This window comes from Falco peregrinus, chromosome 18, assembly GCF_023634155.1.
Source record: "Falco peregrinus isolate bFalPer1 chromosome 18, bFalPer1.pri, whole genome shotgun sequence".
NCBI classification, from domain to species: Eukaryota; Metazoa; Chordata; class Aves; order Falconiformes; family Falconidae; genus Falco; species Falco peregrinus.
Genome location: NC_073738.1, coordinates 2755154 through 2816101, shown reverse-complemented (window position 1 = coordinate 2816101; position 60948 = coordinate 2755154). Strand labels below are relative to the sequence as shown.

The 60948-nt window shown below is 54.1% G+C and overlaps 2 protein-coding genes and 2 long non-coding RNA genes across 5 annotated transcripts; 3 read left to right on the top strand and 1 right to left on the bottom strand.

Annotated features, from left to right (window-relative positions):
• The first annotated feature begins 1198 nt into the window (after nt 1–1198).
• Nucleotides 1199–16875, top strand: CCR7 (C-C motif chemokine receptor 7). Its single transcript, XM_005232679.4, has 3 exons — nt 1199–2143; nt 9472–9521; nt 11305–16875. Exons 1-3 carry the CDS (start codon nt 2134–2136, stop codon nt 12367–12369), a joined length of 1125 nt encoding a protein of 374 aa, XP_005232736.2. The 5' UTR covers nt 1199–2133; the 3' UTR covers nt 12370–16875.
• Nucleotides 15364–23776, bottom strand: LOC129782604 (uncharacterized). Of its 2 annotated transcripts, XR_008744660.1 has the most exons (4): nt 18731–23773; nt 18611–18648; nt 18197–18321; nt 15364–18062 (listed from the first exon to the last, which is right to left on the bottom strand). It is a non-coding gene; the product is annotated as an uncharacterized LOC129782604 (long non-coding RNA). The 2 variants fall into 2 exon arrangements; XR_008744659.1 differs by having other exon boundaries at nt 18197–18648; nt 18731–23776.
• Nucleotides 23777–27588: 3812 nt separating this feature from the next.
• On the top strand, nt 27589–28990 carry LOC114010857 (uncharacterized). Its single transcript, XR_003552532.2, has 2 exons — nt 27589–28200; nt 28694–28990. It is a non-coding gene; the product is annotated as an uncharacterized LOC114010857 (long non-coding RNA).
• A 10475-nt stretch (nt 28991–39465) lies between these two features.
• TNS4 (tensin 4) lies at nt 39466–58796 on the top strand. The gene is made up of 13 exons (XM_005232680.3): nt 39466–39650; nt 46001–46654; nt 50632–51076; nt 51290–51720; nt 52594–52680; nt 53232–53351; nt 53632–53724; nt 54125–54202; nt 54666–54737; nt 55907–56075; nt 56513–56581; nt 56796–56822; nt 57377–58796. Exons 2-13 carry the CDS (start codon nt 46141–46143, stop codon nt 57504–57506), a joined length of 2235 nt encoding a protein of 744 aa, XP_005232737.1. The 5' UTR covers nt 39466–39650; nt 46001–46140; the 3' UTR covers nt 57507–58796.
• The last annotated feature ends 2152 nt before the right edge of the window (nt 58797–60948 follow it).

Sequence of the window (60948 nt, the reverse complement as noted above, 5' to 3'; positions counted from 1 at the left end):
TGTGGACGGGTGTTTACATCGGATCTGAGACCATCCTCAGGACCCTCAACTTCAGATACGTTTAATTAGGGCTTGCGAGAGCCAGGGAGCAAAATGTTTGGCCTCATGTCGAAGGAGCTGGTGTTACAGGCAAGGCAGCAAGTGATCAGTAGTTTTAGTTTCGGATGCTCACATGTGCTCAAATTCTACTAAAGTCCTGTTTTGGCTGTGGTTAGCTGTTACGTTACCTTACGATAATTTAAATAGAAACATGCCATGGTAATGTTGGGGTGGAGTTTTTTTGAACAGCACAAAATCTTCAGATCTTCGAGTGCTGTACGCTAAAGGGAACCAAATCAGCTCTTCCCAGCAGTGAAAAGTCCTTACATGAGCCACAGATTACAGAACATTCACTGCTCTTAGTGTTCTAACGTTTAGGGAAGGCATCATTCCCAAAACAATTCTGCCTGGATGCTGGCTGGAGGCACTGGCAGGGAGCTCGATTCTGCCTCTGAAGGTTGTAGGAGCAGCAGGGCTGAGATGCTGGTGTTGATGTAACGGATCAACTCACTGAACACAGCTTATCTGCTCCTTGTAATATATATCCCAGTAACGGTCGGGTAATTAAGACACTGATCAGATTACCCTGAACAGGACAGTGATGCATGAGAGCCAGACAACGGCTGCCTGGCGCAGAGATCTGTTATAACAGCAGTTTAACTAACTACACCGTTACTTGTCTGATGCAGAGCAAATGTTGCATTTAGGCTAATGGAGAGATAACACAGGTACCACAGGTTTTCCTTTATGTCCATTTGCTGAAGCAGAATAATGCCTTTTGAGGTGTCTCCCATCCCAGCCACACAAACACTGAAACATTGCCTGAGCTGTGTTCTCTCTCTCTCATAACACTGGTCTTTCTGGCTGGTTTTGGAAGTTCCCTGGGAACTTTCCCAGTTCCTCAGCGAACTGGCTTGTTTGGGTCCATCCTGAGCTGTTCCATCTTCCCCCAGCTCCGCACAGGTGATGGGACAGTAATTCAGGGTAAGCCCCAAAGCACCAGGTGCTTTGGAACCTGTTGGGGACTGCAAGCTCCGTCCAGGACCCATCTTAGTGACCTGTCATTTTCCCATCTGTCCTGGCTGCCGTAACAGCATTGCCATCTCATAAGAAGAGGACGCAGAGGACAAGATGCCAAAGTGAATACTTTTGAGTCGCCTTGGAAGGAAGGTGAGTTCCTGAGGAGCTGGGGATGTTGCTGCCTTGTTCGAGGAGTCTGTTCCAAGAGCAAGGGTCCACCTTGGGCAACCACGGAGCAAAAGCCCCTGATTTGTATTGATGATCCACTTAGGACCAGGATGGGATGGCTGACAGCACTGCAGGTCCTGAACTTCTGCATTAATGTGATGGTGGGGAAGGCATGGGACCGCAAAAGCGCAAAACCTTTTGAGGAAGATGATGCATGCTGATACTCAGCAGATGGTAACACAAAACCACCCAGAAGCAGAAAGGAGGGGGGAAGTCCACTTACTTGTTTGAGCTGCTGAGAATCTAGAGAGGATGCTGTAAGCGTGTGGGAGAAGGGCAAAGGGATGCTGGCTGCCAGCAGTCCTGCATGCGGAGATTTTTTTCATGTGCTAGTTGAACATGTTCCCCAGAAAAAAAGGGTCTGGCAGAGATGGGGATCCTCCCTGTTTCCTACAGCACTCATTTCTGGTGGATGCTCTGGCAGATGAAGCAGGATCTGCTCTGGAGAGAAGAGATAAGGAGAAAGGAGATAATTTTTTGCCCCTTCACCACAGACAATTTCTCATGTGTCAGTGCAAAAGCAGAACCCACTTTTACCGAGTCTCGGTAGTGCGTGCGTGCCGCCCCTCGCTGCACGTGCTGAGGAAGCACCTGAGCACCCGGAGCACCTGAAGGTAGCGTGGCATGCAGCACAACCGTCCTGTATCAGTGAAAGACGAGGAGGAGCATCGACTAAATGTCAGCCACGCAAGGGTGTGTCACGAGCCTCTTGCAGAGGTGCAGGAAGTATAAAAGGCAGAGGTTCCCAAAGAGGGTCCCTGGAAGGAGCTGCGGCGTGCTGAGCTGTGCTGGAACCTATGATGCTCTTGCGAACCTGGTGACTTCATCTCCCTTCACAACGAGACCATGGAGAGTGGTGAGTACCTGCTCTGCAGCCTCCGCCTTTGTCTTCTGCTTTATCAATCATGCCCAAATCCATGCCTCGTGACACAGGGATGGAGCACTTTTAACAGAGTAGAACAGTATAAAAGACTTTCATCTTCCTTATATCGACTATTAAAAAAGAAATGCACAGTTCTCTTCTACATGCTCAAAACCCCTCCAATCAATTAACTTCAGAAACACACACATAAAAAATAGGCTTGTAGCCAATTTCAAGGGGCTATTTTGTCCCAAAGCAAATAAGCTCTTCTCACATAGCATGTACCTTTTCTTCTCTGTTCTTATTAAAAAATACTTATTAAAAAAAAGAGAATGCACCTCCTTGGCAACGTTTTAATTCAGGGAATGAATCAAAGGAAGCAGGAGCAAGCATATCTGTGGTTACTGCTAGCTAAGTCTGTCCAGACTTTTACAGATTGTTTCTATTAACAAATATTTTCACTGCAGCAACAAAACTTTGCAGTTCTGTGCTTGCTCGGAGCTGGAGCAGCCCTGAGCCGGTGCACCTGTAGGGGTCTGTGTTCCCATGGATTCCTCCATCATGAAGCAGGCAGAGAGAAGCAAGCAAGCGAGAGAATCCCCTTCTCTTTGGTCCGTATCCTGTTAGCCCAGGAAGCACAAGACTCTTTCTGTTTCCTCTTGAAAGTTTCAAACTTTCCTTTGCCATTTCTTATTGTACTTTCACACCCAGAGCTCTGTGGGCACCCACTGCCCGGAGCTTGAGGAGATGAGGAGCTGTAGGAGGGGAGATGGCACCATGGGTCAGGGACACGGCACATAAGATGCACGCTCTTTCTCCTCGAAGACTGTCAGATTTATTCCCTTTTTATTATGTTTTTTTATGCTCAAATATGTGCAAACACTAATCTGAGGGAGTGCGGGGAAGAGGGACAAATGCAAGAGCTCAGATGGGTAAGTTAGTTTAAAAGCAGATTAACCAATCCGGGTTTAAAACCCAACTTCTACCTCTCCGTGCCGGTGAGCACGGGCAGAGCTGCAGTGAGGATGGCGAGAGGATGGGACAGAGCCACCAAGTTCAGCCCAGTAAAGCCCTGCTCCGGGTGTAACGAATTACAGGGTGAAACGGGAGGCGTCACTGCCTTTTCTCTATGACATTTGCAAATCGGAGCCTTAAATTAACCGCAGCGTGCAGGGGGGCACGGGGGTCCCATGGGAAGCACTGCAGGCAGAGCTGCAGCCTGTGACCACACTGAGATTTGAGCACCCAGTTCCATACTGGTGCCTCCGACTGTGCCACATGAAGGGGGACGATTGCCCTCACCTGTTTTTGAAGAAATTCAGATGCAAAACACTAGTGACGCGCGCAACAGCAGAGTCAGGCTGGTGCAGCTGGGAAAATTTGGCACTTCTTCCTTTTTGTATCTTTGTCCACTGTTTCAGCCCACAAACTAGTCCCCTTCCCAGGCAGGGATTTCTCCTCTGGAAAGGTCTCCGGTGATTTCTGAATGAAGCAGAGGGGGGTTCCGTGCGCAGTGTCTGGATGCAAAGCCCTGTACAGCAGCTGGGAAGGGGGAGCCCAGGGTCTCCCAGGCTCCAACGTGACACTGGGGGATGCGGGATGCTCCCACGGTGCTCGCTGGAGCTCCTGGCTCCCATAGGACCCACCAGGCAGGAGCAGGGAAAGGGCAGAGGGAGCCTTCTCATGGATGTCTCCCGGCAGCTTCTGGGAATCGTTGGCTTGGGAAGTGCTGCATCCCAACCAGCACCATTTGGGAAGCCCTGCATCCCAACCAGCACCACTTGGGGAGTCCTGCATCCCAACCAGCACCATTTGGGAAGCCCTGCATCCCAACCAGCATCATTTGGGAAGCCCTGCATCCCAACCAGCACCATCTGGGGAGCCCTGCATCCCTAGCACCATCTGGGGAGCCCTGCATCCCAACCAGCACCACTTGGGGAGCCCTGCATCCCAACCAGCACCATCTGGGGAGCCCTGCATCCCAACCAGCACCATCTGGGGAGCCCTGCATCCCTAGCACCATCTGGGGAGCCCTGCATCCCAACCAGCACCATATGGGAAGCCCTGCATCCCAACCAGCACCACTTGGGAAGCCCTGCATCCCAACCAGCACCATCTGGGGAGCCCTGCATCCCAACCAGCACCATATGGGAAGCCCTGCATCCCAACCAGCATCATTTGGGAAGCCCTGCATCCCAACCAGCACCATCTGGGGAGCCCTGCATCCCTAGCACCATCTGGGGAGCCCTGCATCCCAACCAGCACCACTTGGGGAGCCCTGCATCCCAACCAGCACCACTTGGGAAGCCCTGCATCCCAACCAGCACCATCTGGGGAGCCCTGCATCCCTAGCACCATCTGGGGAGCCCTGCATCCCAACCAGCACCATATGGGAAGCCCTGCATCCCAACCAGCATCATTTGGGAAGCCCTGCATCCCAACCAGCACCATCTGGGGAGCCCTGCATCCCTAGCACCATCTGGGGAGCCCTGCATCCCAACCAGCACCACTTGGGGAGCCCTGCATCCCAACCAGCACCACTTGGGAAGCCCTGCATCCCAACCAGCACCATCTGGGGAGCCCTGCATCCCTAGCACCATCTGGGGAGCCCTGCATCCCAACCAGCACCATATGGGAAGCCCTGCATCCCAATCAGCACCGCAGCCCAGCTGGACCTCTCCACCCCTCAGCACCCTGCTCTCCTTTACATCCCTGGCCTCTGCAGCATTATGTGGGTGCCCTGTAGGTTTCTTTACTTAAGTTTTTCAGTATTTGGGAGGGCAGCTGTTACTCTGACTTCAACTAACTGGTAACGGTTAATTATGACAGGAAGAAGAAAAAATTAGTGAGAACCTGACAAGAATAGTACAACAATTTTCATCCTTTGGGATTTTATCCTAGTACTGTATTTCAAAGGAATATTCCAAAATAAATATTTTGCACTGGAAGATGCACAGCATTAGTGCTGCTGCTGGGGTTTTTGGGTTTTGGGTTTTTGGGTTTTTTTGGGGTTTTTTACACACACATAGGAAACACGGGTAGCTCACTTAAATTCATTCTGAACTTGCTTATCTCTGCTTATCTTGTCTTTTGATTCACAGTTTCCTAAAAAGGGGTGGAGGCAGGTAATTATTAAATTTCTTCTCTAACAGATATATGAAGCCGTGAGATAGAAGCATGACTTAAGTTTCATTGGGACTGTTCATTCCTGAAACGATGGTATCGCTCCTGTGCCAGTTGTGAGAAGCAGAGGGGAAAGGTGGCAGAGAACGAGCACTGAGCTGTAACTGCCAACAGTCATTATATATTTAAGTATGATTAATTTTTCTCAGAAATACCTGGTTCTTCCCCCGAAAGCCTACTCTAGCGATGGTGAAGAGGCAGCAGAAACCGGTACATGTTTAAAGATATAAACAGTACGTTACTCGCTGCCTCCACATGCTGAGGTGCTCGAGAACGAAACTTTTGCTTTGCGGTTTCTGGCCAACAGAAAAATAATTCTTTCACCACGAGGGTTTAGCCCGAGCCAGTTTGCCAGGCTTTGCCAATACTCTTGCCGGACTCTCGTTTCCACTTGGTGCCTTCCCCAGCACCAGCACGCTGCTGCTGCTGCTCGCCACTGCTCCAGTTAGAGCCGGAGCTGCCAGGCAGGAGCCGACCCAGTGCTCCATCCTGCAGGATTTGGTTTCTCCAACCTGTTTTAACCATCCCACACGGTTCTGTTTCTACTCCTCTGGGTAGACTTTCTGCTACCAAGTATTTCTTACTATCAGCAGCTTTTCTGGGCATGCCCGGGGGGGGTTCACAGCTACTACAGCTTCTTTTATCTTGATTGAGATCAGTTGTGATGGCAGGGAGCTTCAGATGAGCTGGATGGATACAGCTGTCCGAACCCACCCACCCTTCTGCTGTGGGGTGGCAGGAGCTGCACCCCAGGTGCCCACCCTATGGCCTTGACCCTGGACTCAAACCCACCCGTTTCTTTCCCTTTGCTATCGAGGGAGCCGAAACGCCCACCCAGGTGCCAAGGGCTAGAGCTCAGCGGGATGGATCCCAATTGCGCTCGCTCTGTGGAGGAAGATTTTCAGGATGGATGGGTTGTTGTCCCCTCTCCGCCCTGCCCTGCCATTAACAGCAGACCCTTCCCTCTTCCATTCACACGGAACAATTCTCCTTTCCACCTTTTCCCAGGGCCCGCAGGACAGGAGCATGCTTTGAGAACTGCAGCAAACCAGCACGTCACCAGCTGAGGGACAAGGGGGCTGACGTGGGGCTTGATAACGTGCCTGACTCATTCGCTTTTTATAAATGTTGTCTTTTTATAAATGAGGTTTCTAGTTCAACTGTTCATGGGGATTTTTGAGAGGTTTTTTTGTTGTTTTTTTCTTAATATTTTGAGGAACAAAACTTTAGGAAAATACCCACAGCAGAGAACTACCAGATAGGGAAAAAAAAAAAAAGGAAAATAAAAAGTAAAGAAAGCTACCCAAAATTGCCTGTTAAGCTCCAGGGCATGTCTCATTTCCTCTATGCAATTAATTTGCTTGTGGTCCCTCTCCCCTGCTGCCTTGGACCCTCAGAGCATTGCAGGGAGACATCAGCCTCGTCCAGTCTGCCTGAAACTGGTGACGCAAGGACCCGCTCAACAAACTCCTGCGTGGGGACCACGAGGCTGCATCGCCTCTCTCGTTATGCCTTTGCAAATGACTCTCTCATTATGCCTTTGCAAATGAGTAAGTTGAAAGGGGGGGGTGTACAGAAAGAGGGGAAGAAACTGTGCAAGCTTTTTTTTTTATATTGAAAAAAATCATTTGACATTTAAGACACTTGAAACGGTAACCGAAGGGGGGGTTGTAAACCAGTGTGAAGATCTTTAAAGGAATGATACTTCACTGAACTGTTTCAGGATCGTTAGTTGAGTCACTTCATCAGTCCTATTTTGTTAGATGCCTCAGAGCATGTTAAGGAGGAAAAAAAAAAGTACAGAACAGCAACTCACCAGGGCTGCACACTGATGACTTTTCAGATTAAGGGCTGGGCTGGTCCGGTCCTTCGACTTGAGGGGGTGATGCAGAAAGTGGTGGAGGAAAAGGATGCTGCACCTGGGGGGCAATGCCCTAGACTGGCCCCACCGGCACATCAGCCTGGCACTGGGCAGTTCTTTGCATGAAATGAGTGAAAAATGCCGACAGCAATGCACTGATGGAGCCGGATTCAGGTCGGTGCCTTTCCTCTGTAGCCTGAGAGTGGTTCCTCTCCTCTGCCTCCTTTTTATACAGCTGCTAGGAAGTGAATTGCCTTTGAGGCCTCAACCCCTGCCCAGCGTGGCCAAGTAATTATTATCCATCAGCGGGCAGACATAAGCACCAACTCCAGGACTCCCCCAGAAACCAAGCCATGAAGACGCCTGGCCAACAGAAGACTGGAGACTCTGATGGTTGGGGGGGATCAGGGACCCCACACCTGTGTCCCAGGCAGGGAGGGCAATGACAGTCAAGGCTTGTGGATTTTGAGTGGTTTGGGCTTTCAGAGTATTTCCTGTGTTAATATGTGAAAGTCAGATCAGCATCTCGAAGGGAGAGATGGCTACCCCAGATGCTCACCAAACCTCTTCCTGCAAGTCTGGGACTGGTCAGAGTGAAAGCCATCAGACAGACAGAAAGCGCAGACAGAGCGTTTCGCCAAGCCCCTGCCTCCCCCCTCAAGCCCAGCCTTGCCACCCTCCATTCCTGATGCAAACGGCACTGACGAGGCACTATTACCCTCCCCAGATTCCCCCAGGAGGGTTCAGAGAAGGTGAGGGGGTGTGAACAGAACTGAGCACCCAGCTGCATGAGTGTAAAAGACGAAAACAAGGGGGAAAGGCAAGGCACAAACTTCTACAAGACAGTGGGAAGCTCACACGCAGGCTCTGGGGGTGAGAAGCGTGAATATTTCCACTCGTGGCCAAAGATCTCTCAGCTGACACATCACTGCTCACATCCAAACAAGCATCTCCAATCGCAGGTGCCCAAGTAACGATTTCTGTCATTAACAATGCTACTGCACGCGACTTGAAGTGGGGATACTGGTGCAATGGCTGCAGTTACCATGAGCAGTGGAAGTTCATCATCCTGGTCCACTGCAACACCGAAGAGGAGACGGGCAGAACAGGGAAGGGGGCAAAGGAGCTCGGCAAAGGAACAGAGTGGAGCTGCATACATCAGGCTGCCCAGCGTGAGAGGTGCAAACTGATCAGTCAAATTTATGAAAAGGCCATGAAGAGAAAGCCGTGCTCCCTAGGAGAAACAGGCAGCTGAAAGCCAAAGGCATCTCCCGCCTCTGCCCCAGCCTTGCTTAGTGACCCTGGAGCAGCTAATCAGGAGGGAAATGAGAGGCTGCGGCACAGGGAACAAGCCAGTGCCTAGAGAAGCATCCTGGGATGAGCAGCATGATGCTCAGAACAGCTGGTGCCAACTCTCCTTCAAGGAAGGACACGTCTTCTGTTCGTGCCAGAGCAGCGGCCAGGGCTTTCTCCCAGCTGCCAAATCACTTCTACATTGAGCAACTTTCAGTCGCAAATGCCCAAGGTAGATGGTGGTACATGCTTTAAATAGAGCAAAGAAAAAGCTTTCACTGGCCTCCCTGCCTCTGCTAACCACAGCAGGAAGAACTGTTTGCCCGAGATTGCTCTCACCATTATCACATCTGGCTCTGAATTGAAATTTTTCCTCCCAGCTGTCAACATCCTGTATCTTCACATCCAAAGGCAGCAGCAGCCAATTTTAAGACATTTAAGAGACAAGCAATAAATTTCAGCCAGCTTCAGTTCTGCACATCCTGCCAGGAGCTGAGCTTTCCTGTTCCGCAGATCGGTCACCGCACCGGCGGGGAACAGCTGGGCCCGATTTATATATATCTATAGCTGGGCGCTCACAGCTGTACGTTTTTACATGGGTTGAGTATGCTACACCCCCACAGCTCAGAACAAGGCACAGGGGGCAGGCTGCTGTCCATCTGTAGGGAAAAAACAATAATTAAAACCCCATATAAAATAAAAATTAGTACACTGTGCACAGGGTAACTGTCCTTAGCTATGAGCCTTTACAGATGAAACTGGAGGGGCCAGACTCCTGAGACTTTGTGCTCTGACAGTAACTTGTGTGGCCCTGGGTTATCCTGTTAGCATCTTCACCAGGTTTTAGTTTACCCAGCCGTGGGGAGCTTTGCAGGGTTGAGAATGCCGTGGTCAAGTGTGCTACTGCTGCTTTTTCAGAGTGAGCATCATGTGGAAAACCCCCACTCAACTAACGCCAACTAACGCCCGTCTCCTTCTTCTACAGGCAAGCAGCTAAAGGTCACCCTTGTTTTCAGCCTTCCTCTAATTTTTCAGGTAAGATGTTAAAAGCAACGTTGTTGAAATCCAGCTGCCTTTGTGTTGTGGGTAAAGAGAGATGACGAAAACTTTCGACAGGCAAAAAAGCAGCCACCCACAGCCCTGCAGAGATGCGTGGGGGGGAACGGCCGCTGGCACGCAGGATCCAGCCCCAAGGAGGTGGGTGGGGAGACAGCAGAGCAGTGCTAGAGAAAAACAAAGGAGAGAAAACAAAGAGAGAACAGAAACAATGACATATCCTGTGACTTTAGGAAGGCCTAGACTGTTAGCACCAAGTCCCTCGCTAGCAGCAAAATGAGCATTTTCAGGAAAGACGAGAGCATCCTCCAGCGAGCGCTGGGGCAGAGCCAGCTCGCTGCTCCCTGCAGGTACTCGGCCAGCGCTGGGCTTCAACACAGGTCAGTGCTGAATTGCTGCCATGCCCAGGGAGGAAGAGTTCAGCTTCTTCCTCCGCTTGTCCTTGCTCAGAGTCAATCTTAAGCAGGAAGAACCCAAAGCACCACGCCGTGCCGTGACCTGCTCTCGGACCGCAGGGTGCAGCGCCAGCGCTCACACCCCCACAGCTCAGCCACGCTGCAGCCCCCAGCCCCAGCTCTCCACCGGGCTCAGCAGAGCAGGGAGAGTCTTGCAGCCTCTTTCTTTTCCCTTTCACTTCTGGTGGCATGCCTCCAGGTAGCAGGCAGGATGTGGTGAAAGCCAAGCCTGCCTGAGATGGAGAGCACGCTGAGATACTCAGCGATAACAGGCGGGGGTATCCAGGGGAAACCTTTCATCTCGGTGCGATGGAGTGAAGGTACCAGAGATTAATAAGTCACAAAAAAGCAGGGCACAGATACCACAGGCTCACTCTGCCCCGTAGGTTACGGCAGTGTAGGAAGACGAAACCATAATCAGGACTTAGATCAGGGGCCTGAATGAGACACCGGCAACACGTCCATGCCAGCGCGGTAACAGCTTCCTGCTTCGCTGCATTTCCCCAGGTCTCATTGACATCTCTCTCCATCACTTTAGCAGAGGAAAGAGCCCTGGGAGGCTCTGGCTTTGCCCTCCCTTTGCTCCCAGCACTCGGCGGGCTTGGCCCTCGCTGCGGGGGGGATGGGGTGGCAGCAGGACCAGGAAGGCCGGGATGCCAGGCTGGATGGGGCTCAGAGCAACCTGGGCTAGTGGCAGGTGTCCCTGCCCATGGTCCTTTCTGACTCAAACCATCCTGTGGTTCGGTGACGCTGGCACTTGCCATGCCAGGTCGCTGCCAGTTACAACCACGGCAGCCCCTTCTCGCACGGTCACAGGGAGGAGGGGATGGGAGCAATGGGAATAGCTGAGATGGGGGAGGGAATACTGAAGTCAGAAAATGCCTCACAAGTAGAGTTACTCGAGAGGAAACATTGCCCCTGCTGAGAGGAGGATGCTGAAGGATGTATTATTTTTCACATTGCATCCGACAGCTGGCTATGTGCATGCAGCTGTATGCGGGTCCTGGAACGTTCTGGAAAGCAGCCGCACACCAAGCGCTTCCAGGCTGAGCACTAAACTTTTCTGGTAGAATTCCCACTCTGAGCCCCTCCAAAAAGCCCAGACCCCACGTACTTATGGGGAATGTTTTCAGCCACCAGATCCTGCCAGCTGGGTCCATGACGTTGGCATAAGCCCATGCTCGGGAAGTCCCTGGGGTTTCTCCGTGGGCTGCAGCTGGATGCTGCTGCCTGCCCCACAGATCGACACCCTTGGAACACAGCACAGTACCTGTCCCAACACACTCTTCTTGTCTTCCCTGTTCCAGTTCTGTGCCGGCAACAATGTCACCGATGACTATGACTCCAACATCACCATCGACTACACCATGTTCGAGACCCTGTGTGAGAAGGAGGAAGTCCGTAACTTCCGCGCTGCCTTCCTCCCAGCCATGTACACCCTCATCTGCTTCACGGGGCTGCTGGGGAACGGGCTGGTGATGCTCACCTACATCTACTTCAAGAGGCTCAAGACCATGACGGACATCTATCTCCTGAACCTGGCCCTGGCAGACATCCTCTTCCTGCTGACCCTCCCCTTCTGGGCCACAAGCGCAGCCATGCACTGGCTTTTTGGGGAGTTTGCCTGCAAAGCCGTCTACTGCATCTGCAAAATGAGTTTCTTCAGCGGGATGCTGCTCCTCCTGTCCATCAGCATCGACAGGTACTTTGCCATCGTTCAGGCTGCCTCAGCCCACCGCTTTCGTCCCCGGATGATATTCATTAGCAAGGTTACATGCATCCTCATTTGGCTCCTGGCCTTCATCCTCTCGATCCCTGAGCTGGTTCACAGTGGTGTAAATGACCCTGACAACCATCCCCGTTGTTCTATCATCGCTAACGACCTGCAGACCTTCAACACTGGCATCAAAGTGTCCCAAATGGTTTTTGGCTTCTTATTTCCCCTGCTGGTCATGTCTGTCTGCTACCTCATCATCATCAAAACATTACTCCAGGCCCGCAACTTTGAGAAGAATAAAGCCATCAAGGTCATCATCGCCGTGGTAATCGTCTTTGTTGTCTTCCAGCTGCCCTACAACGGCGTCATGCTGGCCAAGACCATCTCAGCCTTCAACCACACCAGCTCATGCGAGGAGAGCAAGAAGCTTGACGTGGCGGATGACGTGACCTACACCCTCGCCTGCTTCCGATGCTGCCTCAACCCTTTCCTCTACGCCTTCATCGGTGTCAAATTCCGCAATGACCTCTTCAAGCTCCTGAAGGAGCTGGGCTGCCTGAGCCAGGAGCGCCTCTGGCAGCTGTCCACCTGCCGCGAGAGCAAGAGGTTTTCCTTCGCTATGGAGACAGAGACGACCACCACCTTCTCCCCATGAGCCAAGCTCCCAGCAGGCTTTGGCCAAGCTGGAACAGTTTTGTACACGTCCTCTGTTCTGAGATACTGGTAGAGCAAGACCTGCCGCTGCTGTAGGAAAGGCAGCTGCAGGAGGAAAACCCAGGAGCATCCCCCTATTCCAGGCAACAAGCACTGCTAGGCAATACTCCTGTGGATGGAGAGGCTTGAATAAAACTGTGACCGTTAGCAAAGCAAGGGAGAGGGAGGCCAGTCAGTTTAGAGTTCTTATGTCATTTCACCTTTCTTTTAGTCTTTAGTCAAAATGAGAAATGCTCGAAATGGAACATTCTCCCTAAAAGCAACAAATACCAAGAGAAACGGATATTTGCGCAACAGAATTGCTTGCTTTAGAGCTGAATGTCCAAGAGCATCATCCTGGCTTGGAATGGTGCTTTTAACAAGTCTACATATTGCTCTTCCATGCCTACAAAAATTATGCCCGTTGCACTGGCTCAGTCTTCAAGACAGGACAGCACCAGCCTCAGGCGCCAAGCTTAATCCAATATGCAATATAAGCTGCGGAGTATCCTAGCACACCGTTCTCTGCTCTGCCTTCCCCCATGAAAAGCCAGAAATTTCCATAACTAATACTAAATCCACACATATGGTATAAACAATTCCAAGAATGTTGTCTATTATTGTAGCAACTCCTACGTTTGTCAGGAAAATACCAGTTCTGCTTCATTTCTACCTGCATCTGGTGTTTCACCTACAAAGAAGGTGCATCCTGAGAAGCACAAGGTATTATTATTCCATCCCAACGTGGGCTTGAATCCATTAGAAATGCTGCTCCGCTCTGGAAATAGTCTCCTTGAGCTTCTGGAAGGGCACCTGTCTGCACCAGGTGGAGGTAGGGGCAGCTGGCACAGGTTAGATTCAACCTGCTTGCGCAAAGAAAAATGGGTTACAAGCTCCAAATGACCCATGTCTTTCCAATCCCCAAGCACACAAATCTGAGCTGAGAAACAGGTACTTCTGCACCGATCCAGCCAGCTGCTTAAAAGACATCTTTATCGCTCGGCCATCCAGCCTGTACCAGTGTCACCCTCACTCTCGATGGGCTGAGGGATGGTTTGCTCACTCACTTGGTATAAAGATTTTAGCAGACTGGCGCCAGAATCCTCAGAATGTTAAAGGCTGAAGCCCAGGGCAAATGCATGTGCATTTCTTAAGGCAAAAACACTCAAATTCAGGATACAGTTGTGCCTATGGTTCAACCCCTTCAGCGTGCCAGTGGCCAAAGCTCACTTGTACCCAGCTGTATCGGCTGCCTTCTGTGCTATTGCTTCTGACCTCGAGACATAGAGAAGAATGTGGGGTTTCTTCTCCCTTCCCCATCAGCGTGCCTTTCTAGAAGGACATTAGCAGCTGGCTTTTAACTCAGACGTGTATTTCACATATAAGCTATTGAGAACGTGTTTTGCATCCAGACTGTCAGGGCTAATAAAGATGCCATTCACTGCGGCTGGATTTAAACGCCGGGACAGTCACGTGTGGAAGATTACTGCCAGGGTCACCTACTTGAAAGGAACGTGGCAGCTGAACAACAGATTATTGTCATGTAAAATAAGACCTTGAAAAGAAGCCCAGAATATAATGCCAGTTGGCGCTTCTACTGGAAGAGGGAAGATTCCTACGACAGATGAATACCCTGGGAACTGCTTGTCATGCGACATCTGAATGTCACCCGGGGAGGAGCTGCTGCAATTGTTTGGGCATCTGTCATGGAGGTGCAAGTGGTAAAAGCCCCGCAGAGCACAGCTCCCGGGAGCCAGACGTCAATGGGAAAAGGTTTGGCCAGGAGCTGCGGGGCAGCAGTAGCCCGGCTGAGCCGAGGCACGGAGCCTCACCCTCCGGAGCAGCACCTCAACCCGCTTGTAGAAGCTGTTAAGGCACATTCCAGTGGACACATGGAGCAAAACACACTTTACTAAAAAGATGTTTATACTTTATTCAATACCACGCATGGATCCATCAGGAGCGATACAGGGAACTCCCTGGATCATCAGTTGAACACCTTTGCTTTAGAGACGTGAGAATGAAAATCAACCTTCCAAGGAAAGACTTCGGTGAGCTGGTTTTGAGACAGTGTCGCCAGTTATATAGCTGGCTGCCATCATAATGAAATAAATTCTTCATAAACCATTTGGCTTTGGGGTATGGGATTTTGCCAAGAGCTGGGATTCAGGAGGAGAGCACCTTCTGCTCCACGTGACCGGAGCTACAATCCCCCCCAATCCTTCAATGCATTTTCTCTCGTAATGCCCACGCAACGTACAGAAGCGCTGCTTCTCCATGGTGCAAACTGCGGGGTTATGACTGACACCCAATAGTCATCTGTTCTGGGTTTGTTCCTACAGCCCTGACTCAGGCGAGATGCTCAGACAACAAGAACTTCACCAGAGCAAGGACTACCCATAATACAGGGTCTTTTTCGTTTTCTTCATCAGTAACAATATATTCTTAATGTGTATTCATATATGTAAAGCTGCTTTACACAGGGAAAAAGTATGTATGTGAATGTACCCTGAAAATGCACTGCTTTCACTAAAATTTTATACAAAATAGATTCACCTAACTTATTCTAGCAAGGAGCATTGCTTCACCAAAACATGCAACTGTACTTGACTCCTGTTTGATAAAAGCCATCCTCCCTTCTACAGACTGGGGGGGTCTTCAGGTCTTCACCAGCTCAGTGTATTCTAAATGGGAAAACACGCAGCTGCTGCCCTACAAATGAGGTACTAAAAGCATCATCTGGTGCCACCTCAGCAAGACAGCAGTGACTTCAGAGTGCAGGGCTGTTCTTTCTTTTTTTTTTTTTTAATTTTATTTAATGGTCAGGACAAATTTGCCACTCATTTAGATGAATCACATTAACATTGGCCTTAGATCCTAACCTGAGATTCCCCACTGAAGTCTGAAAACTGACTGTATTTTGCTATTTGTGGAAAATAAATTATAACAATTTAAAAAAAAAAGAAAAAGGTACCGTTGTTTTTCCATTGTATTTCCTCCATAGGACATATTTTGTATGTATCATAACAGCTCGTATCACATCCTTCTGGTCCTGTCAAGAGCTGTTTGTCAATTAACCTACCTTTGTACCAGTACTGCCCTGCAGAAAAAAACCAAACTAAATAGAAAAAGAGCTGGTTTACTTCAATTGTTGATGAATTACACAGTAAACAAGTCACCAACACATTAAGTAGTAGCTTTTATTTTAACTATTTACCCCACCGCCTTAACGCTGCTCCACTACTGGATATACCTGATGGCTCCTTATCACTGAAAAGCCTATATAGGAAATAAAATGTTGTACCGTTTTCTTGTTCACTTTCAAATGTAAGAAGTCCATCATGAAATACCGTATTACTGGGAAAATTGCTCAAGGTAGAGGCAGGGACCACAAGGGCACAGACCGTTTCTCCCTGACCTCCCCAGTGAATTTATGCAAAGAGGGATGTTCAATAGCCTTTACCAAAAAGTGGTTTAGAATTGCAGCCATGGAATCAAAGAGGAAGGAACCTCCAAGAAAACCAGGAGACATGAAGCTGGATGGTTAAGTGCCAAAACTAAGGACCATTTCTGCTTTCGCTAGACAGCGCGCCTCTCTCATGGTTTCTCCCTAGAGAGAAAGCATTAAGACCAGTTTCAGCACCCAGCCCAGAGGTTCCAGCAGCGATAAGGAACATCTCAAGACCACAGCACCGCAACGCAACTCTAGAGAATAACAGTCTAAACACAAGGGTCTTTAAATAAACATTAGGTCTCGCTTGCCACGGCTAGGTCAGAAGTCACGACTGCCCCGAGTCCGTGTTGCTCAGCCGTGAGAGATGCAGGCGGCTGCAACAGCAGCAGGAACTGCAGCACGCGCGGTACAGAAGCAGAACCAGGGAGCTGCAGAGAACCACCACGCTGAACAGGTCCCTGTGCTTCTCCGAGTTGACCCTGAGCCAAGCTTTTCAACAGGAAAGATCCCAAATTTTAAGAAAACGGGAGACTCCAACTTGCAACCCTAATTTAAACAAGTAAAAACTCAGCCCACCAAGCAATCCTCCGAGGTCACACCTTACATCACAAATACCCCGGCCAAAGCACACAGAACCTGCTACAGGAAGAGAGGTGCATTTCTAGGATGGATTTAACCCATTTTAGTACCTTTCACCAGCAAGACAGAGAAAGAAGCCTCCTTTTACATTTCACTAAGGGACTGGAACCAATCACTAGGGGACTGGGACCAATCTCAGGTTTCAATCTTCTTTCAAAAGTCAATTAAAAAAGCCCAGCCCTCACTACAGAAAGGAGCTGCTGGTCTGCAATAAACTACACGCAAAGCAGAAGAGACATCTACCACCTCGTCCCAGCCATGGGGACTCCAGGTGGGTCCTGCCATCCCTTCTCCAAGTCACCGTGGGAAACCTCTTCATTGCTTAGAAGCCCTGGACTCCTCATTGCTCCAAATAAAGTATCGCTGCTAATTGCTTCCCCTTCCCTGCCAGTTCTTTATCAATGCACGTGTGCTAATGTGTCTTTTGGCTTAAAAGCCCACAGTACCAAAGGGATCTGGGCTGGAGGTAAACTGGAAGTAGGGGGAAGGAAAAGTGGAATGAGGCCTCACTAAGTGCAGCTGCATCCATCCACCCACCCATCCATCCATCCATCCACCCACCCCCTCAGAGCAGGCTCTGGTTTGTCCTCTCCCTTCTCATGCTGTCCCAGGTGCCGCCTCCCATCACCAGCTGGTGAACGAATGGATGAATACGATGGTGGAGGTGAAGCTGCTCCTGGCACAGCTGTGGTTTTTGATGTGCCACCTGGGTAGCTACGGGAGGGAAGCCCTTGTCACTCTAAGAAAGAATGAGCTGGAGTTAAATGAGGCGAACCCTAAAAATACCACACATGGGTGATGAGGAAGGGTGGTGGCACAGTGTAGCTGTCAGAATAGCTGAGAGTGGGCTATGGTTTCCTCTCCCCACATCTTCTTTTATATGGAAAAATAACGCCAATTCCTGTTGTGGGGGTGGAGGTGTCAGACCTCGGGGGAGAAGTTCTTGCATGGTCCTCCTCCCTGGCTCCTCAGCGGAGCTGCCTTGCCCGGGGCCACTTCCCCCAACGGGCTGGCGCTGGGGTTTCTCTCCACACCAGGAGATTTCTCCCCCCCTACCTGAGCCACCCTAAGATGGATCTGGGGAAACTTAAGTCAGCTGAGACCTCAGCTGCGCCTTGTTGGCATCATCACAAGCAGCTTTGTGACCTCAAAGCAAGGAGATCAAAGGGCCGGGCCAGATTGAAAAGCAAAGACTTTTTATAGATTAGAAGGCAGCTGGACCGGCTCAGAGCCTCCTGGTGGCACATAAGATGGGACAAAAACATGCAGTTGGACTTTAAAGAAAATGAACCAGATAAACAGCATCACGCTGTGTTTAACGACAGCAGCACGAGCCGCTGCTGGACCACCTCACCCTCCTTCCAGCCCCCCCTGCGGTGGCAGTACACTTTGGGGGGGTGGGAAAGAGAAGAGCATTTGTCACATAACAAATAACCCTCTAGCTTCAGATGTGGCTGACCATAAAACCAGAAAAGATCCAAAGGGATGGAGTCTTCACGGGGTTTTGCTGAGTTCTTTGTAGACATGCTTCCCAAAACGGGCAGTTTCTTCCTTGTGGTGATCTGTATCAACAGGCGAATGCGCAGTACACAAGGGTCAGAATAAGAAGGATGGAAGAAGATGGGGGAAAAAAAAAAAAAAAAAGGTGGCTGACTAGAAGGAAGAAAAAGATTAGCTAGAAATATTTGGTCTTTACCAGGTCTTTTCCTGCTTGGCTGCCCCTTTGTGCTGGCACAAGCCTCCGGACCAGCACTGCACGATTACACCCAAAGGCTACGTGGCCACGGCAGCTTCGCTGTCTGCGTGTTCCCAGTAGTGACACTGTGGGGGAAAGGGAACCCAGTCAGATCCAGTGGTGAAAAGCCTGGACAAGACTTTAAAAATACAGGTTGTATCCCCAGCTCTGCTCCGCAGTGCCCCGAGTCAATCCTGCGCTTCCTCCCCAAGGACTAAACCAGAGCTAAAATATCACTTTCCAAAAGCAGGAACAGGAGTTCCTCGCACTGTTACTAGTCCCATGCATGGCAGCCTTCCCACCCTCTCGCCAAAAACGAAGAGAAGCCCTCAGGTGTTTAGATTTTGCAGAAATTGCAGGTATTTAAGCACCCACAGGCTCAGCTCCAGGTGGCAGGATAACCCATCCTCAAACTGCAAAAAAAAAAGAAAAAAGTTATTTTTCCCTTTTGCCTTTCCGTAAGACCCCAGTTCTTCCCAGAGCCAAGAGTATTACCCAAGCAGGAGTCCAACCTCCTCGATATTAAACCAACACCTGTCACTGCCACAGCTCGTTACAAAAATCTTCTTCAGGTCTTAACAAGTACTGGAGACTTTCGGTTCACCTTCACCGCACGCACCGCAGATGCTGAGCCCAACTAGGCATGATCTCATGTATTTGTCATTGCTGAACCCATGCAAACCTTCAGCTTGCAGGAACTGAAACTCTGAACTTCCCTTCCTGATGCTTTGGGGGTTTTAATTCAATTGTCTAAAATAAGAGAGCAAGCAGATATTTACTTTCCTTTCCTTGCTGATGAGCACTGTTGCACAAAACCCTAACTCTTGAGTAATTATGTGCTTTATTGGGAAATTTCTGTGACTTGAAGGTCAATTCTAATGACTAGAATCACCCTGCAGGAAAGGACCAAATAATTCCCAGCCCGAAAGGCCTTCCAGGATTCGGAGCCTGTGCACATCGCCCTGTACCAAACCCAGAACTTCTCCCACGGACTCTAATTCCTTCTTCTTTATCTAGGAGCGCTGTCTAAATTCCACTTAGAACAACAGGACCTTTCATGAGGTTCATGACACTTCATTTCTGCCTTACCCTGCGAGCTGGTATGAAATGTTCATGCTATGCAACGTGAGGTGAGGAGGTAAGATCCCAGCGGCTGTAGATGTGGAGCAAACGCCCTCCTGGCAGAACACAGGGAAGAGGAACTACTTTGTCTGCTATCCCCTGGGTGCGGAGACTTCTACCGGATTTGCAACAAGGTGGATTTCATGTAGGTGTCTGTTAAGGCTTGAAGAACCCCAGAACTGCTGTGCAAGCCCAGGGCAGCAAGAGGACAGTGACAAATGCAGCTACTTTTCAGTCCCCACCTGTCCCGAAGGTTACGCTGCAGTGTAAAACTGAAAAGCTGAGCTCCTCTGGGACCATGTCCTGGTTTATACGCACAAAATGACCAAACCCCAAGTGGCTGAATGCTCCAGAGAAGGAAAAGGTTCTTGTAAAATACTCTTAGCTAACCAGGGAGTAAAAAATAAAATCTTCACAAGCAGAAGTGACTCACGAGCCTTTCCCAAAGACTCCTTCAAGCCTTCCTTTCCAAGAGACACTTCCAGCTTTTACACTCGCACACCCAACACAGGCAACCTGTTTCCCACCCAACTGTCTGAAAATGAAGGTGCTGAGCTGGACATCCAAAAAACCTTTGTCTGGTACCACTGGTGACTTCCTCCCATCCCCATCCCGCACGCCTTCTTGTGGTCTAGAAATATAGGCATTCCGGTTTACCAATTTTAATTACAAGAAAAGCAAAGGAAATCTTGCCCCCTGCTGCAGGAGCACGCTGCCCCACCACGGATCCTGACTCTAAAGACCTCGGCTCTCTCTGCTTGATCCGTGTAACTCGGACAGGTAGCGCAACCCCGCAGGTTTCTTTAGTACACCCACAGCTTTGCACATTATTATCAGGGAATCACTCCATGTGGAAGGAGATGTGAACACACACACACACACACGTTCATATTTGCATCTGTCTCCCAGCAGAACTGGTTGCAGACTCGGGGGGGCTATCACAGCAAAAATCAATACCCGCTGGAGCAAAATCTCACCACCTGAGGTGCACAAATAGAAGCTCACATTTTTAGGGGAGAGTTGACCGATTCCCTCAGAGATAACACATTTCTTCTTCTAAGTTTTGGCCACACCAAGTAGTGAGCAAGAACCTCTACCCCTGCACCAGGGCGGGGAGGGGGAGAAGGAAAAACAACTCTCTCTCTGGATGACTAACACAGCCAGCAGCAATTGCCACTCTGCAGCTCAGCCCTGCTCTTCAACGGGGAGTTGCGCAAGACGCCTTTGAAGAGGTTAACACGTTTGCAGTCGGTTCTCATCTGCCTTGCCAGGGGGCCGCAGGTAGCTGCAACGCTCCTGCTCAAACTCCCTGACCCGACTGCACGGGAGAGGCGCTGAGCATCCCAGAGCTGCGCCCCAACAGATGCAGCTTCCACCAGGCTTGGGGGGGGGACTGCAGCAGAACTGGCAGGTACCCAGATCCTGACAAGACTCATCAAAATGTCTTTATTGCTAGCGGCTTCTGGTGGGCCTCCACCCCCACCTACAAATGAGCAACCCCTCACGTGCCAGTGCTGCCTGCACAACCTAACAAACAGCCACCAGGCATGCAGCCAGAGACGTGGGGACTGTTTTGAAGCAGATGGCAAACAACAGAAAAGGTCTCCATGCCATCACGAGCCCTGCGATGCTGCCTCCTCAGCTGGGCATCCTGCTTCGGGCATTACGTGGGCTGCAGCTGCTGGATGTGCGCCCTCCACGCCGGCTCACCCTGCAACTGAGAAGATGGTGGAGCATCGTCCCGTAGCACCACAGCTCTCCTGCCACTCGCCGCAGCTGCCCCAGCCCCAGTGCCGCTGCCGCCCAAGGGGGCACGATGGTGATGCACTAGTGGGACAGCAGTTCTGCAGAGGAGCTGCCCCTCTTTGGGGACTTCAGGCTCCTGGTATGTGCCCACACCAGAGACCTGCTCCTGAGCAGGGAGCACGTCACGACGCCATCTGAGCCAGCGCACCCCCGGCAGACAGCTCCCCGGTCCACAGCCCACTGGCTGCCACCGCGGTGGCAATGTCCCATGGGGAGGGTCAGTCTCTCTCCCTCGGGTCCCGTTAGGAGCAGCCGAACCCCAGCGTGTCCCAGACGTGTTGCCCATGAGTGACAGCGAAGCACGCGTAGGGGGAGAGGGGCAGCAGCAGCAGCAGAGGGTCCGAGGCACCTCCTGGCTGACCCTGGCCAGCGGCGATCCTTACAGATCCTTACAGCACTCTGGGAAGGAGGGAGGTATCTCCTTGCTGAGCAGTTAACGGTGATCCTCAGCTTGGAAATTCATGCCCTTTATAATCGGCAGTACAAAAAAAAGTCTTTCCCCACCAGGCAGACACGCATCGAGTTTGTCGGTCAGGGCACATGGCCTGAAACACGCTCTGAAATGATGCTTCAGTGAGTAGTAACCAAGATGCAAACACTTCCTTCTCCTTCCTGCAAGGGGAAGCTGCCTGAAAACAACAAATACCGACGATATGCAAAGGCAGGTCACAGAAGGCATGCTCACAACGGCCCCAAGCCCTGCAAAGCCACCACACCCCAGCCAGCCTCCCAGTGACCTATGGTACATCCACGGTCACGGTCCCTTCTGGCTGTGGCCATCAGCACCAGCAACCGGCAGCCAGCGGGACACAAAGCTGTGAGTTCTGAGGAGCAGGGACACCACCTCCTCTGCATCCTTCCCTCCGAGCTGCTCTCCTCCTCTCACCTTCGGTCACCCAGGAGGTGAAAATCCAGGCTTTTCCTTGGAGAAGGCTCCCAGCCAAACCTCTGCTCTCTGGTTAGAGCCTGGTAAATCCCCAAACCAAGGGGCCTTACTAATCTCTTAGCCCTCTGGCTGAGAGATGCTGACACCATGTGGGAAAGGCTCAGCAACGCTCCACCGCAGGCACCACGCTGCACCCACCAAGCCGGGACTTCGGGAAAAACTCGGGAAAACTTCCCCCTGCAATAAAGGTGTGGGTTCCAGCACTATGAACCCAACCATATTCAAGCCCTCTGCGGGCAAGCAGGCTAAAAAGTAGTCATTTTAGTTTGGCTTAATGTAAATATACTGGAAACAATTTTTAAAAGGCTTTGAGTCACTCTCTTTTTAGCTCTGAATCAGACTGCCAGTGCCTTTTCCATGGGATTTCAATAATCCGTTTGGAATGCTGAACTTCATGTTTCTCACCTCTTCCCGTAAAAATGACATCTCCCATGTATCGCCTTCCACTAGCTTCGTACCCAGATCTCCTAGATAATTTTGAAACACATAAATGGCCTTTTTCAGTCACCTCCCACCACTCGGGATCCCTTGGGACACTGCACTGCAGCTGCTGCAGCTCAGCACAATGAGCAGGGTGCGAGCAGAGGGCAGCCCCTTCCCAAGCCCAGGAGCTGTGATTTTTTCAGGCAGCTGAAGAAAGCAGCTTTTTTTTTAAAAAAAGTGAACTTTACAAATATGCATTTTTCCCCACAAGGCCTCATTCGGATTTTTAATCACTCCACAATCTAACCCACGGGGAGCTCAATTGCTGCTGTCACGTGCAGCGCCGGAACCTGCACGTATGCAGCAGCCCCGTGAAAACAGGTTGCTTGAGCGTAACCACAAATTTCTACCCAAAACCCCACAAAAAGCCAAATTCCTTAAGCCCCACGCTGCTGCCGGGTCCCTACAAAACAGTGGACAGCCTTAGCTTCCAAGCTTTTGTAGATGAACCAAGAAAAAAAAACAACCATCATTTCAGCCAAGGCCACACTCGATGACTCAAAGACTTAGTCATTGCGATGCAGGTGAGAACAAACCTTGCAGAGGTGTAAATCTTGCACCGTAGGAAAGCCACAGCTGGCAAGAAGTTAGAACAGAAATTTCCACAGCAGACGGTACCGCTGCTAACTGCTAGAGTCTTTCTGTTTCCCTAAAACCCTATTAACAAGTCACCGGCATTATGTTACACTGTGATTCCTGTATTTGCCAGCAAAAATGCACATGAAAAACCCAGAATTAGGTTCTTTCTCAACATCATGGAGAAACATGCTTATTTCAGCCGCTTATTTCAGGGGGAAGAGGCCAAACCTCTTAGATGCTCTTCCTGTGAAGGCTTCTACGCTCCTCCAGCATGTGTGAGGCATAATTTAACTTTGCTTTTTTTGATTTTAATGGAGGCTAACGCCAGGGCAATTACTGCTTTCAACGCATACTTCAAACCCCTCCACCTGACACGTCTGCAGCGCTCAGCCCCAGAAGACCCCCCGTGCTATGCCCACTCTTCTCATCTGCTGCGGGGCTCCGCCGGCTAAACACGCGGGAGGATGCACGGCAGGGCTCTGCAACACAACCAGCAGCAGAAGCTGCCACCTCCATTTCACCTCCAAACGCACTTATTGCAAACTGAAACCTCCCTGGCTCCATGGGGGTTCACTCCGGTAATGCCTCTTCCCCTTGTTTGCATAGAAAAGTCTTTTCTTTGTGGCTTTCTGCAGAAGTTAAATGAACAAAAACAACAAAGGTTGCTCCACCTAGGCAGATGGCTTTTACCTGAAAGGGATACAGCCCACAGCCCACACTCCACCTACCCAAGCTTTAAAGAAATAAACATACAGTGACATGAAATCTGTTATCAAGGAAAGTTTCCCCACACTTAGAAAAACACTTCAATATTTTGTTCTCCGAGATGCTGCCAACTCACTTCTCCCCCGCAAACCAGAATGTGAGCAAACAGATAAGGCATCAGACACCTGTTTTTGGCCTTAAAGATGTTTCACTAGGCATTTTCCAAAGACCATTAAAAACCAGGATACATGCAAGAGGTGAGAAAGAAAAGCTATTTACTAAAAAATGCCCAAGCAGACCCCCCAAAATGAGTGATGCAATGATAAATGGAATGACAGCTTGTTTGTGCCCCAGGCCAGGCTATGGCAGGACAGAGCAGCGTTGTCCTTCGAGGTTCCGCTAGCTCTGCCCGTAGCGCAGCCCAAGTCACGTCTGGAGCATGAGTCCCACCGCCGCTCAGGAAATGTGGATTTTATCACTGGCATCAGTCAAGCAGCCAGGAGCGGGCGCAGGCACTGCAAGGTAAGCTGGTGAGACAACGGGACGTCGGTGGGATGGCGGCAGGGATAGCGTGACCCCATTTGTCCCCACTCTGCTCTTCTTCCAGCTGCAGAGAGACGCCAGCCTGCTCCCACAGCTTTCATTTCATCAATCCCTACACGATCCCTGACGCTGCCAGCAATGCAGTGATGGTGAAGGGCTTCAGTAGGAAGTCATCCCATCTCCCCCCTGCCACATACCCATTTTCTGGAGTCTCCTCTCCCGGGTGAAGCACTCTCCACTGCTGTGGTGCTTCTGGGCAACGCGCATCCATCAGCTTTCCCTGCAAAATAAACATTGAAAAGCATTGGTTCCAGGTTTGCCAGGCTCTAGAGGGACAGCAGCACCAAGCCAAGCTGCACAGGGAATAAGAAAACTCCTCCGCACCAACGCAGCGTAAGAAGAGGGATGCGCTATCGCAGCACTGGGTGCATGGGGTGCATCCTTCCACCCAACATGCTGCCGGCTTCTGCCACCCAGCCCTCCCTGGCACCGGCTTTCCAGGCACTTTGGGGCTTTCCTGAGCTTTCCTGCTCCATGCTCTGCTCCCACCCTCGGGGCTCGCCCTCCCGAGTGCGGTGTTGGCTCAGCACGGCTTTGTGAACCAATTCATCCCCGTTTCAGCAAGTCCTGATCCATCCTGCATCGCAGGCTCTGAAGAAGCAGCAGCCCGAATGCCTCAGCATGGAGAAGCTCGGGGTCTGGTTCCCTTCCCAGCTTCCCTACACATTCCCTGCGTGATCCCAGACCAGACACTGAGGAACAGCAGGTCTCAATTCCCAAGCTATAAAATGAGACCATTAACACTTAATTCCTCTCATCCATTGTCTGCCCAGATTGTAAACTCAGTAGGAAAAACTGTGTTTGTAAAGCCTCTAGCATGACAGAGCCTCCAGGCGTAAATGAAATATAAAATAATAAAAATAATTGAAAATCCCCAGCAGGCAGTTGTAGAAGGAGCGGAATAAAAGAGAAACATATGCCTGCCTTTTAATGACAAAAATAAACACCCTCCAGGCAGCAGGGAGACCGCCGAGCTCCGCGGTGCAAGGGTGCTCATTGCTGTTCTGGGAAGGACTTGCAACACCGCCGCGCGGGATACCATGGCGAGCAGCGCCAGGCGGGTGGGCATCCTGTCACCACCAGCAGCAGCATCCTCCCACCGCAGCCTCAGCGCCCGACGCTTACCGGGCCTGGCACAGCCCGTGCGAGGGACGCCAGCGCTGCCAGCCCCACGTGCTTCACCCCCGGCTCCGTGCCCGACACCAGCCCCGCCAGCCTGCACCGCTCCTTCCACGAGAAGCTGTTGATGGATTCCACTTCATCCAAGCCACCAACCCATGCCCAACCCTTCCCATTTCCAAGGCTGGAAATCCCGCCGGAGGCAGCGAAGCCAGCCAGGAGCGCTCTGCAGGCAGCATGAGCACGGGGGAGAGCGTGCAAGGAGGGACCGCGTGGCTGGGCGAGCAGGGATGTGAACCAGCCATACAGCAGCGTGCCAGGGGGCTGCAGAACTGCCACCCCAGGAGGGAGCGCCCACCCCAGCCCGCCCTGCACAGCCAGTGCTGGGAAGCGCTACCAGGGCTGCGTTTCAGGGAGGACCATGCGTGGAGTGCTGCTGCTGCTGCTGCTGCCGCTGCTGCTGCTGCGGCTCATACCCCAGCCCTGGTCCCTGCACACCAGTGGATGGCAAAGGCTGGTGCAGCCAACACAGGGCGTGGGTTGGGGAAGGGGACACTCCCCTGCGCTCGCCACAGCCACAGACATGCCCCTCACACGCCACAAGTGTGCTGCACACGCAGGCCCACGTGCAGCGTCCGCTCACGCAATCACATGCTTGCACACACCTTCCCCTGTGCACACCACAGGAGGCACACACGGTCCTGTGCACCACTCCTTGCACACGCAGACACGTGCAATCACATACACACATGAGCAATCACACATGGGCTCGCATGCACAGATGTGTGATCACCTACTCACATGTGCAATCAAGCATGGGCACACAAACACGTGCAATCACGTGCCCCCCCATGTGCATGCACTTGTGCATTCCCATGGACCCACATTTAACACTCACACACAATGCTTGTGTGCACACACGCCCTCACACATGGGCACAATCACGCGTGCACAGCCAGGTGCGATATCACCTGCATGCACCTACACACCCTGGGCACACCCAGGCACACCCAATGCGCACCCTGGGCACACTCGATGTACACCCTATGCACACCCAATGCACACCCTATGCACACCCAATGCACACCCGATGCACACCCTGAGCACACCCGATACACACCCGATGCACACCCTGGGCACACTCGATGCACACCCTGGGCACACCCGATGCACACCCTGAGCACACCCGATACACACCCGATGCACACCCTATGCACACCCTGGGCACACCTGATGTACACGCAATGCACATCCTATGGACACTCAATGCACACCCTGGGCACACCCAATGCACGCCCTGGGCACACCTGATGCACACCCTGGGCACACCCTGGGCACACTCGATGCACACCCTGGGCACACCCGATGCACACCCTGTGCACACCCAAAGCACACCCGATGCACACCCTGTGCACACCCGATGCACACCCTGTGCACACCCAAAGCACACCCAATGCACGCCCTGGGCACACCTGATGCACACCCTGGGCACACTCGATGCACACCCTGGGCACACCCGATGTACACCTGATGCACACCCTGTGCACACCCAAAGCACACCCGATGCACACCCTGTGCACACCCGATGCACACCCTGGGCACACTCGATGCACACCCTATGGACACCCGGTGCACACCTGATGCACACCCTGGGCACACCCGATGCACACCCTGCACACTCCCGGGCACGCACAATCACCCACACGTACAACCCCGCGCGCGCCCCGCGCCCCGCGCAGGCGCCCTCGCGCCCCCCGCACCTGCCTCGCGGCGCCCCCTGGCGGCCCCGGGTGGGACGCGACTCCCGCCGCGCGCCCCCCCGGCGCGCCCGACGCAATGGGGCGGGCAGGCTCCACGTGACTGGGCCTGACCACTCCGGCTCCGCGGGGGGGGGCGGACAGCGGGAGCGCCGCGCCATCTGTGCACCATCGGAGCGGGGCGGGGGGCCCCGCCACCCCCGCGGCTTGGAGCGGCCCGGAGGGAGTGGGGGGGAGCGGCCGGGCTGCGGGGGCTGGGCGCGGCTGAGGAGAAATGGCGGGAACGGGGCGGCGGGTGTGCGGGGCCTGGTGGGGCGGCTGTCCCCGGCGCTGCGGGCAGGGCCCGGTCACCCCTTGCCATGGCGGCCTCGGGGGCAGCGCAGCAGCCGGTGGGCACCAGGGCGTCGGGGGGGTCATGGAGACCCCTCACTGCCCGGGGCCTCGGGGCTGCCCTTCCCCAGCGGGGCGGTGGGCCTTGGGTCGGGCCCCAGAGGCACAAACAGCGCTGCCCTCGCAGCCTGGGTTGTGAAATGGCACAGCAAACAGCACAGTCGCAAGGGGAGGGAACTACAAAAATGCTTCAAAAGGAGCATTTTAAAGGAAAATGGGAGTGGCGGGGCACACGGGGCACCTGCCCATCCAGGCTGAAGTGGTGAGGGCTGTGCTCCTCCGAGCCTATCTCCTGTGTGGGCTGGATAACACCGTATTGGATTTGTTGTAATGTAATTATTTGTGTATCGGGTCACAGGGATCAATGCGTAGTGAGCAGTGCTGCCAAGTCAGATCTCATCTAGGAGGTCCTTATCCCTGAGGAAACACAGGGGAGCATGTGTCAGACAAACACGGTGAGCCGGTGTGTTGGGCGGCGCTGAGCTGGGTGCCGAGGGGGGCATCAGCCTGGGGGCTCACACCAGCCAGGGGGCTCACACCTGGTTACTTGTTACACCGAGGTTACTCATGCTGCCATTGCCCCCGTGGTGCGATAGGTGCTGTGCATTCGGAGCAGGGCACGGCACAGAGCAAAGCTCTAAAAAAATGGGGAAAAACGTTGCCATCCTACAACTACTGCGTGCTGCTCTCCTGGCTCAACCTAGAAAGAATCTGAAAGAGAAGAAAATGCTTTAAAAATCAGGCTATTCCCATTCCTAAATGGGAACTGGCAAAGGGCACTTCCCAGAGCAGTTTATGCCGCGGAGCAGAGCTGGCTGGCAGCCTGCTCCTGTGCTGGGCAACACGGGGGGAGCGCTGTGAGAAAGCACCAGCATCTCCACCTGGCTGGGGTGGGCTAGCTGCCTGTTCATTAACCACGTTGTTCATTATCCGTGTATTAAACACCAGGGGGGAATTACCTTGCGATTCCCGATGGCCGTGCCCCGCGCTGGGGCTGCTGTGAGCCGCTGCCACTGGAGGGCAACAGGAGACCACCGGATTTCTCGCACCCCCGAACCTGCGGTAGACCTAAAATGAGCACAAAGGGTAAATGAAATCAATCCGCTGTTGCAGAATCGGTCTGCTGGGAAGCAGAGCCCCGCAGAAAGATGAGGGAGCTGCAGCATGCCGGGGAGATCAAGCCCTAATTAGCTTTTTATGTGTTTTCTCCCCTGTATTATTTCCCAAAAAAGTTTCTAAATCTTTCTCCGAGCTTTGTGTCGTGTTATTCTGGGTTAAGTGGAACAGCATGGTGCTCTTCATTATTTTTTTAAAGGGTCTAAAAGCTCAGTTTGATGCTTGAATGTCCTCATGCCTCCCAAACGGACGCTGTTACAACCTCCCCTCTTGCTGCTGCTGTAGGGTGTCAGATAATGCCCAAGAAATCCAGAAACAACACATTCTTGGCAACGCTCGGCGTCTTCTCTTATAAACACAGACTTGCGCCATATAAATCTGGCTCCCTGCGTCCTGTCAGTGGCCAATGAGGCATGATTTCCATTTCTGCAAACTGTGAACAACGCGGTGGGAAAGCCCAGCTAGGAAACAAGGTGGGAGAGCCGTGCTTTACATTTCTCGGGGACCTTTTGAGGATCTCGAGGCCCTTTGGAAATGAGAGCCAAGCTCTAAGTGTGTGTTACAGAGGGAGAGAAATAAGTCTGAGGTGATGCTTGGGAGCATGAGCAGAACCTGGAGCTGGGCATGTATTTCCAACGTCATGAGCTCATCCTCATGTCTGCTTTGCTGGCACAGGACTGCAGCATGGAACTGTGGCACTTGAATTAACAGAGAAGGACGCAGTAATGCAGTACTTCTGGTATTAAAATGAATCAATAAATAGACCATGACCTGCATGGAGTGCACTAGGGCTCTGTAGTCTGGAGCCGTTCGTTTCTTGGCCGAGATCTAGGAGCTGATCCTTTCCTCGTGCTGCGGCTGGTGAGCTGTAGCACCATGGCTTACCCACAGTTAGGGGCAGGAGGGAGAGGGAGAACACAGGCAAGCAAGTGCTAATTCACAAACGTGCAGGGAAACAAACAAAACCATCTTGTTCTTGTAAACGCAGAGCATTTGGGGGTTTGTTCTGTTTTCCCATGACACGTTTTTGTCAGTGTCGTGAGACAAGCGCTGAAAATTCCTTGGGGCAAAATAAAAAGTAAAGAGGCCTGCATGTCATGCCTGACGCATAGGTCAGCCCTGTCCCTGCTGCCAGGAGCCATCTCCAGCAGGGCGTCTCACCAAAGAGCTCCGAGTGGAAGGTGCCAGTGTTATCTGGCAGAATCGGGACTGGCGAGGCAGAACACGAGCTACCCAAAGTCCTCCAGAGCGGTGCCACTGACACATGCTGACATTTCCCATCCCGCCTGCCTCGGTGGTCATGCCTGGAGTTGCAAATCTTCCTCCGTTACAATTTGCTGAAGCTGTGACCCCAAGGGATGTCTCAGAGTGACAGCCAGAACAACCGTGGAAGTGTTAGTGATCCGTTCGCTGCGTTTTCTCTCTTCAGGACAGCTTGTCTGCTTCCCAGGAGAATCGCCACAGCTCCATTAGAGTCCATTAGCAGCTTCCTTTAGCCTTGAAGTGAATTTAGCACTGGTGAAAGGTGTTGGCGTGGCAATCCCGCAGGCTGGAGCCTGCTCCCAGCACAGCTCCGGTGTGGAGAGGAGCCAGGCGCACACGGAGCAGCCGAACCTGCCCTGTCTGCCGACAGCCATGTCTCACTGCAGGAAGGAACCACGGGGGCCTCTTCTTCCTTTTCCTGCAGACTTGGACAATAGCAGAGGCAAGAACTTGAAAGGGAAGGCGCCCCACATCAAAACGAAGAGTTGTTTAATAAAGTGGTGTCTGATGGGCATTTGCTTCCCCTGCAGAGGGGATTTCAGGGGCACTAGTGCTTTGCTGTGAGCTGTCTATGCCATCAGGTTATTACTGCCATGGCCTGGCCATCCCCGCTGGAGAGCCCTTTGCATCCCTGAGCCAAGGGCAAAGCCTGAAAAAAAAACCCCTATTGCAGGACCACATGGGACAGGAATGGACAGGACTTGTATTGAGGGTTTTGGCTAGGACAAAGAGATGTCTCTTTCGCTGAGAAATGGCCCGGCCTGGAGCCCGCAGAGGGACCACGCACGGGCAGAGAGCGGCATGTGCCTTTCCAGTCCAGGAGCTCGGCAGCCTCGGCAGCAGTTGGACAAGGGCACTGCAGGCCGGGGCTGAGGCATGGAGAAAGCACGCAGAGCATTTGGCCCTGCTATACCCTGCACTGCAGATGTGAACAGCCTTCCATAAATATCAAAATGCTTGACAAGTGTCAGCAGCTGTGAGTCAGCCCTTTGCAATGCTCCCAATCAAACCATGGTTTCATTGTCTTTGGGTCCCCTGGAATGTGAGCCACACAGAAACCCACCCTGGCAGTCCGGATGCTTCCCTGGTCTGCAAACAAAGGCAAAGCAAGCACTTTGTGAAGTCCCAGTGCAATGATGCATGCCCCAGACTACACAGCATCCGAGGGAAGATGCCACTTTCCAGGTACCACTTTGCGCATGGCCCGTGAGTGGCTCAATGTGGAAAACAGATCCCGAGAGCTCATCCCAACTCTTTTACCATGGGAGATCTGGGAACAGCTGCTGAGAAAGTGCTTGATCCTCAGTCCCTCAAAGGCTGCTACAGATTTCAGTGGATTTTAGCCATTGTAAGATGGAAATATGCATGTGCCTATCCACACATAGCTGCAGAGAGGTAGCTGCATGCCCTCAGCACTGCCCTATCCCACTCACAGCTCCTGGCAGCCCTCCAGCACCGAATGATTCTCACCTTTCTCACCATCCTTGCCCACTTTATGCCAGTAAACTCACAATAATCAGCCTATTCTTCCCTAGCCCGCTGCTGCTGCTGCACCCATCTGGAGGCCCTCAAATACACTTTGGCTCAACCTTTCCTCTTCCTGTGCCGTCCCTTCTTTCATTCCTACTCACTCCTGCTATTATCAATAAGAGCTGTAATTAACACTGCTGGCTGTGCCCAGAATCCTCTCCCTACCCTCATTGCAGTAGGGTTTACGGGTTTTTCCGTTGAATAAATATGGGTGCAACTCACCTGAATTGCCAATCCCTATCAGTTGGAGGCTTGGGGCATTGCAGCATGAGCAAACAATGATGATTATGGAGAGGAAAAGCAAGTGTGGAAAGCAATTGTTCTCATTGACTTCACCTTGATAAGAAAGACGCCAACTCCAAGACAAAAACCGTTTCTTGCCTTAGGGTTGCAGGAATCTAATTCCTGGAAAAGGAAAAATTGGTGGTGGTAAAGTGTAGCTGTGAGGTGGGAAGGATAGTCCACTGGTCAGGCCGAGTGGGAAGAGCTGGATTCCATTCTCTTTTCTTCTTCCACCCGCCATGAAACCTCAGACAAATCTCCTATCCTGGAGAAGAAAACTTTTCCATGATCAGTTGAAAGCTGTCAACAGCTGTGGCTCAGAGGTTAATGTCTCTCCTCTTGTAGTGCTGTCAGTGTGTGCAGAAATGCTTCTGCTGAGAGGTCACTGGAGCGCAAACAAGCGTGCACATAGACAGGTGTGATGCCTTCATCTCAGCTCCACGGACCATCTGCAGGCTTTGCGCACAGCACACCCGTGCCACGGGCCTGGCTGCCACCTGGATTTAAGGGCCATCACACTGGATTTCTTTACAGCGTCAACCGCCCAACTAATCATCTTTCAAAAATCTTGCATATGACTATAACCCATGGCGCGTGAGCTGCTGACTCTGAGCCCAACCAAACTGACCGCAGGACTTCACCCTGTGCGCGTGCAAGGGATCCTTCACGGCTGGCCACGTTGGGGGTTCTCCAGTGGCTTGTGCTCACAGCTTCTGCGCCACCCAGCTCGGTGGCTCACAGGTGGGTTATCTGCAGGTCTGGCAGAGGGCAGAGCGGTGTGCCCCACATACCATGGCAGGTAACAGCTACTGCAGGTACTTGAGAGGGTCATGATGCAGGGCAGTGCCTAAATGCCAAGAAGCTTCTGCAAGCAGTCAGGGTGCATGGGTGAGAGAAGCTCTGTGGGGTCTCTCCCAGAGTGACTCACTTTCAAACTGAAAAGTTTCCTTTAAACAGCCAGGGATTTTGCACTGATGGGGAAACAAACCCTGCTCTGCAGAGGAGAAGCCTCTGTATCTTTGGGCACACATAAACACAAACACCTCTGGGATTTCTCCTCTGAGAGAGCCCCTGCCTGCTGAGAAGCTCTGCAGCCTTCCCCCAGCACTGCAGCTCCTGGGGGGCTAACCAGCAGCCAGCTGAGACTTTCAACCAGCTTATGTTTTTAATGATGAAACGGCTTCCAGCTTACTGAGGCAGGATGAGTCCTGCTGCTGGGTAGCTCAGCTTGGGGGTGACCAGGACAGTCTCCTCTGAAAACCCCTGGGATTTAGCAGATAGTTACTGGAATGGCTCCAACCGTGGGGGTTTTTCAGGCAGCATCTCCACAGCCCTGTGTCTCTGATCACGTACAGAAGGATGGTGGAAGCGCCTGCTGAACCATGGCTAGCGTGTGCCTTGGAGGTGTCCATTCATGTTCTGGCTCCGGCTGGCTGGGAGCAAAGCCTGAGGCAGGGCATGGGGACTAGTGGATAGAGAAACAGACTCCCAGAGACTCGCTGTAGCAGCAAGAGACGAGGGAGTGTCGCTGCTCCTCTGGAAACACCATGTGGTAGTTCCACACCTGGAGTGGAAGGTCTCTTGTTAGCCCATGCTCACGTGCCTTTGCACCATGCTGTCCTTGTTGAGTTAATGTGGGGTGTCTGGCACGGGCACTGGGAAGATCCTCTGGTACCTGAGAGCCCCAGCTTGCAGAACGCCCTCAAACAACCCAGCTGAGGGTCCCCCAGGACTCTGCTGGCAGGGATTGCCTCCAGGGCCAACACAAATCTGTGATGACTAGCTGCAAGGGGATGGCGTCGCTTGGCACAGACTAAAATACACCTCTGGTGGAGAGCCAGGTGGCTCCATGATTCATTGTGTCTTACATCAATGTGGGATTGTTCACACATTGTATCCGGGGCGGATCCTGGAGGCATCTTTCTAAGGAAGGTTTTGGACCGTGATGTCTCAGCTTCTGACAGATGGGTGCTACCACGTGGCACAACCCGCACGCTGCCTGCTCCTGCCCTCCTGCAGCATCACACACCACAGCAATATGAAGGCATTTATTCCCCATACAAGGTTTCCTCACTGGAAATGATCAGTTAAAAGCTGCCTCAGGAAAAGGGTTAAGAAAAGAAGAATCCAGTCTCGACTCTTTGCAATTTTGAGAGCAAAATGCAAGCTGCAGATGCAGGCTGCAGAGAGCTGTCCTGTGCTCTTTTGCTGCCTTTAATGTCCCCAGCCTCTGAGAGGGCACCCCAGAGAAATCAAAGATGCATCCTGGGTGACAGTGGCTCGGGAGACTCTTTGTTATGTGCTGAGAAACACCTGTACAACATCCTCAGTACCCTTTGGGGCAGGGAGCCTCTAGATACCCGTCTTCTTTTGGGCTTGTCCATAGCTCATTGGCACATGGTAAACTACCAGTCTCACACAGCGCTGCCCCAAAAGGGTTTTTCTCAGTGCTCCACCTCCACAGCGAGGTAATTCCTTCAGGGAGGCTGTAGGAACCGCCTGGTGCTGCCACCTCAGCTTTGCCCGTGCAGGGCAGCAGCAGGACCTCATCCTATTGCATTGACGTCAGTGGTTTTCCCCTCGCTGGCTGCTGAAGCCCTCGCACTACCCGGCATGTGCAGACAGATACATGGAGCTCTGCTGCAACCCAACCCACGCTGCTGGCACGCTCTGGGCCGCAGCGGTTGCTTTTCGATTCCCTCTTGCACAGACACATCTGTCGGCTCGGGGCACCCCGCTCAGCCCCCACCGCAGAGCTGCAGCCGTGCGTGCGGGACGGAGGGAGCTGGTCCTTTCCCTCACCCGGCTCGTGGCTGTCTCTGACTCTCACCGATGCTCCCGGGCATGGTGTGGCTTCCACTGAGGCTTGCCCTTTCGGTCTATGAAAATCTGAACTGTAAAGTCTAGAAAACAAAAGGTCCTTTTTCAGTAAGAGGAGGCTGATTAACATTCCCTCAGGGAACCAAAGGGACTCGTCACTGTTCTGAGTAAATGTGTTTTGTTGTTCCAAGGAAAAGTCTGACTCACCTGGCGGAGGCTTCGGAAGCGGTGAGGTCTCTGCAGCACGCACGTGGCCGTTGAGACGAGCCCTGCAGTACCAGGGTGTAGCGGAGGTGTGAAGGGCTGCCTCCTGCCCCGGGGTACCCAGCATCAGCCTGTCCCCTAGTCCCCTCAGCTGCATGTTGTTCAGTGCTTCAGGCTCAGTGCTGCCAAACAGCGCTAGACGCTGTGCCTGCATGCTCTCACACCAAAAGAAGGGGCTGGTTTGGATCGGGGTGTCTCTGGGGGTGTTTGGAGGTGGCAGCAGGACCAAATTCCAGACCTCGGTGGGTACTTGTGCTCCTCTCCCCTGCCCTGCGCTGCTTGCCAGGCTGGCCGGGCTCCAGTTAAGTACCGAGCAGGTCAGGCATCCCTCAGAGGTTTCCCTGGGAGCTGCCTGGACTTGCTCCGTTTGTAACAGTTGTGCCATCAATCCTGGGAAGGTCATAGCCCTCTCTGGCTTTTTCAGGTAGGTATTTCAGCACTTACCATGTCGTCTTCATTTTTGGAAGCCCCAGAGGAGGGAGGAAGGCTGGAAGGGGGGGAGGAAGAGGATGGAGGAAGACAGCAGCCGTCTGCCTCCTGCCCAGATTCACAGCTCTGTCGACTTCCCATGTCAGTTCTGATGTGTTGGGCATGGTGCCACTTCACTTCTCGTGTGTCAGACTCCTGCAGGGCTTTCTGGAGCCGGTGGTGAGGGGGAGGTGGTCTCGCTGGGTAACACAGGACACAGGGCAGAGCATTCCCAAAGGACAGTTGGGCAAAGCAGCTGCTTGGGCCAGCTCACAAATTTTATTTGTTCTTTTTTAGCTGACAAATTGATACTTTGTCTTTTATGAGCGCACCCTGGGTAGGGCCATGCCCAGAGAAATCTGCTCTGCGCAGACAGGTCCATTTTAGTTAAGAGACAAGGGAGCTACCAGAGTGGTGGTCACAGAGGATTCCGCGCTGTTGCTGCCCAGGGGTGTTCCCAGGGTGAAGAAGGACCTGGAGAACAGTCCCTTGTTCCATCCTGCATGGCCTGAACGCTCCAGCCGCCTCACCCCCTGCCCCAGCCTGCAGCCCTCGGAGCCACTGGGGCTTCCCTCCAGTTACACACGAAACAAATCATTGGTTCTAAGCAGCAGAGGTGACAGAGATTTTCAACTTTTTCTCCTCATTTGCGCAGGTGCATTCCAGGGAAGCACTCCTGAGTGTTATTCATAATCAATATTTGTTCCTCTGAAAATGCTCATTTATGTTGGGTCAGCTCACTGATACCTGGGTGTTTATTTTGCTCAGATTCCAGACACAAGTAAACATGCATTTACAAAACCTACACGATCTTGACTGCATGGTTATCTGCCTCTCTTGTTCTTGAAATAATTTTTCATTCTTTATTTTTGCAGGCTGCTTCTGCTGGGAAGGTCGAGCTGCTCTGCAAAGCCCCTGCACACCTTGCTGTTACTGGCACGGCTCCGTTTGCTGGTGATTGTGCTGAGCTGCGCAGAGCCCAGGAGGAAGACTTTCCTCCAGCCACTCCTATGGCCACTTCAGTTTTCCTCAGCCAGCTCCAGCTCCCAGCTGTGACCAGAGCATAATCCTCCAGCCAGTCTCCCACTCCTCCTGATTTCCCTCTGCTTTCTCCTGAAGACAAAAAAGGGGCATTTACAGCCTGCTAAGCACCTCTTCCACCCCTTCCAGCCCTTCCACCTCGGAGAAGCTGCATTACCATGGTCTAACCCACCTGCACGACTGTGTAACTATTTACAGAGTCTAGGGATATGTTGTTTGCTAATCGTGTTTGGGGCCTTCAGGGTGGGGAAATCCAGGATGACGCAGAGGCTTGTTTGTGGTGGGATTTTTCACTTCACTGTCAGCACACCCGCACAGTTGACTGGCGTGTGCTTCTCACAGGCCTTGCTGCTTAAATACAAAACATCCTCAGTAAATTCAGCTTAGCCCAGGTTGTAACTGGGGTCACAGAGCCCTAACGCAAGCAGATTTTCACACCTGTGCAACACAGGGGGTGGTTAGTGATCCATCGGGGCAGGGCAAAATACCCTGCTGCGTTGACAAGCCCTCTGTGCACCTCATTAATTTTTTTCTGTTAATCTTCCGCGCACACGGAGAGCACAAAGTAAACGTAATGGCTTGGCAAAAGAGCCACTGAACAGCTTGGCTTCACTGCAAAACCAGCAAAGTCAAAGCCAAAGGAAAATGGTGGGGTTTTTTCTGAGGGGTCTTGCAATATCTCCATGCTCGTGTTGGCTTCGGCATTCGGGGAGGAATTTGACAGGACTGCAACAAACAAGCCTTTTTCTATAGCAACTGGCCCCTCCAGGACATCTCCAAGTGCCTTACACAATGCAAATGGAAAAGCACTGACTCGTGAATGTACTGCAGATTGAAAGCAACATTAAAAAAGCAACGCAGGATTTCAATTTGGCTTTATAAGTGCCAATAGCAGTAACAATCCAATACCCACTGAAAAAAAATTGCATCACTCTGGGACACAGAGGCCTCCTCAAGCCTGGGGCAAACGGGCCAGGATGTTAAAACACACCAAAGAGTTTTCCATCTATTTATGCATTGCTGAGCAAGTTAATGTGAGCGAAAGGTGTCAGTGCAATGGAAGCACCTTCTTTTGCGGATGCCAGCCCAGCGCCACAGCCAGGTTTGAGCTGATCTGATCACCACCTTCTTGCGCGTGAGGCATGAACCAGCTGCTGCTGCCTGGAGCTGGGGCAGTGGGGTGGGGTGGTCCAGCCGGGGTCGCTCCTGGATGTGCATGCCCACGTGCTGTTTTTCCAAAGGAGATGATTAGCCCTGAACAACACATTTTATCCTAACGACACAGGGTCATTAGGATGACACAGGGTTGAGCTTACCAGGGTTGCAAACCCCACAGAAGAACATCGTCAAAGCCCAGATGTGCTCTGAGTGCAGGCCACAAACAACAAGACCAAAGCACAGAGGCACCTTGTGCTGCTGCCAAAACCCCCCAAAAGCCCTGGTGCTTTCCCTTCCGACACTGTCTGTAGCTGCTGCAAACGGCGCAGTCCTCTGTACCTGCCCAAGCACCCTGTGGGAGAGAAGATGCTCAGCTCGAGGGACCTAACACAGATCGTGGTTCCCCAACGTTACCCCCCGTCTGCTCCCTCCAGCCGGAGGCTCACGCTGGTGATGCGTGTGCAGTCACAGCGATGCTGAATGTCCTCCAGGTTATAAATGCTGTCTGTCAAGGACCTCGTCAAAGGTGAATTTTACCAGCCAGGAAAAAGGAGAGCGGCCGGGCGATCCCTCCCCACTGCAATCTTGCAGCCGTTACAGAAGTGAAGAGGCTTTTTTGTTTACCCAGGGAAGTAAGGAAAGGAAAAAACAACCACTGATAAGTAAAACGTTGGAAAGATTGTAAAGTGAGATCAAGGAATTTAAAGGAAGGGAATTTATATGGTGTATTTCCTGATAAAATCGGACATTTCAAAGCATCCCTTAGCGGTGTGGCAATGTTGCGGTAACCCGAAAGCATTTATGGGCAGCAGAATAGGCAGTTCCCTTGAAAAAGGGTATTTCAGACACATGATTTTAAAGGCTGCTCCGTGGCTCTGTGCCCATTGAAACGGGAAGAAACCCTCAAGCCAAAACGTCCAGCAATACAAAAAGACGTTTGGGGATTATTTATTATCATCCGTTCCCAATGCGGGAACACTAAATGCAGTAGTCAGGCCTGGCTGCTCTGGGCTGGACACTCTGCACACACAAGTTAGAGATACATTTTAATCTGCTCCCTGTAATGCACCAGTCAGGTAATTGTGCCGAGGGTGTGGGCAGACCTGGGTCTTTTTTTAGATCAGGTCAGAGCAGGCTCAGAAGTCTACAGCCGCCCTTTAGCCAGACGGAATGGGATATCATTTCTTTCCCTTTGCACCTAATTGGACCAAATTCACTCGTTAATGCAGCACCTGTGCCACCGAGGCAGTGACAAAGTGCCAGGTGTAACCTCTTTAAAGGGCTCTTCCCTTGAACAGATCCACCTGTGGTGCCCTCTGCACCAGGGAGCAACAGGCACCTCCCGAGAGTAGCAGACAGGATTGCAATGCTCCAGCTAGAGAGGGGTGAGTTGTGCGCTTTGTATTCCCTCTTCGTTTATTTTAGCAGCCTACAGCCCAACGTCGGGCGAGACTGAAGCACAGTCCCCCCTGTCTGTTCTCCCTCCATGTGCTCGTGGCGACTGCTGAGCCGCGTGGGATTGCAGGGGCAGAGCACCATCCTGACCCTTGGCACTCGGAGCATCGGATCCTCAGCTGCCCCAAGCGGATCCACCTTGCTCAGCACCAGCTCAAAGTGCCCCTCCTGAGCAGCTCTCTGCCTTCAGCTGCCGGGTGCCAGCAGGGTTTGGAGGCAGGCTGGCTTCTTGCCAGCTCAGCGCTACTCCGGGTTGTAATCCCAGTGTCTGGGTCTTCCCTCTTGCATCACACCTGGCCTGAGCAGGGCTGCACCCTGCGCACAGAGGGGCGGCGAGCAAAGCTCAGCCCAGGTGGGAGGGACTGCGCTCCTGTTAAATCCACGGCTCCCAGAGGACCCAGTCCTCGCACAGACTCACCCTTGTGCTCATTTTATGAGCTCAGGGTGCTCTTGGAGGTGTTGCAGCGAGAGCGGTGCACAGGAGAGGGGACAAGCAGCTGCAGCTCAGGTACCTGCAGGGTGCTGATTTCAAGGGCCATCTCTGCCTTTTCCATGTCTCTCTCAAGTTGTTTTTTTTTTCCTCGTTCAATCCTCCACGCTGATGTTATTTGCGGTATCAGCTCCTCTCTCCCATCCCTTCTCTTTCTTCTGCTGCTGCTTTGCATCTAGCTGGTGATTATTCTTGTGCCCTGAGAGAAATCTGTTGCAGAGATCTGAAAGAAGCCAAGACGTGGTTGTTCCTGCCTGAACAACACTGCCGGCTGGCAGAGAGACCAAGCGGTGTTTATCCTGGGTGGGGAAGGCTGCTGGATATTCTGTGAGAAATGGCACGGGATTATGCTTATTGCTCAGGCTAAGGTTTTGGACTTTTCTCAGGAGTCCATGGGTTTTATTTTATTAGCCATTACCTGTCTCATTCACCCAGCGTTTGAAGCCTATTTAAGATTTCCAGTGATGTTTGTTGACCGTGCAGCCGAACAAGCGGTGTCAGATGCTTCATCCCCTCTGCCTGAAGTGCGTTCAGCCTGCAGGAGCAAGGCTGCAATCATGTGTCTGTGCATGTGCACCCAGCTTTTCAGGGGGAGGCTGCGGTGTGCTGAAGTGTTGAGAGTTCAAAGGCAATCAGAACGCCACGTGGTAGCAAGGAGTGTGACTGGCTGGAGGCAGTGGTTTACGCAGGGCTCGGTTGTTTGGTACTGCTGCATGTTCTTCAGCCGCTGACAGTCAGCAAGGTCAAAGTGTTGTGACTCAGGTCAGGATCAAGAGATGCTGTGAAACCAAACCCAAGGTTCTGAGGATCCGTCCGTGCGTAAGAGGAGAGCAGAGCATCAGGATGATCGCGTGGAAGCTGTGCAAGCAGGGCTCCAGGCAGGAGCGCTGCAGATACACGGCCTGTGTAGGCAGATGTTTTGGCAAGAAGGTGGAGGTCTGAGGAGGGGAGGAAGAGTATCTAGTCCCACCTTGGGTCTGTCCCTTGGACCCCAGAGAAGAGCATGGTCTGCTGCCTCACAAGGTTTCAGGCCCTGAGGTGCAGTGCTGTACACTCCAGGGGATGTGTTGCAGGGGAGTGCAGATGTACAGCGTTTTCTGGAACACTTTTTAAAGAGTTCTGCAGAGCCCTCTGTGCAGCAGCTCTCATCCTCTCCTTCCCTTGGCACCTCTGAAATGCAGGGAAACAGCCTCTCTTATGCAGCTGCTTCCTTTGTAATGCTACTGCCTAATGTGGTCCCGCAAGGGGATGGAGGTGAGATCTACCCATGGTCTCAGAAGGAAAAAATCCAGGCTGGTGCTCCAAGGAGCTTGTTAGTGTGTCTAAAAAGTCTCACATTCCTCTAACTCATCTGAAACATTCCTAGAATTAGCTAATTTACTCTCTTTTTGGACAGACACCCTCGTCTAAAGATGCTTCCCGTGTCCACTGCTCACCCTGTGAAGAGGTGGAGGGAAAACTCTCCTGGGAGTGGGGGACCAGGCTCTGCTCCTTGTCTCCTACGCAGAGAAGCTCTTGCCAAAGGGGCAAGAGCCATCCCGGAAAAGGGAGCATGGCAGTGGGAGGGAGAGTTATCTGAGTAACAATTTCAACATTACTAATAACCCTCCTCATCCAAAACCCTGGAGACCCTTTCAGAAGTCTGAAATGTTGCTAAACAAGCAATGCATCGGGGCTGTTTGCAGGGGGATCGCTGGGGGACAATGGCTTCCACTGCTGGATGCCACCAGGTCATGTTGGAGTGCTTCTTGCTGCCCCAGCAAAAAGTCCTCTTTTGGCAATGGTCACACAGATGCTGCTCCATTGTGGGGCTCCGGGGGCTGATCAAATACCAAGAGTCAGCGATGCTGTCTGGGATTTCATAAAGGCTTCTTTTTGCAGCTGAACTTTCTAATTATTCTTGTTTGAGCAAGGAGGGAGGTGGCTTCGTCTGACAGTCGCCCCTTCTCCCCCCAGACGCTGGGAGGGCTGCCCCTCTTCAGGCACCAGCTGCCTCGCGCTCCAGGGGCTGGACCCCCCCTGGAGCTGGAGGTATATTCATATTTGCTATGTGGTACTGCTGCTCTCTCTGCTCTGCAGGCAAAACACAGCGTAACCACAGGAACTTTCTTCCTCAGCCTCCTCAGCACACCCTGCTAAGCTAGGCAAGTCGCCCCGCAGCCCTCACGATGATTAAGCTGGGTGTAATGAGCTTTGTGAATCCTGGGTGTCCCAGCAGTTCCTTTTGCTTGTCCCGGGAAGGGGATGTGAAACCAAATTGTGATCGGGAGGCTCCCAGGGCTCGCGTTGCAAGGAAAAACAACCCCGGCTTGCAGCTGGCTTTCCTGTTTTGGGGTCTCTGCGCAGACAGGGAACAAGTCTGTGTCCCGGCTCATATGTCTTTGCTCCAAATAACTGTGCTGGGACAGCCAGGGCTTTGGGTGCAGCTGCCAGGCGAAGCTGCGGCAGCTCCACCAGCACAGCGGTTCCCTTTGCCTGGTCTGCCGAAGACTGGGGAGAGCCAGTGTGGGCAGAGGTGGAGCTGGGGGTCCACATCGAGCTGCGCTCCAGCAGACGAAGCCAGGACACGGCCCTGCACAGGGGGACTTTGCTCCGTGTTGGATCCGTAGGGCTCGGTCCACCTGGCTGTGCCTGGAGGGTTCTGGAAGGGCGTGCAGGCATTATCTAACAGCCGGGGTGTGTCAGGCATGGCCCTGGCCCAAGGGCATCCTGCTGCTCCTGCTGCCGCCCAGGAGGCACCCTGCAGCCCTCCAAACCCAGCACCCTGCACCCTGCCTCTGCTCCCCGCAGCCCCGCACGGGGACTGCGGCCCCAGTCCCAGCCCCAACGCCCCAAGCCCAGCTCCTTCCATGGCAGGGGGCTCTGTGTTTTCGTGTTGGGGGCCGCTCCTCCGAGCTGGGCTGGAGGTGGAGGGGAGGACTGGTATTAACTGGGCTGAACTGTAACTCCCGCCTCACCGAGCTGGGTCTGTTTGGTGCAACAGGCAGCTGCCTCACCAAGAGCCTTTACAAGCGTGTCTGTCTGCATCCAGCAATCTGTGAGTTGTCCCCTTCATTTTAGGGGGAATTCTGTTCCACGGTCTGTTTCCAGAAGCAGAAACTCTGTGATTTCCAGTCTAGATGCGTTTCTGGCTGGTTTATTTCCATTTCTTCTGGTGCTAACTTTGTCTTAGCTCAAACAACAGTGCTCCTTCCCCCAGTGTCTCTGCACAGCCAGTAAATCCTCCCAGCCTGGGTGAAGCTGGCCAGCCAAGCCCTGGAAGGCACGTCTGCAGCGCCTCGGTTACCTCTGCCAGGCCTGCGATGCTCCTGCTGCTCAGCTTGCTCTGCTGCCGGAGCAAAAAGCATCGCACCTCGGATGCGGGATACAGGCTCCCTGCCTGGCTCATGGTCCTTGCACTCCAGCCCAGCCCCTCTTCCGTGCCCGGGGGGCACAGCTGGACACTGCCCAGCCTTTGCAGGGGCTGCGCCCCAGGGTGCTGCTATTTCTGATTGCTTTTGGAAGGTCCTGATGTCTGTGGTTTTTCTTTCTCGTGGCTGCACCACGCTGGTGGCTAACAGCTACCTGGTGATTAGCCTCCTTCGCCCAAGCCCCGGTTCTTCCAAGCAGAAGAGCCTGCAGCTGAGGCTTGAAATTCTTGTGAGGAGCCTGGGAGACCTCTCACTTCAACCCAGAGAAGGGAAGGGAGGAGAAATGAGGTTTGGAGGCTAATTCTGGCAGCATCAGGCACAAGAAAGATCAAAAACTCAGGGCAGGAATACAAGAGAGGAGGGAAGCTGTTGCGTGCATGCTCCTGGAACCCCCTGACAGTCCTGGTTCATGCATACTGCACGTTATTTCTGTACCTACTTAAATTAAAACCAGCCTTGTCTTGCGGACGCTGACTGGAGCCAGGCAGTTCTTCTCCCCGGGGGAGAATCCAATTTTCGCTCCATCTAGCTTGTGTTTTTGACCTGGAATGACTCTTCTTTTTATATTTAACAAATGTTCCCTCCAAGCCTTGTACCGTGCTGCACTTCTCACGGTGGTGCCTGCGGCATCATGGCACATACGTGCTCCAAGGCAGGAAAACAGAAGCGGGCAGACAGCTTATCTGGGATCCGACTGACCGCAGGGCAGAGCCGTGCAGTGACGGACCAGAGGCGATGGGAGCTCTGCGGGCAGAGCCCAGGCACGGCCAGCCCGGCCGGCTGCTGGGAGGGGGGAACCTGGGTCTCAGCCCCACGGCTGCATCCCCTCTGCCTCGGGGTTTGGGTCCAGAAATGCCGAGGAGGAGCACCACACAGGTGCTGGCCGTGGCACAGCCAGCCGGGAAGGCACCGTGGGCTACAGCACTGCTGCGGGTGCAGGAGGGACCCCACCATGTGCAGCCCGTGCTTCTCGCCCACCTGCTCCCGAGCCTGGGGAGCAGCTACCTGGAGGTGCAGCTCTTCCCACCCGTTTTCTGATCGATCCCTTCACAGCCATAGGGGTAACCTGCTCCGGACTCTGTCCTTCTCCCATCCAGGCTGGGGCTGCCTGTCTTTCCCCTTTGTAGCATTAACCAGTTAGTTAGAATTCAGAGATGCTCTGTGCCAGTATAACCTGCAACTAAAGGCACAACAGCTGCCTCCCGGAGGCACTTTCCTTCCTGCAGCACATGTCCTTGCTCCTGAGCCTCTTACGGAGCAGCTTGCCAGTCCTGTAAATAAAATCTATCAGGAGACACAGTGGGGTCCGGGATGGGAGGAAGCTAAGTGGGTTTGAAGTATTTATTCACTTCTGCAGTCCTTAAAAACCTCTCCTAGCTCTTTTGAGAGCGTTACTGGTGTGACTCATGATCCATAGCCATGCCGAGTGCCATATGCTGTGAGCAGCAGCAGACAGCAGCAATGTTTTGCTTCTAATTCCCTCATCTTCATGAGTCTGTGCTATTCTGAGTGTCTCTCCAGCAAGAGAAGAGGCTTCTTCAGGGTTATATAATTAATAGAGGGCAAAGCTGGCCTGTTCTGAGCCACCTCCGTAACAGCTCTCAACACCCAGCACGACAATTAGTCACCACTTACCAGACATGACGTACCGCGCCAGCCCAGCGCTCCTGCCTTCGCCCACGGGGGTTTATGGACTGGCTGCCCCAGAGCAACGTGTCTCTTTCTTAATCCTGTGACTCCATAGTTAATCAGTCTGAGATAGGTGAGTAAATAAGTCAGTCATTCAAGCCTGCTGCAGGAAAGGACAAATATTTCAGTAAGCGTAGCCTACTGTTTGTATGTATTACACATCAGATCCGCACAGGATATGGAGGAGGGAGCCCTGAGCTATGGGATTAACTCCTGTCACTGAGACTTTGACTCTGGACATCCCATGGTCCCCACTGGTGCTGCCCACCCCGAGGGCTGGAGGGGACAGGCACGCTCCCAGTGCAGTACAGCCATGGGCAGTGTGCTTGGCTTTGATGTCCCCATGCACTGAAACGCTGGGGTTTGGCTGTCACGGTGGGTATGGAGCGGGACTGGCTTATTTTCCTCATCCTGACGCGAATGAGCAAGGTTCCCTCAGTGCGTTTGGTGGCAGCGAGTTTTGCCGAATGGCACGGCAGCCACCACAGTGCCGCAGACAAGCACGAGGGAGAGTGGCAGCCAGTGGGGACCCCACTTATTCACTGATGCAGTTAAACTTCCCCCACCTCCAAACAGCGTCCTGAGACCTTTTGCCCAGGACCCCCCAAAGGAAGCCCACCTTCTGCCGTGTTGGGTAGGTTTTTTTAAACGGAGCATTAAAAAAGTACTTCCTATCTAAAGCTAAGCCAGGAGCATTCCAAATTTAATAGCAATCGGATTCCTCGAGCGTCACCTCGACTGAGAGAGCAGCCACATCCACAGGCTTCCAGGGCTCAGCTCACATTGTACCAGCAAAATAAACCTTCAGATTAAACGTACACCCACTCACAGAACATGATCCTGGTGGGCAGCCCAATCTCTCTGGCCCACCACGTCCACCCTGCGTGGCGCTGGGCTCGCTGTCTACCGTGGCCTCTCTGGACAGCTTCTGAGGGTCTGGGTCCCGTGCAAAAGGTGTTACCAGTGATACTTCATTTCATTCTTAAACAAGAAAAGAAGCACCATACAAATAAAGTGGAATGTAGTTTGTAGGCCTTTTAATCCTGAAAAGCTGTTGCAAATTAATCCTTCTTGCACTTGCCCGGATGCACTGTGGCACCAGGAGCAGAGGCTGGAGGGGGGTGGAAAAGCAATACAGGATGACTTGTTTTCTTATGAGCTGAATTCCAGCTTTGCACTCCAAATCCTCGTTTTTATAGACTTTTCCGCTGAAGTCTGCTCCTGCCCGGGGCATGCCTGTGTAACCGCTCCTCTCTCTGCATTCCTTAGATTCTTCTTCTGCTTGAGACGCTGGATTGAAGAAGGGGTCTGAGGTCCCTGGTGGAGAAAGGGAGGCAAGGAGGAAGAGGAGGAGGAGAAGGAGGAGGTTTCCCTTGGACTCTTAAGCTGTCAAACCAGAAAACCGAACCATGTCACAGGTCATACAAAACCACGTGTTGCGCGTTGGACAGACTGTGTGTGTTTCCTCACAGGAGGAAACTAAGAGCTTGCACCCGGCGGGGTACCCGGGCTGCTCCGCGCTGCCGGTGGAGTACGCCTACTACTCAACGGAGGGCTGGGCTGACCCATCCATGATGGTGCGCAGCAATGCACGCCTGCTTCCCGGTGGACGGCTGTACGGAGCCCACCCCGTGTTCGAGCACGTGGCTGCCCACGCGCAGGGGAAGGGGCAGCAGGAGACCTCTTTGGAGAGACCCACTGCTCCCTATCAGCCAAAGAAGGAGGAGGACGACACCGGCACGGATCCTGAGGCTCACCTGGTGTCTCCTACCTTGGACATATCAATAGAAAGCCTGAACCAGCTGATTCTAGAAATCGACCCAACCTTTCAGCCACTCATGTGCAAGCCAGTGAAGGACACAGTCCAACCTGCTTCTCAGAGTGACACTGCTACCACCAAGAAACAAGATCCGGAGGCAATAGGTGAGGCAAAAGGCGCTGGTGGTGCGGTGGAGCCAGCGCAGCTCAGACATAGTGAACACCAGCTGCTAGAGGCAGAGTGGAAGTCCAGGGCAGAGAGGTTGGCCCCACAGCAGCCCCAGTGAGCAGGATGAGGTGCTGTGCTCCTGCGGAGGGCTGGAAATGGGCATCAGTGACATCCCCCACCAGCCCCAGTGGGATCAGTGTGGGATGCTGTCTCCTGCTCTCAGGGTTTCATGTAAAGGAGCAGAACAGAACGCTCTCTGCCCAGCTGGTGTGCTTGGGTGGCCTTGGCCTGATCACTTTTGAGATGTCTCCTGTCTGGCTAGCTCAGCAGGATCCAAAAGTCAACAGAGAGAACAGCCTTTACATCAACCTGATGTTGGTTTCCATGTGTTTGGAGAAAACATTTCTTGTTAGAAATGGGACTCGTAGCTCTCAGGAAACTCCTAATTTTTATTACCAGCAGTGACTAGAGACAGGCACTGACCTCTGGATGCGACGTGCGGCCCCTGCTCACCCCCAGAGCGGAGCCCCAGTGCTCCCGAAGGGCAGTGGAGCCTTTCCCAGGGTCAGGCTTGACCTGTGGAAGCACAAGGATTCGAAGCCAGATTTCCAAAGCCCTAGGCTAAGGTACTGATAGTTACACAACCATCCCATTTAAATGTTCCCGATCGTTTTGCCAGGGAAATTCTTTTTTTCCAGGGCTTGCACACTCCTCCAGCAGCATACCTGGCATACGCAAGGCAGAACATCAGCAGCACATACCAACCCCCTCTTTCTGCCCTTGTGCCTGGGTGCCTTACGTGAACCCTTTTGCAACGCTTCCCTGTCATCCCTGCAATCCGAAGCTCTGCTGTGTGTGCTGCTTCTGATCCAAGCACTCTTGCCTGTGGCTCTTTTGCAGTGCGTTAGCTGCTCAACACGCTGTGCACAGGGTAACACCAGCAGACAGCGCGCTGCATGCCGCTGCAAGCGTTCTGGTGGGCTGGAGGACAGATCTGTGATTTGTTGAGGTGCCTGACAGCGGTCTCACTGATTCTGAAAAGCCTTATCGCCTATCCGTGTCTACAGACACGGAAATACCTTGAAAATCTGTCCCCAGGCCTCTTTCCAGGGGCAAACAGGAGGATGTTAAAGGCGTGAAGAAAATTCCTCCTGAGCCCTCACGCAAACATCTGCATGGGGAACGCAGGGCTAGAGGTTGGGAACATGCATGGGAACGAGGTGCATGTCTGCAAGTGCACTGAGCAGCAGCCCCGGCAGGTGTGAGGGTCCTGATGCTCCCGTGGGAAGCAGCTAAGCCGGAGTCGGGCAGCGCAGGGGCTGGAGCGGTGCGAGCACGCCGCAGGGCTTGGGCCATTCCGGAGCAGACGGCATCCCTGCTTCCCACTGGGATGGAAGGGGGTGGCCTTGCAGATAAAATACTGTGACAAAGTGCAAATTCAGCTCTTGGCTCCTCAGCTAGTGTTTGGAGGCGTTCAGATGCCTCCCTCTCCTTCAGGCATCACTCAAGGGCTGCAGTCCCGAGCAGCTCAGCAGGTAGCATGCTAGTGGTTTTGAAAATTTGGCTCCAAGTGTGAAACCGAACATCTGGAAATCTGGCCCTGAATTCAGTGGGAAAAGCCTCACTTCAGCTTTCATTTTCTTTTAACAGCTCTTCTTTTGTACACAAACTTCCTACTGCTGCGCAGTGCCCCTGCTCACCCACCTCCTCCTGCTCCAGCCATGCGACCTGTGCCTCTGCCACTGCTCCTGCCTCTCGCTGATGGGAAACGCTCCCGTTAGGCTCCTGCCTCCCTTTTCCCCCCCTCGGCCATTGCAGAGGAGACCTCACAGGGCCCCTTTGCGCTTTCTAAATAATTTCCACGCTCCTTCTTTCTGCCTAAGGTGTAAGTTCCCTGCAAGCACGGCCACTTGCTGTGAGGGCTGCCAGGAGACTGATGATACCCGGAGTCCACGAGAGGGGCTTGTTCTTTAGTGGAAGCCCTGAGGAGGGCTTTTATCGTAACAGATGCTGTAGCAATAGGAGATGCATTCGTGAAAGCCGCTAACACCCCCTGCTCCTGGAGGGGAGGAGATCATCTCGGCTTGCGTGACAGCTGGGCTCCGTGGTTGCGGCACTTTTGCCACTCCTTGATGCTGAAGAACTTGCCAAGGTCTCGAGCAAATATTTGAGGTTTAACCACACACGATAAGCAGGAGCGAAGGCAGAGAAGTAGGAGGCAAAAGGCCTCATTAGCCCAGCGCGCAGACGCTTTTCAGTTATTTCTTTAAAGGTCAATTAAAATCCCCATTTCTTTTCCCTTTTTGAGGGAGACATGGACAAAAAGCGCCCGGCCCAGAGCTTGCTGGGAGGGTTTGCACGCTGATACCGGAGCCAGGCGGCTCCGGAGCCTTCCCGAGGACAGGCTTTGGAGGAGCTGCCGGCTGCCAGGGGCGGTGAGGGTGTGGAGGGGGAAGGCTGCGGCTCTGGCTCCTTCCCGTGCGTGGTCCAGCTGCATCCCCACTGGGGACCAGCCCTTCTGGCTTACCCGGCGCCTCCTTGGCGGCTCTCCGCTGGCCATGCCGATCCAATCCCGTGCTGGGATCGGCATAGAGAAGGGGCTCGGAGAGTAACTTTTGTACAGACTTGTGCTTTTCCTGCTCGTCAAGCTTTATGCCCCAGAGGTCTGGTTGTTCCTCGCAGTAAACAGGGTCTGCAGTGCTCGGCAGCCGCTTGCCCCAGGCAGCTTCCCTCACAGGCAGGTCCCAGGGCAGGACCCAAGTACATAACCCCAACTGCCGGGGAACTCAGGGCTGTTACCAGCCGTTTTTCACTGCTGCAGCAAAAAAAAAAAGGTTTTTCTCTCTCCAAGAAACACCCTTAAGAAGGGGAACTTTCCTGAACTCCATGGCAGGGCAAGAACCAGGAGCTGAAAACAAAGCTGGGCACGTTCAGACTAGAACGGAGGCGTGCGCTTCCAGCAGTGGGGGGGATGAACCACTGGAACAGCTTCCCCGGGGAGGTGCTGAATTCGCCATCGCTGCAAGCGCTTAAATCAAGTCTGAGTGTCTCTTGCTAAAAGGCATCTTCTAGCTCAGCCAGAAATGATGGCCTTGGTCAAGGAACCCAGTGACTGAGCATCGGGTACCCAGGCAGCCAGGCACATCCTTGTCTTGGCCCTGAGGTTTCACTGAAGCTCTTGGAGCAAGGGATGCTCTGTCCGATGTGCTCCCCTGTAAATGATGGCGGGCAGAAGGGCTGGGAGGTGCCTGGCCTGCCCCGAGCACAAATGGGAGAGCAGGAAGAAACCCCCAACAGGGTATGGGCACAGAAACTGCCTTGGGAATTATTTCTCTAAAGAGACTCGTGCAGGATGGGGGAGAGGAGGGGAGAGCAGCCGGCCTCTGCCCTGCGCTGGTGCTTGCTGGACACCTGCAGCTTCCAATTGCCCTTGTCCTGTGTGGCATCCCGCTGCCTCCCGCTCCGCAGCCACGGTGTGGATGCTCCTCCACCCAGCCAGGGTGTGCAGACCCACGTGCCTGCTGCCGTGGGCACCCTCCGAGCCTGATGTCATCCCTGGGGGGAGCAGCCAGATGTTTTTCTCTTGAGTCAGGTACAACCAGAGCGGCTGCTGGAGGAAGCACCCGCCTCTCGCTGCAGGTCTCGGCAGGCACCGGCTGCGTAATGCTGGCGGGGGGGGTCTGTGCAGTCAGACATGACCGCAGGTAACCCCCCTCCCCGGGGAGCCTGCCAGCGCTGGGGGGGGGGGGTGGGGGACACTGTGGCTTGGTGGCTGTGAGAAAATCAGCCCTCACAGGGTCTTAGCAAAGGCCGGTGGGGGGCCATGGGGGGCTCCCTGGGCCCAGCAGTGGCAGGGCAGGCAGAGCAGAGCCGGAGTTAATAGCGAGGAGAGCAGAAATGTGTGTCCCTCACAGAGCTTAGCTAACGAGAGGCAAACACTGAATCGGTAACGATCTCCTCTTTCTTCCTGCAGACATCAAGTACATAGAGATGACACCAGGCAGAGGCACGTGTGGGGAGCTCTGGCAGGGCACCCCCCACCCCCCACCCATGCCCTTCTCAAGGTCCCCCCAGGGCAATGCCTTCCAGCCCCAAAAAGGGGGACTCAGAAGCAACTACAGCACCAGCAGCAACGTGGTTTTCTTGAGCCCACCCAGCCCCGCGAGCCCCCGGGCGGCCACCCCCAGCTGTGCCGCCTCCCCGACCTGCAGCAAAGGGACCGAGTGCATCGCCGTGCCCCGGCAGTGCGTGGCTGGCCAGGTGGACAGCATCTCCTATGGCCCCGGCGCGCTCAGCACCTCCCCGGGCTTCGACAATTTGCTGAAGCCTGTGCACGTGGTGAGGGCCCAGCAGAGGGGCAGCTGGGTCTCCCAGCTCTCCATGAGCCCCGGCTCGGACACCAGTTACATCCTGGGAAGGTAAATGCCGCCTTGTGTCGCAGTCTCAGGCTGATGGTGGGGATGGAAGGGGCACAGGGCAGTTACCCCAAGTCCTGCTGTCCAAGACCTCCTTCCTCATGGTGGGAGTCGATGCCACACAGGGCTGGGGATCCACCACTCTGGGGGGGCTGTGCATCACATCCCGGCGAAACAACCCCCCCGATCTCCTTCTGCTCTGTCTCCCTCTTGCAGCAGCACCCACTCGCTCCACAACGATGACTCGGATGCTCACCCTGCTGCCTGCCACGCTGCTGACTGCCCATCCCCTGCCAGCTCCCTGGGCAGCCCCTGCCCACCCTCCCCGAGCATCAGGTCCAACTCTGGAGAAGTTTTTGGCCTGAGTCCCCACCAGCCCAGGGCACCCTGCGCCACCATAGCAAACACCTCCCCATCCCAGAAGGGACAGGCCAGCAGCTGCCCCCCCTCCATCCTCAACTCCACAGCCGACATCCCAGTGCTGCTGGTCAACGGGTGCTTGGAACAAGGAGATGCATCTTCCAGGCCGGCCAAAGCCCCCCCAGCTTCTGTCAAGCAGATCCCCCTTCCCAGCTGCAGCCCAACCTTGAGGCTTGGTGGCCTGAACAACGCGCTGTCGGCACCAGCACTCTCCTGCGTCTCGGACAGTAAGTCACCTCCCTGCCGTAGGGCAGGGCTGGCGGGGGGAAGGAGCTGTAGACCCCAAGAGCAGCCAGGAAAGGGGGAGCGAACACCGTTTTCTACTCTGGTTTATCTGTGGGTTACAGACGTGAAGGACGGGAGGTCCTGGCTGGAGCTGGAGATCCTCACTGGATCTCCACAGGGTTGCAGAGCGCTCCAGCTCTTTGCTGATGACTCTGCATCTCAGGGTTTTGCCCACCAGGGTGCTGGGGTGTGTGCTCAGAAGGCAGAAACGCTCTGGTTCCCTCGGGAGATGCAGGTACACTTACTTATTTATAGCACCTGAGAATGAGAACCGTCCTTTTGTCATTTCATGCTTGTCTGTGGGCCCAGAATGGGTGGGGAGGAGGGGTTAGGGTTCCAGTTTGCTCTGGAGAACATCTAAAGATGTTCTTTAAACCAGAGTTTACAAGGTCCCTCATTCAAGGGTAAACACTAGGGCTATTGTTCTTGGGAGGAGATTAGCAGAGGCAGCTCTCAGAGCAGAGGGTTTTAATTGGGATTCTTAGGGGAATAGCAGGAGAGTTTCGTGGGTCAGATCCTCAGCTGGTGTAAGTCCCCATGGTCCAGTGGACTTGTGCGGGGTTGGGCAGACTGGCACTGCTGGGAGATTCCATGTGCTGCCTCTCCACGCTCCATCACAGCCTGCCAAGAGAGATAATTACATGGAGAATGAATTATTCTGAGGAGCAGGGAGGAAGCTCTGTTCAAAAGGATTGGAAAAAAACCCTTCAACCCTGGGCAGCCTGCAGAGCGGTATCTTTGCTGGGGCTCTGCATGCTCAGCGGTGTCTGCGGTGAAGGTCTTTCAGGACCTTGACACCATGAGGTCTCTTGCAGGTCCCCTCAGGGCTGGGCAGCCAACCATGAAGTTTGTGATGGACACGTCGAAGTACTGGTTCAAGCCGAGCATAACGAGGGACCAGGGTAAGGCAGCCAGCGTCTCTGCTGGGGTAACCCCGTCTCAGACTTGCTGGCTGCAGGACCGCAGCCTGTTCCCCGTGCTGGAGTTCGCCCCCGTGCAGCATCTCGGTCTGGCTCTTGCCCATGATGACTGAGGTCCCATGGGGACCTGGTGGTGGCACTTTATAGTGGGGGCTGATGGGTGTGGAGAGACCCCCTCACAGGTCTAGGGGGAAGGCTCAGAAATACAGGTTGTACCACAGCCCCTCTGACCCCCCTCAAGTCCCCCAAAGCTGCTCCTGCCTCTGTGCAGCTACTCAGCACGGCCTGGGCAGGGGCTGGCTCTGTCCTGGGGACCACAGGGACCCGTGAGACCACGCTGGGGCCCCTCGTCTGCAGGGCCACTGCAGTCGGTACCCGCACGAGGGACATGCACGTCCTCGGCAAACACTCCCGAGTATTTCTCGCTGCTGCCAAGGAACGACTCCCCGCGAGAGCATCGGCCGGACACGAAATGCAACGCGGGGAGGTTCCACCTGTTTTGCTTGGCTGAGCCTCCGCCTGTGCTTTGACAGCGATCCAGCTGCTGAAGGACAAGGAGCCAGGCACGTTCGTGGTGCGGGACAGCACGTCGTACCGGGGGTCTTTTGGACTGGCTATGAAGGTTCCCGTCTCCCCATCCGGCAGCCAGACAGGTACAGGGACTTGCTTGGAAAGGTGGGGTTTTGCTCTGAGGATTTAATTGAAACTAGTCAAACCAAAGCAAGCCAAGAAGCTGCAGGACTCCGCTTGTGTGACAAACACTGGCAGCAGCATCTGTGCACCCCCATCCCACCCCTGCACAGGGGCTGGCATCGCACTCTCCATGCAAAGCAGAAGCCCCAGTGGATGCCCTGGGATGGGGCCCTGGGGCGGGCAGGGGTGAAACAACGGTGCTTGTGCTGATGCTGATGCTGCCTTCAATCCCGCTTGCAGGCGACGAGAGCAGTGACCTTGTCCGGCACTTCCTTATCGAGTCGTCTGCCAAAGGGGTGCACCTGAAAGGAGCCAGCGAGGAGCTGTATTTCGGTGAGGACGGTGCCATTGCCTGCAGCAGCCCTGGCAGCCCCAGGAGCTGTTTCCAAAAGCCCCTCGAAGCACCAGCCAGGTCCCCCTCAGCATCCCTGGCAGCCCCAAGCCCCTCAAAGCACCGGCCGGGTCCCCCTCAGCATCCCTGTGGTGTGTGCTGTACAACCACTGGCACAGGGACCCTCCGGCCCCAGGGTCCTGCTGGTGAGGCTGTGGTAGGGGTCTCCAAAACAGACACATGGGGCGGGGGTTGCAAAACCCACATTTGTGGCTGTGAGGCCCCACATAGTCCAGTTTAGCCCCCTTCTGAGCTCCCTGGGACACTGATGTGGGGCCAAAGGTGGGTGGGTGGGAGGTTTTGGGCGCCAGGACCCCCCTGACTCGTGGTTCTGCGTTGCAGGGAGCCTCTCTGCCTTTGTCTATCAGCACGCCATCACCCCGCTGGCACTGCCCTGCAAGCTGAGCATCCCCACCCGAGGTAGGTGTTACGGACAGGATCGATGCTCCGAGCCTTCCTTCCTGCCTGTCTGGGGAGGTGGGCGAGGTCCTGCAGTGGGGAGGGGGCTGAACCCGGGTACCCCTGCACTGGGGCTGACTGCCCTGGCTGCACGTGGAGCAGGGACCTGCAAGAGCTGGCTCAAGTACGAGACGGCAGCGACTTGCTTCTGCTGGGGATGGAGGGGGGTGAGCAAAGCAGCGGGGGTCAAGGGGCCACTGAGGGTGGGCAAGGAAAGGAGGAGCAGGGAGATGGGAAGCGAGCAGAGTCAGGAGAGGGAGGCAGAGGAGAATTGAATTAATTACTGCTCTAAACCCCTGCAATTTAAGTGGTCCTGGGCTTTTGGGCCACCTCTTGTGAGATAAGGAATCACTACCCAGTGCAAAGTGGTGACCCAGAGCAGCCTGACCCGTGGCATCAGTGCTTCTGCGTGTCGTTTGTGCAGACCTCGCCGACGGCGAAGACAGCCCTGACTGCGCTCCCGAGTCCACGCCATCCCTGCTGAAGAAAACCGCTGGTGAGGAAAGGAGCAGGCAGCTGTCACCGGGGGACAGTCACGCTGGCAGTAGCTAAGCTGAGGGCGTACACCCGTGCTTTGGGCTTTAGCCCTCACCTATCAAACACCAGGCTCTATGTTTTTTTATATCACCCATTCTGAGACCGTTCACAGCAGAAGCTGAAAAGCCAGCGCTGCCCTTGGGGCTGTGCAAAGAACCAGGTCACCCCAGCGCATCCGTGGGTGCCGGTGCAATGTCCCCCTCCTGGCTTTAGCACCAGGCTGGGGACACCTGCAGGTTTTCTTCACATCCTCAGATCATGGAACCTGATATTTTTAGAGAAAGGAGACTTTTGGTTCTCACGACGGTGAACTGAAGCTTGAGAACACAATTCTTGAGGTCACAAGGCTGATAAAAGACCCACAATTCCCACAATTTTCGATAGCCCCTGATTTTTAAGCTTCTCCTGATCGGCTTCAGCTGGTATTGAACATCTGGAGTTTCTAGGAGAGGGATGGGGCAATCAGGGGCTGGTTAAATTGCTGAGGGACCTTATAGGAGGCACGTGGAAACAGCACAGCAGGACGGGGAAGGGTCTTTGCTTCTCTTCTACACCTGGGTGCCCCCAGCCAGGGTGCAGCAGTGGGTGGGCTCCGGGTGAGAGCAGAGAGCGATGGGCAGGAGACCGTGCGGATGGGTCACGGCGCAGTCGAGGGAGTCGGGAACCACTTTGTTTTGCTGGAAATTCTGAAAAATAAGTTGGCAAGCTGAAAAGTTTAGTTTGACCCAGAACAGCCCTTTAAACAGCTCAATCAGCCTGAAATGTCATGTTTTAGGTTGGCCTTCAGCCGTTAGTTGGCTTGGGGTATTTCTGCTTTTCATTAAAGGAAATATGTAATAAACAGGAAAAAAAATCCAAATATGACATTTAGAATCCGGAAATTAAATACTTTGACTTTTAAAACAATTAGTGCAAAGCATTAAAGTAAACCAAAATAAATTTGCGAAGAATTTCTGAGTCACCAAATCTTTAATTTTAATCAAAACAAATCTGACCCACGTACGCGTCGGGTTCCGCAGGAGGATGCCTGGGACCCAGCCTTGGACCCGGCCCCGTGGTGCTCAGCGCGGTGAGACGCCAGCGTGCTGCGGGGCCGGTGCTGAGCCGGGCTCTGTGCTCTCCTTGCAGTGTGCAACGTCTTGTACCTCAACTCGGTGAACATGGAGACGCTCACGGGAGCCCCGGCCATCCAGAAAGCTGTCTCCTCCACCTTCGAGCTGGAGACGCTGCCCACACCCACCCTGGTGCACTTCAGGGTGACGGAGCAGGGCGTCACGCTGACGGACATCCAGAGGAAGTAAGAGCTGCCGCCGCGGCCGAGGGCTGACGGGTGGCAAGGTGCAGGGCAGAGTGGAAAAGCGTCTCGCCCGTGCCCACCCAGCGCCCTCCTTGCGTCTCAGCCTGCCCGCCTGCTGATCTGCAGCGCGGCAAGGAGAACTCGCCCGCTAGCACAAACCCGTGCTGCAAGCCAGGGGGGGTGGGCACGACCCCCCCCTGTTACAGCACCGGGCACGATGCTGCTGGCGACATCTCAGGAGTGGGAGGCAGGAGCTGGTGGAACCCCCCACCAGGAGGTGCCGGACAGGAGGCACCCCAGGGAGCAGGACCCCACACCCCCCTTCCCCAGCAGCCACTAATTCTTCAAGCCGGGCTTCAATTTGCAAACGCCCGTTTCTCCGAGCAGCTTCTGCCCAGGGCTTCCCTCCTCTAACGCCAGGCTCTCCTCCCCGACAGGGTCTTTTTCAGGCGACACTACCCCTTGGCTGCCATCAGGTTTTGCGGGATGGACCCTGAGAACAGAAAGTGAGTAGTGGGCTGCCAGCGGGCTGGGGGCTCGCATCCCTGCGCTTCCCAGCTGCTCCCGTCTCTGCACCGCTTCGAATCCCAAATCCCAACCGCCGGCTGTGCAGCCCCTGCGCCGGGCTGGGGTTTAGCTACGTGTAACCCTGGGGTTTGCGGCTGATGGGATGAATTAAATTCCAGCCTTTGAGTAAATCCAACTCTGCTTTTCCCTCAGGTGGCAGAAGTACTGCAAGTCCTCGAGGTAAGAGCCACGCGGGGACCTGCCGTGCCGGTGGCTACTGGGGGGAGATGCTGCCTGGCCCAGCCTCGCCTCCCCAGCGGGTGCATTGCAAAGCTTTGCTGGGCAGCCAAGAATCGAAGCTTAAAAACGCAGAGGGGATGCAATAAAAGTTAAGGTGGCGGCAGGGTGGGACGTGGGGCAGATGGGTGAAGCTTTACAGGGGTTCTTGCTCAGTAGGTTTTGATGGGGGGCTTGGCTGAGCCCCGTTCCCTGCATCCCCTCACGCAGAAAGCCCCCATCCCAGTCCGTCAGCCTTCCCAGGGACTCGCGCACTGGGCTCGGGAAGCGAGTTTCTCTCTGGCTCTCCCTCGCATTCATGAAACTCTTTGCAGCTGGGGGAGCCTTGCCAGAAACGCTTCTCCCGGCTGTTTTGCTTCCAAGTAAACGTGATCGGGGAGCAGGCCAAGGTGGAATTGCTGGAACCGGGATTTTGCTTTGTGACTGGGGCTAGTTTAAGCGTATTCCTTTGGATTCCTGGATGCAAACTGAATAAGTCTCTCTCCCCTTTTTCAAAGGATCTTTGGGTTTGTGGCCAAAAGCCAGACAGATTCGGAGAACCTCTGTCACCTGTTTGCAGAGTACGACACGGTGCAGCCAGCATCGCTTGTCATCGACCTTCTCTGCAAGCTCCTGCCAGGCCCGTAGAGGACAGAAACCCCAGGACAGCTCAGGGCTGGCAGCTGCCACACGCTGCCGAGCTTTTGCCGCTCCCCTTTTCCTGCTTCTGGGTTGCATTTTGGCAACGGCTCGTATTTATATATTTTTCTTACGCACTGTCACGTCAAGAGTCTCAAAGATTTTATGCTCTGGTGGGATACGTTCCTCCGAGACCCTCTGCGGGGCATCCCCTGGCAGTGCTCGCTGCGGCGGCCAGCGCAGGATGGTTGCCCACGGGGAGCTGTGCCGGGCTGGGAGCGGAGCTGCGGGCTGGGAGCTGTGCTTACCGTACGGAACCGCTGCCTCCTTCGCCTGGCTCTGGAGAACTGAAATATTCTGGCTGAGATTTCTACTGGCAGCGGGGGATGCCTATGCTTGGGGTGTGCAAGCTGAGGTCCATTCAGTGGAGCTGAGCTCCCACCTTTGGGGACTCAGGCCCCCCAGCACCACGGGAGGGGAAGTTTGCTGCAGGCAGAGGGGGTTGACCAGCATCAGGAGGCGGTTTTGCAAATCAAAGCGTATAAAATCATTAGGCCCTGCTGAAAACTCCTGCTTCCCTCAAAGATCAAGAAGCATCAAAAGGCAGAAATGTCAGAGCAGCGTGGTTTTGCCTAGTGCTGGTAAATTCTCCTGCCCTTTTTTGCAACGCGGGGTTACAGGCTAGCTCAACCTCCAGGCATCACAGCAAGCTGAGAAATAAATGTTGACATTTTCATGACAGTAAAACATTGGCTTTTTGGAAATGACTTGCATGAATTTGGGCCAGATCCTCAGATGACGTAAATTGGCGCAGCCTCGTGGAAGTCAGCGCTGCCGTGATTTACACCAGCTGAAGATTTCGCTTTTGCTGTAATCGCGGAGCGGCTCCGAGCCCACCATGCAGTCGCCTCCCTTGGCACTCGCTTACCTGGTGCCTCTGCATCGCTTTAACGTTGCACCCTGCGCTAACGAACCCTGCGCAGGGGTATTTGCAATAAAGCAGTGGCTCGTTCGTCTCACCACAAACACCGCAGCGGTGTTAGCGACTGACCGACGTGACTCTGCTCGCTCCAGCTGCCCAGCGTCTGCATGCGCTGCACATACAGAAACAGTCGCTCCCCTCCAGCCGAGCTGTGGCAACGATAAAAAGAGATACTGGGGTAACTGGGGGAGAATGGGGGGAGCACCCAGCTCCAGGATGAGAAGCTGACAGCTCTGCCCCCCCCAGGCCATCTGCCCGAAGCTCTGCTCGGCCAGAGCCCAGCACCCAGCCCAGTGGGCTCCGTGTGCTTGTGCCGTCCCCATCCCCGTTCTGCGAAGGTGCAGGGGAAGGCGGCACCCCAAGCTCATGGGCAGCTCGGGGGGACACGGCTCAGCCCCAGCGCCCCGGGCTTCTGCATCCCCAGGCCCACAGGGACCCCAAGCCCCCTGGGGTGTACAGGATGTGACCCGCTGCAGTGCGCGCTGCAGCCGGCAAGGGGCCCCAGCACACCATCTGCCCTGCCTGCACCCTGCCTGCACCCTGCCTGTGCCCTGCGCCCTGCCTGTCCCCTGCCTGTCCCCTGCCTGCACCCTGCCTGCACCCTGCCTGTGCCCTGCCTGCACCCTGCCTGTGCCCTGCCTGCACCCTGTCTGTGCCCTGCGCCCTGCCTGTGCCCTGCCTGCACCCTGCCTGTGCCCTGCACCCTGCCTGTGCCCTGCCTGCACCCTGCCTGTGCCCTGCGCCCTGCCTGCACCCTGCACCCTGCCTGCGCCCTGCCGGCACCCTGCCTGTGCCCTGCACCCTGCCTGCGCCCTGCCAGCACCCTGCCTGTGCCCTGCGCCCTCCCTGCGCCCTGCCTGCGCCCTGCCAGCACCCTGCCTGTGCCCTGCGCCCTCCCTGCGCCCTGCCTGTGCCCTGCCAGCACCCTGCCTGTGCCCTGTCTGTGCCCTGTCTGATCCCTGCCTGTGCCCTGCCTGCACCCTGCCTGCACCCTTCCTATGCCCTGCCTGTCCCCTCCTGAGCCCTGCCAGTGCCCTGCCTGTCCCCTGCCTGCACCCTGCCTGTCCCCTGCCTGCGCCTTGCCCACCTGCTGGGAGAGGTCAATAAGGGCAGAACCAGCGGTGCCCACAGAGCTGCTTTCATTAACCAACACTCATTAGGGCTGCGCTGGCTGCAGGAGCCCGGCCTGGGACGCCGCGGGGGTTGCAGCCCACGAGCCAGCGCTGCTTTACGCCGTCGCCTTTATTGCGATGCTGCCCAGGACGGCGGAGGCAAGTGCAATGGGAACAGCAGCACGCCAGGGCTTTGGCTCCAAATGGTGTTTGGGGGGGGGATCACGGTGCTGCCCCCGAGCTCGGCCAGCGCCGTCCCCACATGCTGCTCCCTGCATCGTCAAACCTGGGGTTTTTGACGGTTTGGAAAAAAACCAAAACTCTTTTGCAGAACTCCAGCCACAACGGGGATGGTTCATCTCCTGGGGAACGGCGCCGTGGCTGCTTTTCCCCGCTTTGGGACCACTTTGGGACAGGGAACGGGCCCATCGCCAAGCGCCGTCTTCCACACGTGGAATTTTTATTTTATTGAAAACCCTTTTCCAGTGCAGCGGAGCTGGAGCACGGGCGCAGCCACCACGGGGACAGCTCAGCCAAAACCACCTGGATTCAGGAAAAAACAAACAATTCTCTGAGCTCCTCGTGGCTTCCAAAGTTTGTCCCAGGCTTCCTGGAAGCGCAGCTCTTGGTTTTGGTTCCTGGGTCCAGTTCCAGCCATTTTGTAACAAACCCAGCCCCTGTCCTGGCCAGGCTCACGCGTTTGTTCCTAGCAGCCTGTCACCGGTGGGTGATGCCCCGTGTCCCCAACCACAGCAACACCCTGAAAGCCACCGATGCTGCGATGCTCTCCCTGGTGACAGGGACACGGATCACACCAGTGCCCCCCTCCCCGCACATGTGGGTGCACAGACACACGTGCACTTGTGTGGGTGACACACAAAGCCCCACCATGGCTCTGTGGTGACACCGGGACAGGTGGCAGTGCGGTGGCCGCAGGGGTTCCCCCACAGAAATGTCCTCACCCTGCACGTGGGATGAGAGCTGCTGGCTGCTGCAGGTGGAACTTTGCTCCTGACACCATGCAGGGTAGCTCAAGAGCCGCCACCGGACAGTGCCGGGGGTGAGCATCACTGCCCGCCTCCCCCATCCTGACACAAGGGGGTCCTGCCACTGCTGCCCAGCACCCCCAGCACATCGAGGGCATGAGAGGGTTCAGTTTCCTCCTGTCACTGGTTTTCTGGTGACCTCCAGAAGAGGGAAAAGGCCACAACCTTCCCTCAGCTGACATGAAAGAGCTGGGGGGGGGGAGGGAGGCAGGTGCCCCCAGCCTGCAGCCGTCACGGGAAGGTGGAATCGCCCCCCCAGGCCCTGTGGCCCCAGCCCCCACGCTCCCGGCAGCCCAGCAGCAGCTCTGCCA

Excerpts from the sequence above, each read along its gene's own strand:
- CCR7 (XM_005232679.4), top strand. Across the intron at positions 9,522-11,304 it reads GCCTTCCTCTAATTTTTCAG|TTCTGTGCCGGCAACAATGT; the intron begins GTAAGATGTTAA and ends TCCCTGTTCCAG.
- TNS4 (XM_005232680.3), top strand. The coding sequence starts at position 46,141 with ATGTCACAGGTCATACAAAACCACGTGTTGCGCGTTGGACAGACTGTG. Across the intron at positions 51,077-51,289 it reads ACCAGTTACATCCTGGGAAG|CAGCACCCACTCGCTCCACA; the intron begins GTAAATGCCGCC and ends TCCCTCTTGCAG. Across the intron at positions 56,582-56,795 it reads ATGGACCCTGAGAACAGAAA|GTGGCAGAAGTACTGCAAGT; the intron begins GTGAGTAGTGGG and ends CTTTTCCCTCAG.